A 67,836-nucleotide genomic window follows, 5' to 3' on the forward strand; every position below is an offset into this window, starting at 1 on the left:
TTATAGGCTTCAATCGAGCTTCTAAATTTTATTTGAGTTCAAGCCTTTTCGAGTTCAAGTTTCAATATTATATTTTGAGTTCGAGTTGAACTTGATAATTTTTAACTCGTGAGTTTGAGTCGAGTTGAGCTTACTTTTAAAGTTTTCAAGTTCGAGTCGAGCTCAGCAATACTCGAGTTCTACTTGGCTCGTTTAACAAACGATGTCGTTTGGTTTAATTTAAAAAAAAAATTGATGGTTTTTTTCGATTTTCAGTCGGTTCGGTTTGAACGGTTTAGCGGTTCCGACCGATTCACTAGTAGCGGTTCAACCGATGTAGATTAAACCGGACTAGACAATGATTTCCGGTTGAACCGGCCGGTCCGGTCCGATTTTCAAAACACTGATTTTTATATATATTTTTTGATTGAAAGGGTAGGGTTTTTATGCCAAAGAGAGCTTCTATGCCAGTTTAGCCATTCCGTCAGCCCCCGTATTGCATTCCCTCGGAACATGAACCTGTCGAACCGTCCACTCCCTCTTTAGAAAACCGCCGATATGTTGAGTCAGTGAAGTTCGAGTGCACACCCTCGGATTGTTGAAGGCTTAGACAACTTCCTTGCTATCCGATTCCACCATAACAGAACGAAAACCCATATCCCACGCTAAAGATAAGCCTTCAAAGATGCCCCACATCTCTACATCGAGCTTCGAACACCGTCCAATGAGCTTGGCAAAACCCAAGATCCAGGCCCCTTCATGATCACGCAAGACGCCCTCGCAGGTTGCCAAACCAGAAGGATTACGGTAGGCACAGCTAGCATCATCAGCCATATATCTGCGGACTCTCTCCTCGTTAGTTAACACTTGACCTTGACATAAAAGCCACAGGAGAATACGAACTCAAGGGAGACCTCTAAATTTCATAAGGACGCGCCAAAGCGGAGATCAAACATTATCAAAGTAGGACAAAAGTTGCTCATGAGCACTTTTCGTTGTGAAAGGGTGATGAGTTCCCACCGCCAGCACGGATAATCGGGCTCACCATTAAGTACAAGAGGCGGGACTGCAGCAATTGATAATAGAACATGATGGGGAAGCACATTTCGCAGCAAACTCTAATTCCACTCCCCTGAAGCAAGGACCATGTCTTTGATTTTCATGCGTGCAAGAGAGGATATATCCTGCAAAGTATGGAGCAAACCAAGGGGTCCAGTGTCATGCAGCCAACGGTCCCTCCAAAAATCAATAACCTGCCCATTTCCAAGATTCCAAACCAAACCATCACGGACATCGTTCTAGACTATTTGGATCCCTTGCCAAAGTCTAGAGCAGCCTCTCCGAGTAAGGGAATCGGAAGCCAACTCATAGACTTTGTACTTGTTTAGGAGAACGGGAGCCTATAATTGATTACAATGTGAAATCAACTGGAATCCAATCTTCATAAGAAAAGCTTCATTTGATTCTGAATTCGTTTAACACTCAAACCACCAACTGCCATAGGTTTACACACTTCAGACCATCGAACAAGATGCACCCAACGATTGGCTTCTGAGTCCCTCTAAATGAAACAGCGGATAATAGCTTCAATATCATTACACGTACGTTTGGGGAGGTAGCACGATTGCATGATATACGAAGGAAGCGCTGCTAAAACAGACTTTGCCAAGACTAATCAATCCGCCAACGTTAGAGACTTCGCTTGCCAACCCCCTAGCCGATCACGTACCTTTTGAACAAGTAGTGGTAGATGTTATGGGTAACCCGATTGTGAAGAAAAGGAACCCCAAATACTTTCCCAAGTCCTGTACTCTAGAAAATTGGAACCTCACACTAATATCTTCCTGCAAACAAGCGTCAACATTGCTAGAGAAGCTGCCTACCTTGTGCCTGAAACTTTCACAAAAATCACCAAGAACACGTTGTATAACATCAAGCTGAGATAAGGAAACTTCGACAAAAATAACTAAAGCATCGATAAAGAATAGATGTGAGAGTAGAGGACAAATAAATACAGTGAGAGGGGTATCCCTATCGAATGCCTCGGGATGGCTTGAACCCATCGGACATGGACCCATTGCAAAGAACCTGTTTCGAAGAAGTAGTCACACAGAACATGATTAGACATCGCAAGGCTTCCGGACAATTAATATCACCAAGAGTATAGTCGATGAATGCCCACTCTAGTCTATCATATGCCTTCTCTAAATTAATTTTGATCGTCATCCAACCCACTCGACCTCGTATCTTCTTCATCAAATGTATGACCTCCTGAACAATAATGATATTATCTTAAATACTCCTCACAGGAATAAAGCTCGTCAGGCTTTCTGAAATCCATCAGGGAAAAAAGGCTTTAGGCGGTTAACAATCGTCTTGGTGATAATTTTTTAAGAGAACTGTGCACAAGCTTATGGATCAGAACCGAGAAAAGTTCTCCGGAGAAGGATGCGTCGGTATGAAAACAAGGAAAGTGCGGTTAATCTCGCGCGAGAAGTGACCAATGATGAAACTATCATGAACTAACCGACAAATATCAGCACCCACAATCTCCTGGTTGCGTTGGTAGAACAAGGCCTGGAATCCATAAACTCCAGGAGCTTTGGAAGGGTGCATCCCCATAACAACCTACTTAACCTCATCATCTGAAACAACACAAGTGAGAGTGTTCAACTCAGACTCTAAGAACTTGAAGTAATTTCCTCGAATATTATAGGTGTAACCACCCAACCCCTCACTGGTGAAGAGATTTTTAAAAAATGTCACCGCTCGGTATCTGAGAGAAAACTAGTCAAAGCACCAAGTGACATCCTCATCCTTCAAAGCCAGAATGGTATTGTGCTTCCTACGGCTCTTGGCGTATGCATGGAAGAAAGAGGTATTTTGATCTCCATGCAAGGTCTAATCACAACGATACTTCTGAAACCAGATGCTCTCCTTAACACGAACCTTCTCCATCTCCTTCAACTCACTTTCCAAATTAGAGAGGAAAGACGAGTGGCGAATATCTAGAAATCTATTGATGCCACGCAGCCTAACAGGCAGACTTCTCTTCCTCTTCTCAATTTCGCCTATATTCGAAGAATTCCAATATGATAACTTTGGCTGTAGCAAAGTAAGGTTCTCCATGATATTAACACTGTGAGTCCAACTTTGTCGGATCAACTCATTGAAACCCGGTTTATCTTGCCAAGCAAAAAGAAAACAGAATGGAGTTGGTGAAGAGGATGGACGAGAATCTAGGCCACGAATCAACAGAGGGCAGTGGTCAGAACCCAACTGATCCAAATGTAAAATCATCGAAGAAGGAGCCAAACCATTCCAAGATAGATTCTCAAGACAGCGGTCAAGGCGTTGGCGAAGGTTACTCCGAACCCAAGTAAACGGAGACCTCCGATACCCCATATCATGTAGAGCATTATCAAAAATGAAATTGTTGAAACCGTTGCTGACTCCATATAGTCCCGGGGCTGCCCCCATCCTCTCTCACGAATTAAGAAGGGAATTGAAATCCCCCCAAGGAGCCAAGGTTGATCCTGATCGGGGCTCAAGTTCCCAAGTAAGCCCCATAAAAACTTATGAACCATAATATTAGGATGAACATAAACAACAGTTAAGAAAAAAGGACGATGAAAATCCATGGAAGTAACCGAGCATGAATAAATTGAGTAGAAACTTGAAGAACCTTAAGCTGAATAGAGGTCTTCCACATAACCCAAATACCACCATTGAACCCCTGAGCTTCTATACGAAAAGAATTTGGGAAACCAAGTTTGTTGATAACTGAATCGGCATGAGCCCCACTTATGCGAGTCTCCGAGAGAACAAGAACCTGAGGATGAATATTTGCAACAAATTTCTTGAAAAAATGGCAATTAAATATGGAGACAAGAGGAATTAGGACTACAACGGTCCTCAAAGATCCCCATTTTCCTCACCAAAAGGCACACAAGCGGTCTCCAAAAGAGACAGGTCTCTATCTCGATCCTCCTGTTGGAAATCACGACCACCTGTCCCCCACTATCAATTTTACGAACAACCGTTTGCAGCCAATCAGCAAGGAGAGGTCACTCAGGAGCTTTAAAGCCAAATTGTTTCTTAATCTGGAGACCCTTCCTTCTTAGATCCTTCTCCCTGCCTGGCTTGGTTTTAGCTACACTGCTACGAGCCATCATGCTCGGACTTGTTTGGTGACCCTCATTGATACAAACAACGACAAGATTTCCATGTCCAGAGCATTGCATCTGGACAGTAACTTGAGCTTCCCTTTCCCAAGAGATAGGAACAACCTTGAAAAAATTACTTTGATTAGAACACCCCACTTGGTTAGTTATCTCTGCTAATGGTAGAACAATTGTGGACGCCTGATTAACCTTCTTCATACCCCGTAAAGGTCTCATCGAAACAACAGTAGAAACCCCACCCGGGTGAGAGACTATTTTATCTTTACTTTTCCCCTTGTCGTTAACAACTTGACCATTCTGCACGTGTGTACCAGGAGGGACGTTCTCTTTGTCAATCTCGCCTCCTTTCGAGGCCAGAACATTAAATCGGGATTTAGAAACCTGTCTTGAGGCACATTCTGTCCCTTCAACAATTTTTCTAGGATGACGCTTACAAGTAGCGGCCACCATCCAAGGGCCAAATAAATCATCACCCGAGGGAGCATGAGACGGTATAAGAGGCGTTGATGAACTAGTGGAACTGTCACCTATTGTGACAACATCTGCACTATGCCCACACACTTCTTGAATATGCCCATAGGTCCCACACTTGAAAAAAATATTAGTTATCCCTTCATACTCAATACCAATGCATGGCAATAGCGGTTTTCGAAGGTCGACCACCACTGCTAGCCGAGAAAACTTGCCTTTCTCGCCTATTATCGTATTGTAATCAGCCTTCACCGCCTTACCAATTTCTGAAGCCAGGACACTAAAAAGAGCCTTAGAATAATACTTGTACGGGAAGCTAAGGAGGTGAATCCAAGATATTATATGAGATGGATGATTCTCAGCAGTACTGAACAATCGACTCCAAGGCTGCGCTGTTAAGTAACTGCCAAAAATGACCCATGGCCTATCTGAGAGGATCTTCAAATAATCTTCTTCCTTATCCAGCCGCAAGAGGTAATAGTCGTTATCTAGATCGATCAATTTGAAATTACCTTGGGGTTGCCATAGTGCTTTAGTTTTATTCCATAAGAGATTGTAACCAATAGTTCTACCCAACAGACGGATGACCACCGATCTCCTCATAGTCTGGTCGATCGAGTCATGAACTCTATTCGATAATTGGATAAGTGGATAAGCACCACTTCTATCAACAATCACATCATCTTCCTGCAGAGTAACTTTGTCCATGCCAAATACAGAACTTCTGGTATTCATCATTGTAGAACTCTCGGTCACCATAGCCGCTTAAGATCTGTTCATATTTGAAACCTGCCCGGAAGCAACAGGACCCGAATCCTGGGAGATTTCCGTAGAACTCAGAGCCGGAGCACCCGTGGTCATATTTTGGTTTGGCAATAAAGCCTCAGACACCTCAGAAGTAACCCTAGACTCGTCCAAAATAGGAGCATCTTGCGATATATAATCGTCCACCTCCATCGAGGATGGTATTCGTTCTGAATTTGGTCGGGAATCCAATTGAGCCTCATCCAGAACCGGCGTAGGAGAGGGTGGGTCATCCATAAACACAACAAAACAAATGATGGCACTAGGGTTTCCAAGAAAATTGAGAGACCGACAAAACTTATGTTGAGGCTTCTGTTTATATTTTCATAATATATTAGTGAGTCAAATAAAAAATTATACCAGTGTCATGTCTCAAAGTATTATATATTTTAATTATAGGATTGATTCAAGTAATAAATAATTTGATATAACTTAAATGGTCTCATGTCGAGTTTTTGTGTATGTAAAAAATTCTAATCGGAAGATTTATCCAGCAAAATCATATATGCAATACAAAATCATATATGCAATACAGATCGGTTTGAATTAATCAATGTAAAACTTTGATATTGGGAAAATAACCAAAACAAAAAAAATATTATGTAATTTACGTAATATAAAATAATGATTTGATTTCAAATTATTTACGTGTTTGTATATGTAGGTGCTCATGAGTCATGGCCAGATAAATGCCCAATTTTCAAAAACTAAATCCACTCAAATTACCCACTTTTTATATAATAAAATAATAAAAATATAATTTTATATAATTAAATTTAAACAATAATATATTTTTTAAAATTATTTGAGTTATATTCAAACCAATCTGACCTAAAACATTTTATCCTAAGTTTGAATTTATTGCTTAAGAGAATATCCTAATTATATGTTTAATTTATTAGTCTAATTGTAAACTCTCATTGTAATATTATATATTTTCTTTCTTAATAAAATTAAGGATAAATTACGTATTTAGTACATAAACTATCAGTTTGGATTCATTTTAGTACCTAAACTTTAAAAAAAAAATCAAAATCATACATAACGTTTAGTTTTCATTTAATTTTAGTACCCCGCCGTTAAAAATTTAATATGTTTAGTACCTAAACTATTAATTTTGGTTCGCTTTAGTACTTAAACTTTTAATCTTTTCAAATCTTAATGTTAAATTTTGAACGAGAGTACTAAAATAAATAAATAAACTGAAGTTTTTAATGACAGTACTAAAAATAAACAAAAATTAAACTTTAGGTACGATTTTGAAAAAAAATTAGATACTAAAACGGACCAAAACTGATAGTTTAGGTACTGAAAACATAATTTACCCTAAAATTAACTACTTTTATTTCATTTCAAACAAATTTTAGTGAAAGGAACTAAATTGACTTGCAAACTTCTAAAAGTAATCTTGATCTACCTAGCTAGTACTTTCAAACTTCTGCAAAAGTGATGAATAAACAGAGTAAGTTTACAAAAACTTCATGAAGTAGCTGAATCAAAACAAAGTAGGTGTTGACCATGACTACAACATGACATTTAACCAAAACATTTCATTTGAACAAAGCATATAAATTAAGCATGTAATGCCCCAAATCTCGGGTTAGTAGTTCTAGGCTAACTCAAGAATTTTTAGACAAACCCATTAGATTTATTTAAAACTTGGACCAAGTTAAAGATGAACTTGGGCTTGGATTGGGCCCAAATTTTAGAAGAAGGGGGCATTTTAATAGTTGAGTGTAAGAGGAAGGACTGAAAGAGAAATCATACCCTATTTAAAACAAAAGTTGGTTTGTTTTAATGGGATGATGTAATATTGCTTACACACTGCCCTTTTTCCCTCATTTTCACCATCCTCTTATCCTTTACTTTCTTCCTCCCCATTTTCTTAACTTTTCTTCTCCAAGCAAGTGTAAAAGTGGAAACTTGATTGCCTTTCAAGCCTATTACAAAATTTCCAAGGTAAGAACCATAATCCCCTCACCTCAAGCTTTCATTCAAGCTCTTAATCTCAAAAAAAGTGTTCATACCTTCATTTTAGTCTCATAAATAAGTTAGTAACTCATTTTCCATGTTATATTATTGAGAGAAATTGGAGAAGGTTCCAAAACCAAAAGAAAAGAGAAGTTAGCTCTTAGTTGATTTGGAGATGTTTTTCTACAATTGAGCACCAATGTAACACATTTCTAAACTTCCTATACCATTTGTGGGTCATTAAGTGCATTTGCTTAGCTAGCACTAGTTTATGATGTTCTTGAGCATGTTCATGGTAGATTTTAGCTGAAGTGTTTTTAAGCATGAAAAATGACTCCTTATAACCTGTATACACCTACATAAGACTTAAACATCTACTAATGGCTTTAAGGGGGGAAATGGCTAAGGTTAAGTTGTATTTTCGTGCCCAAAAAATGCATTTCTGGGTTCAAGTATCGATACTAGAAGAACAATACTGATATTATTTATCAACTAGCTTGAAATAAGAGAGTTTTGGAAGGGTAAGTATCGATACTCATCTATAGAGTATGGATATTGTGGATCAAGTTTCAATACTTTAAGGGTAGTATTGATACCATTTTTAGATTTTGGATTTCAATAGCCAATTTTGGTACCGATACTCAAGGGAGTATTGATACTACGGTGAAGGTATCGATACTCAACTAATTTTTCAATCATCGAATCCATTTTTGGTATCAGTACTCGGGATAGTATCAATACCCTTATATAGAAGTATTGATACCTCAAATAAGAGTATCGATACCTCAAATAAGAGTATCGATACTGATTAATTTCCCTAAACATCAAAGTTATTTTAGGTATCGATACTCATAAATCAATATTGATACCAAAGTGATCAGTATCGATACTGTAAGGCTATTATCGATACTCTTGTCTAGAGTAGGGTAAGAAAACCTTCTCATCTCAAGTAGGTTAGTTCAGGGATTCAAATCCATCTAAACTCCATAAATAAGATTTCAAGTGAGAACAACACTAATGACTACAATTACATCTAGAAACGATATAAATTATGAAATCATAAAAATAGCCTTATATAATGCCCGGGGAACAATCATGACACCCAGGTTACTATATAAGCTAGGTAAATGTTTACGTGGTAGAATGTTCGGACAAGTCTCGTGTAACATCCCAAAGTCCGAGTAAACAGTTTGGGTCGGTAATTGAGTGATTTCTTATAAAAATAATATTTTTGATTTTTAAAATTATAAATATTAATATTAAATGTTCAAATGATTTTTTTAAAATTTTAAATATGGTTTTTAATAAAAACAAAATAAATTTTTATTAATTGAATCAATTGAATAAATTGAAAAATATTGATTTTAGTGACAAAATGTAAAAGGACCACAAATCAAAATCTATGAAGCTAGTTAGAGATAAGTATTGATATTATAAGTCCAGTACTGATATCCTCGTCCAAAGTAGGTTAAGAAAATATTCTCATCTCAAGTAGGTTATTTTAGGGATTCAAGGCCATCTAAACTCCATATATAAGATTTCAAGAAAGAACAACACTATAATTACATCTAGAAACAATATAAATTAGGAAATCATAAAACTAGTCTTATATGGTGCTCAGGGAACAATCAGGACACCTGGGTTACTCTAATCTAGGTAAATGTTTGCGTGGTAGAATGTCCAGACAAGTCTCAGTTAGTGCACAAGGCACTTCTTTACCAACTGGGCGTAGATGTCCCAATTACTCGTATGGAGTAGGTTGATTGGTTGAACTATTCTGATATAGAAATTATGAATCTCACCCTAGGTAGACTAGAGGAGTGTGTGTCTTTGAGATGTAGCGAAATCCTCTGACCACACCATGATGCCCACCTTTGTATGTATGTCTAGTTTTGCATTCTCATATGCAAATATATATGTTGCAAGCATGATCATATAATGGACGCATATAGTATAGTTTGGTTATTAGTGTGACACTAAGCTTGTGAGCTCAGCATTCATAATTTGTTTCCGTACGCAGATTCTTAAGAGGAGCATTTGAGGAGCTTATCGTGCAGTCCACATTCCAGATCGAAATCATTTTTGAGTACGTTTCACCTGATCAACTAGTTTCTTGCCAACAAGACCTGTTGGTCTTCAATTTTTGTCAGTAAGATTAATATGAACCTGGGATTTTGTAGCCGACAGATATAGTTTGTAAATTCAACTTTGAATGGGGAAACGACAGAGAATCACTACGCATAAAAACAAAAAGGTTATTATCGATTGGTGTAATATTGTTACAATTAGACAATAAGACAGAAAAAAAGGCCTTTCTCGGATAAGTACCTCAAGATCTCACTTAGAATTGTCCCATTCATATAGTCAGATCTAGAGTACTTACCCTTCTTCCACTCTCCCTACTATCATCTTCTCCTTTCAATCTCGTAACCTTCGACGACGACGGCGGTAACGGTGACCACAACGACAATGATAACTCGCACCCAACATCTTCTTCTTCCGAGCTTCGTCGTCTTTCTCCATTCGTCGGCGTGAGTCGTAAAGATAGATCCAAGTCTAAGTTGCTATCCCTATCCGATATCGGTCTTTTCATTGCCCTACGCTCTTGTGCAGGGGTGAAATTTGTTTCGTCTTCTACTTTAGGTTGAGTGCTTTGGCTCATGGGGACTAATCTTGGATGATTCAAGAACGAGTCATGGCTACGAGATGACGAAAACTCATTCTTCGATTCATGGCGTTTGAATCTAGTTAGTGCATTTAAAGGGGAAGTGCCCATCCTGAAACCATAATTGATCCAATTACTACCGAACATCCTCTCCGTCTCTGTTCCATGCAATCCCGATCGTTGTTCATCGATGAAACTCCTGCTTGTATAAGGATTACGAACCGAGAACTGTTGGCCATTCCAAGAAGCATCGCCGTATCTTGAAAAGAAGCAAACAATCTGCGTTTAAACAACAATAGTATACGTGCATTTAAGAGACTATAGATCGATTGTTAAACTTTACTACCTGAAAGAATTAGAACTATCGACCTGGTGATGATGATGATGATGATAGACTTGCAGCATGGGAAGTTGGTTGAGGTTATAAATATTTCCATCTCCACTTTCCACAAGATACCTATGATCATTCATGGCTGCCATATATGTAAAGGTAATGCATTAAAAAACGATCATTGATCGAAACCCTAATGGAAATCAAGGAATGTTTACCTTGTCCTGGGTCATCAACCTTCTTGCTTCTATACATCTGATGAAAAAGATTGTTAGAACCAAAACAAATCAAAGGGTTTCTCTGAATTTGTCCTATTAATCATAGTAGCAAACAAGTTCTAATTTATAGTCAAATAATAACCTGGAGGTGGCTCTTGACATGAGCGATGCTAAGTCCTTTTATGTTCATCAATTGAAGAACTAACTTCGGGGTAGCTCCTGTATCGAAGTGAGAAGATAAGTTCAAAAAAAATTGCAGAGAAATCAAGATAAGACTAGAGATTGATGAAGTTCTGACTGTCTTGTCTGCCGAGTCTCTCGACGGCGTGGACGAAGCGGAGGTGAAGGTCGGGTGTCCATCGGAGCCTCGGCGTCTTGGATCTGACATAAGGCCTTACGGATGGCTTCTTATCGTTCTCTTCCACCGTGCTGTTGCTCGAGCTTCCTCCATTTCTAGGCTTACTTTCGCCGCCGTCGTTCTCTTCGCTTTCGCTCTCGGCCGTCGGAAGCTGGTTTTGTTTCAATGGGGTTGTCGTCGTCTTTGAACATTCGGTGCTGCTGTTTCTCTCCATCTCGATCACCAAGCTCAGCTTCGATTAATATCCCAGAATCATAGCATGAAATTAAACAAGAGACAAAGTATATATATCCACGCAGGTCGATATGATCATATGAACATGGAGGGCTGATCAAAATCCTAATTTGTAACAGCCAGGAAGTAGCGCTCTTGGTTTTTCAACATGAACTTGGATTTTTCATCTTCTTCTAAGAGAAAGACAGATCTTTGAACAGGTTGGAAAACCCTAGATCTTGACAGGGAAGACAGACAAACCTGTTTCTCTCTTTCTCTCTCTCTCTCGGGATTAGGACTAGTAAACAATAATATTTACTTAGTCATATCCTCATGGTAATATATTTATATCATCCATGGATGCCCATTTAACACATACATGCATCAATGGATGTTAAGTCATGCATAGAATAGTATATATCGTATGAATCATTAAACCAGGGACATGTTAGTAATTTGGCGTGAAATTAAAGATTCGCATCCTACTATTTTAAGCAAATTTATCAGACATATAGTATTATTTTTTTATCAATTTCCACGTGGAATTAAAAAAATGGACACTATTTACTTCAAAGTGGTCTTTGTTCTCATTATTAATTTTGTCCCTTGACTAACTTGAAGAAAGGGATTTCGTGCGACTAAAGATGGCGGCCTTGTTGACATTGTTCCCTGCCCGACCCATAAATAGAAGACCTATTTTCCTCCTTTGTCCTTTCATGATGATGTTTATTTATATTTTTACCGAATTTTAAAAGGTTAATCTAGTAAAATAGACATGAAATTATTAGAAAAATATTATAGTGATTTCTAGTGATTAATCCTTTTTAGTTTTTGACAAAGAATCGAGAAAGAATAAATAAGGTGAAGAAGATAACAAACAATGATAGAGAGATCTAAATAGATAGACTCATTTTTAACTTTGTACGATGATTTATATATTAGACTATTAATGTTGGTATCAAACTAAATTGATGATTATTATTTGTATGTTGACGTGATAAATAAATATTACTGTCAGATTAGGTGGATTTGTCCAAGAACGTAATCATGATTGAACTATGATGGGGACAAGTTTAACTTGAAACAAATATACTCTTTAAAATTGAATAAATCGTACAATTTAAATGAGGCATGGTTTAATTTCACTAAATATTAAAAATTAAAAGGTCTTAAAAAATAATTAAATCAAAAAATTGTAGGCCAAAACATAATATCATTTTAAAATTGAAAAGGTCTTTAAAAGATAATTAAACCAGTAAATTTTGAGAGAGACAAGGATTAATTGTAATTATTTCAAAAATATTAATAACTTAAAAATAATTAAACCATCAAAGTTGGGGCAATTGTCCCTCCCACCTACAACATAAGTTCGTCTCTAAAACAGTTAGTGGACGTATTAAAATATCGTAATTGACCGAAAGATATGAAACATAAAAAAAAATATTGGACTTCGATAAATAGAGAAACGATAATGAAGATATGACTTATGAAAAAATCAAGAGAAAGTAAAATATAAATATATATATATTTAAAAAGTTTTTTAATAGTTTAAGATAATTATTAAGTGATATCTATTTAAAAATTTTATTAATCATGATAATAAATACATATATATATATACGTATATAATTGTTCAAATCTAAGACCTAATAAAAAATATATCTTTTAAATTTAAACCACTAGTGCCGATAAGTTGATATATTTAAAAAGTTAATTGGATTAAGACACGTCATGGGTCACACATGCATGCATCGTGCGTTAAAGATTCGACCTGATAATAAACTTGTGAGTTGGGAGGATAGTTAAATGAAGTATAGCGCACGAACAGATAATGGGCAGTTGAAGGAATCCAACGGGAATCACGGGCTTTGCTCTCCTCCTCGGGCAACTCGGTATCGGACCACTATATGCATCTATGCCTAATAATGCATCTTCCCATTGTATTGGGCAATTTTATATTAAAAACCCAAATAAATAATTATTTAAAGAAATATAGCTCTCCACACATTGTTTGAAGAATATCCCTTAAATCGTCCACATTAAACCTTACAGCTTATACAAACAGCGTGTTAAATCCTCGCATCTTCCAACACGCGAGATACATCCAACGTGGACGCACTTTCCAGGTAAGTCGATAAAACAACTGGATAAAATGACCTCGCGCATTGCGAAGCGCGAGGTAGCCTTTATGATTCAAAATATTGCAAGATTTATGGAGGACCTCACGGTCTGCAAAGCGCTAGGTTCTTTCGAATTCCGTGAAACGTATAAATTAAATGAATATAATAAAAATAATTAATAATAATATTTAAATATATAAATATAATATATAAATATAATAATTAAAAATATATATTTTATAAAAAATAATTATAATATATTTTGTAAATTTTAAAATAATAAAAAATTACACATTTAAAATATTAAATATAATTAATAATTAATAATATTATAATTATATTATATTTTGAAATTTAAAAAGTAAAATAATCTCGCGTTTTAGAAACCACGAGGTACTAGGAATGAAATAAATTCCATAACTCGCGTCTTGCGGGACGCGAGTTGCATTTAAAATCACGCTTCCCCGGGTGCAAGAAAGGCTATAAATAGGGTCATCCACTCCTATTCATCACCACACCCATCTCTTTCATATATTCAAAGATTCAAAGATTTCATATCATGGTGGCGAGTCTATTAAGACATGATAGAAGTCAAATATTCAATTATTGGAGGCGAAATGATGAGGTAAATCAATTAATATTATTTAGTATTTTAACTATTTATTTATTTATTTAATATATTTGTTTTGGTATTTAAATAATTTTGTAATATTTAGATTTCGTAGGGATATGAACGTGTATTAGAGTGTCATATAAATCGTGTGACACCGCCCGATGTAGATATTATTAACTATTTACATTTAGTGGGTTTTGGATATATTAGTAGTATAACCGGTGACAACGTGGAGTTACATCATCCACTTATAAATGCGTTGGTGGAAAGATGGAGATTGGAGACGTACACGTTTCATTTACCTTGTGGGGAGGCAACTATTACCTTGCAAGATGTTGCATTTCATCTGAAACTGCCCATTGAAGGAGTAGCTATTACTGGTATTGTCGGCACCCTTAGAAACATATGTGAGTTATTGCTCAGTATTGATCCGCCTGATGATGCATGCAATGGTGGAAAAAAATAAAAAAATTAATTTTTGGATGACAATTTTACGAACCTACCCCAGAATGTGGAGCATGAAGTGAAAGAGGTAAATATAAATGTTTTATCTATGAATATTTATTAATATTTCAATTTATTTATTTATTTATTTGGAAATTAAGTAGTTATATTGTTTTATTAATTTTTTGAAGCGATTTGCTTGTGTGCATATACTACGAGTTATTGGGGGATTTTAATACCAAACAAATCCCGAAATAAGGTGCATCTGATGTGGTTGAATCATTTGTAAAATTTGAGTGATTTAAGAAATATAAGTTGGGGGTCAGTAGTTTTGGTATTTTTGTTCCGGCAACTTTGTAGAGCCGTAGATCCGACGAAAAATGTTATTGGAGGGTGTTTATTGTTGTTGCAGTCACATGCATCGATATGAATGTCATTTTTATGTCTGATCCTTAAAATACATGTCCCATATGAATTTCCGTTACTTAAGAGGTAAAAAAATAATTTTTATCTATTTTTTATAATATTATTAACAAATAATACAATTCTATTGTATTAATTATAGGTGGACTGGTGAAACCTCTCACGCTCACTTACCAACACATTAGCGAGACTTCAAACTATTGATCAATAAGTTTGGACATAAGATAATAAAATAGTTTCATTCGGCTTTTATCTTATAATTTTAGAATAATTTAATTTATTTGAGGTTTTTAGTTAACAAAGTTATATAATTTTAATTTTATAGTTCATGCGGATGCCTTACTACAATGTTGTTATTGTCGACTATATACCACATGAGATTCTGGTGATTAATGTGCCGGTGTACATCGTGTCAGTCCCGCTGATCTTGTATGAGATAGTCGAGTGACATCTTATCGTGCGCTTTTCGATAATTTAACTGTGTCCAATTGATTCTGCCACATCCACTCTTCTTGGATAAGTTGCATCGATTGACGTGATAAGGTAATACATGAATTAATTGGACTGACCTTAATACGGTGTATCTGAACGAGTGGGTCCGAAGATTCGAGAGGACACATATGACTCAACCCATCTTCGACCTCAGCGTTACATACGATTATATGCGATGGTACCAAGAATATGGGATGCCACATATATTGACAGATGAGGAGCGAACGCGAGAATAATATGTTCCTCTAGAGAATCGCCCACGGACGTGGAGGCAACGTAGGGGAGTCAAGACAGAGAAGAAGAAGACAACAAGGTGTTTCCTGCTAAACCCTAAACTCCAAACAAATCATAAGTCATAAACCTAAATCATAAACCTTAAATATTAGATCATAAACCCTAAATCCTAAACACTAACCCTAAAAAATATTATTTTATTGTAAGTTAAAGAAATATTTATTGATTGATTAATAAATTAATAAATTTTAATTAAATCTAATATATTTATTTATTTAAATCGAATAACTATAAATTGATGTAGAACTTATTAATTTTACATTGTATAAGTAAATCTAACCCTATTAATATAACTAAAATTATTATTTATAATTTTTTAAAATTAACCGAATATTTTCATTATATGGATCGTGAAGTTATATAACTAAATTAATCGAATATTTATTATTCACGTGAAATTATAATCGAATATTTTTATTATATTGGTTAGGAGTTGGGACTGATTAGAATGGAACTTTTTCATTCTTCACTCGTGTTATTGACATGGAGGGGTTGTTTTGCCGTTCCAATCATAGTTCACAGGGATCTTGCCATGCCTGCTACAAGAAGCACGTGAAGTTCTTAGTTCTTACATCAACCATGCAAAGTAAATCAAAATAATAAAATTTTATAAATTATTTTATTTACGAACCGTGTGAAATTTACTTTTTACAACTTAATGTTTAAGAGTATTAAGGTTTATAATTTAATATAAAATAAATAAAGTTGTGTAAATTATGTTTTACGCCGTTTATGTACTAAATAATTTTTCATAAAATATCATCAGCATTTTACATAAATATATCGAAGGTGTAACAACAATCATTTTCATGACATATTTTGTATTCGTTTTAGACATAAAAAAATTTAACGTTTGATTAAATAGTCAATTTAATTTATATCTATTTGGAATATTTTGGTCTTAAATATTTTACCTTAAGGCAAAAACATCTCTCGATGGACGGTCAACACTCCAAAATAGATACCTTTTGTCTTAGAATGAAATATTCTAGGTCAAAATGCTAAAAAAAAATAATACTAAACTTTAATTAAAAATTATGACCCTTTTTACTCTAAAATAAAATATTAAAATCCAAAATACTCCAAAAAAATTAAAAAAATTACTTAATTAAATATTAATAATATTCTTTTATATTATGCCTTTGTTTGTCATTCATAATTAGTGCCTATAACGCATAATCATCGATGGCAATAATATCAATAGAAGTTGAAAAAGATGAGAGAGATAGTTTCTATAAAAATATTAAAAAATTTGAATATATTTAATCTTATAATTTTTTATGTATTATATGGATAATAATATAATCAATTAAATTTAATTGAAAAAAATTATTTTATTTTTTTCTTACCGTTTAGTATTTGCTTATCATCATGTTATTATTGGTATATAGTATTAAAGGGTTTAAGTTTTGCAAGAGAATTCGTGAGCCTATTAATGCGGATCTGTCATTACTTGAGATTTGAGAATGAGTATGTCTGTTTTCTTATGCAATTCTCTCCCATGTATAACTGTATCTTTATATATATATTTATATACATGATAGTAGGATTGATAATGATATATTTTTAGATTTAACACACATGAATCCATATTAATATCTGGCATGATAACCATTAACATGCCATGACATGCTATATGCTGATGATGATGGCCATCATCAACTATAGTCTTGCCCACCATATCATTTTTAAATAATTCAAACCAAGAAAATTCTGTCAAGTTAATTTCAAGGAAGCTTCACGAGTAATAACTTTCATAAATATTGATATTTATATTCTCAGACTAAGCTCTTAAACAAATAATTTTATTTGGTAGGTGGAACCATATATATTCGCCCATTTTCTCGATTAAAAAATAATAAATTAATGCATGGTATGGTACTGGCAATATGCCATGCAAATTTATTAAACTCGAATGAATATAGCATAGAATATAGAGTAGATAGACTGATGTTTTCAACAAAGTCATGCTTAGTTTCATTTGATTCAAACCCATTACCCTCACCTATGCAGTGACCAAAATATAAAACTATATATTCTTTGGGAATCCCACATTAATTTCCCTTTTCCCACCCATTTTTATTTATTTGAATAGTTTAGGATGATTATAAGGTAATATATGTTCGGATTTTTAACTTAATTTATTGATAACACACATACACCATACAAACGCTATTATGCGTACAAACCATTCCCACTAGTTCGTCGGAACCTCTATACCTGCAACACAAATGAGGCATTATCGTGCCTAAAAAGAAGAGCACCACTGTTCTAAATTCATAGCACCTCTGTGCTTGAATTAAAGATGGAGCACCTTTGTGCTTGAATTAAAGATGGAGCACACCTGTGCTTCGATCGACATCTGACACCTCTGTGCAGCTAAAAATGACTGAGCATTTCTGTGCTTTGGGATGATTGAACACCTCTTTGCTTCAATCTATGATCTGGCACCTCTGTGCATAAAAGAAATGATTGAGCACATCTGTGCATCAATCTTTGAACTGACACCTTTGTGCATTAAAAAAAACGATTGAATTAATCACTGATATCTGATTTATTGACCAACTAATCTAGATCGGGTACTGCAGAGGCGAGGGCGACCCTCCTAACCCATTTTGTTCCATTTGCAAACACCAAAATTCGAACCACTGATCTTGCTTAAGAAACCTAGTGTCTCATCCCACTAAGTCAACTGGTGGTTGGTAAAGCTCAACATTCTTTTTAATATATATTATTTCAGATATTTTTTTGGTCATGGAATTAATATCATTTATATGTTTGCCTTTTATTGAGAAGTCAGCTTTGAAATAAGCTTCATTTCATTAATTGCAATTAGTAATATAATAATACATTAGTCACTGTCGGGTGTGTTTACCTAATCATTCATATGGTATGCAAATTTAAATATTTTTATTAATATATTCCTTTCACATACATACGTATGCATTGTTGGAAAATCATATGATTGTATACCAACAAAATATAAATATAATTTTCGCCTAAGGAATATAAATTTTCAAAAAAATTTACTTTTGTATTTGTATTTTGAGTTCGACCATAACATCTAGCTCGGATCGAAAATGTTACATTTTATATGAAAATCCTGAAAGAAAAAATCAATCATAATTGAGAAATTAATTGTATTATTAAAATTACAAGAGGTTTGTAACTTAATCAAGCTGAACTTTAACCTTATCTATTTATAGAATTAATTACTTGACCTCGAGAAATGCCTTTGAGTCATATCAAAATAGAGTTGAAGTCACGAACTCTAACAAATCTTCACAATGACATGAATTCTAAAGATACACGAAAAGAATATAATTTTTTAATAAAATTTAACTTTATGAAAAATAATAAATTCTCCACCTTGACACGAAATCTAAAAAGTGCAAGAAATGAAAATAAAATTTTCAAAATGAACAAATTCTTTACCTTTTCCATTAAACCCCTAATCAATTATCAATGAACATCAAGTAAGTCCAAGTTGTATTCCATCTCGATCAAAATCATCAAAAAAATCAATAGCGTTATCATAAGTACCAACTTTATCCCCCAACAATACCATCATGAACAATGACAGTACGCACTACATAATCCTGAATATCAATGACAACTATATTTTCAATCATAAATATGGCTTAAGCAACTATATCAACCTTAACTAACCTCAGTAGAGCTCTAATTTTTGAACCTTTGGCACTATGAATCCTCGTGGAAAATTGAATTGTCTTTTACTTCCTAGGCTCCTTGTGCTCACAAAACTTTAATATATCTTGCTCATCATAAAATCCTTTTCCTCTCAATTTAGTACCCAACAATAAAGAGGAAACAACAATTGCATCATTTAAAATTATTGAATCATACAAAGCATACTTGTCGATCTGCATACACTCAAAAAAGAGGAAGAACCATGACCAGATACAAAGGAGATTACTAGGAAATGGTCACCGTGTAAAGAAATCAACTTTGAACAAAGCAGAAAGCAAGAATATGAAAGAATATATTTCAAATTATAAAAGATAACCATAAACTCCATACAGAAACGTGAATCCTCAAAATAATAGAACATACCAACTACAAGGTGATAACCAGAACATTATCCAGCTATGAGTTTCTTTTAGCAGAAATAAAAAAGAGCTTGACAATTAGTGTTAATATGAACAGACAATATGTTCCCATAGCTGAATTTGCAGTAATTGCCTAACACTATCATCCAAAGGCCAATCAAAATAAACTAACAAGTAACAATCGATGCCAAAACCCCATTTTGCTTTGCCTACAATGACATTAGAATGAGTAGAGACTAGAACAAATGCATCCATCAAACAATAGGTAATGTAAATTCCTGAGGATGAATTATTATTCAAGGTAAGTAAAGACCACAATAGAATTAAAAGGAAACAAATGCCTCAAGTGTTTTGATTTCATCCTCTTCCCCACTCTCTTATTATAATTCCACTAGAAAATCTGATTCTCAAATCTATGGTTCAATCTTAGCCGATAAGTTTACAAAATTTCCAATCAAAATGAATTAGTTAACGAAATATTACCATGTGCAGGATTGTAAGAATGTACAGGATTGTAAGCAGGTATCACGAGGGGTGTTCAGTGATGAGGTGGGTGGGGCTTTAATTTCTAGAGGATGGCATTCTGAAATTTCAGAGGCTGCTGGTTTTTCAGAAAGGGACACTGATAATTCAAGGGCGAGGAGACTAAACAGGAGATTTAAAAGATCCCTCATTAGGGAAGCTATAGATCATGCTAGTGTTTCTACATTATCCTCATCAGCTTTTCCATTGCTGTTGGAGGAAGCTATTGCTACATGGGAAATTAGCAAGATATTGAGAATATCTTTCAAGGAAGGGAAGGAAGCTTTTCTACAAAAAAATTATGGACTTGGAGAAAGGATTGAGTGGGGCTAATTGAGCTCGTTTGTTTTTTCCTTGGATTGTTTTGGGTACTTCCAAACAAGAGTATCATGCCAAAGCTAATTATTTTGTCTTGGAACGTTAAGGGGTTGGGTAAAAAGGAGAAGCATAGAGCTGTGCAAAAACTAGTTTATGAGAAAAAACACCGTTTCTTTTTCTACAAGAAACAAAACTTAAGAATTTACCTAGATCTTTTTAAGGAGAAGTGGTTTGAATAAGTTGCAGGGGTTTGTTGAGTCACCAACAGTAGGTTCTTCAGGAGGTATTTTAAGTTGTTGGGATGATAATATTTTTGAGGTAGAAGATTAGCATATTCACAGGAGGTTTATTGTTGTTTTCGGGAATTTCAAGTCCAACCATTTTAGGTGTGGCTTCATAAACGTTTATGGTCCATCTTTGGAGGAAAAGAATGCTGGTTTTTTTTGAAGAACTTGGACTGTTTTTAAATGGGTACAATGTCCCTTTTGTGTGGGAGGGGATTTCAATGCCTATTTAACAGAAGATAAGAAGGAAGGTAGATCTCACAACAGAAATTCTATGGAAATTTTTAGTCTCTTTATTCAGCAAACGAGGCTTATTGATTTGCCTCTAATTGGGGGGAACTTTACCTGGAGCAGCAATCAGGATTTGCCTACTGTTGTGAAACTCGACAGGTTTCTGGTGAATGTTAGTTTCTTAGCAGAAATTTCTGGTATTAACCAGCTTTTACTGCCTAAATCTGTCTCTGATCATAATGCAATTGTTCTTGAGAGTGGGGAAGATAATTGGGGTAAGAGACCTTTTAGGTTGTTTAGCTATTTATTGACTGAGAATGGTTTTGGGGAGAAGGTTGTTGAGTCTATTAAGGAGTTCAAAAAAGATAAGACACGAGCTGGTATTTTGAGTGTACTTAGGAATACGAAGACTGCCATTAAGAGTTGGTATGGGGATAGAAAACAGTTTCCTTGTGTGGATATTTATGTTCTTGAAGACAAAATTCACCAGCTAGAAAAGAGGATGCAGCAAAATCAGTTTTCCAATGCTGTTGACAATGTGTCATAATTGAGGCTATTGAGAAATGAACTTTGGAGACTATACAGAATCGAGGAGCAAATTTGGTTTCAAAATTCAAGAGAGAAGTGGGTTAAAGATGGAGACTGAAATTCTAAATTTTTTCACACTTGCGCTTCCATTAGGAGGAGGTTGAATTCTCTGAATGCTATTAATGTTGATGGTGTAATTATAAAAAATCCTGTTATTATCAAGTCTAGTGTCAGAGAGCATTTTTTTAAAGCTTTTAATTGTTGTTCAACTTTGGAAGTAGAGGATATTAAGTTGAACTTTTCAAGAATTTCTTTGGAGCATAATTTTATGTTAGAAAATGAGTTTACGAAAGATGAGATTTGGGAAACCATTAATTCATGTGATAGTAATAAAGCTCCTGGGTCCTATGGGTTGAATATGAGATTTTTAAAAAAAATTTGGTTTATCTTGAAAGGTGATATACTTAAGTTTTTTCATAATTTCTTTTTGGGAAAGGATTGGGAGCATGGCATAAATCATTCTTTCATAACTTTCATCCCGAATGGTTCTAATATTGGGGGTTTAGATGATTTCAGACCTATTTCCCTAGTAGGAGGGATGTACAAGATTCTTTCCAAGTGTCTTTCGAGAAGGTTGAGATGTTGCATCAATGATATTATCAGTGAGTCACAATTTGCTTTTATTCTAGGGAGACAAATTTTGGACTGTTCTTTTATTGCTAATGAAGGAATTGATTTGTGGAGGAAGAAAGGTTTGAAGGGTTATGTATTTAAGGTGGACTTCAAGAAGGCTTATGATACGGTAGATTGAGACATTCTCTTTAAAGTTATGGCTAAAATGGGGTTTGGTTCAAAATGGTGTAGTTGGATTCGGATGTGTGTTATAACAGCTTCGGTGTCAGTGTTAGTTAACGATGTTCCTACTATTGAATTTCCTATGGCTAGAGGTCTTAGACAGGGTTGTTCTCTTTCCCCTTTTATGTTTAATCTCGTTGGAGAACTGCTTAATCTGTTGCTTCTTAAAGCAGTATCTTCGGGTCTTTTTTGTGGTCTGGTTGTTGGTAAAGATGAGGCTTCAGTTAACTTGTCTCATCTGCAATTCGCAGATGATCTCATCATTTTCTACAATGCTTCGAAGACACAGATTATTAATGTTAAGAGGATTCTACGTGTTTTCGAAGTTATGTCAGGACTGAAATTGAATCTTTCTAAGAGCAAATTATTTGGTATTAATATTATTGAGGAAGATGTTATTCAGTGGGCTAATGATATTGGTTGTTCAATAGGACATTTCCCTACGGAATATTTGGGCTTGCCTCTTGGTGCTAAAAGAAATTCTCTATTGTTGTGGGATCCGGTAGTTTTATAAGAAGTTAGCCGGATGGAAGGCTAAGACTCTGTCAATGGCAGGGAGGCTGGTTTTATTGAAGGCATATTTGTGTTCCTTACTTACCTATTTCATGTCCCTGTTTAAGATTCCTTCTTCGGTGCTTGTTAAACTCAATTCCATCATGGCCAGATTTTTATGGGGGGAGGGGTAGAGGCCAAAATAATTCACTGGGTTAATTGATCGACAGTGTACTCTGAAAAAAGTGCTGGTGGTCTTGGTGCTTTGGATATTAGTTATATGAATAGAGCTCTCCTAGGGAAATGAACTTGGAGGTTTGCTAACGATAGGGAGACGTGTGGAAGAAGGTTATCTGTTGTAAATATAATCTGGATCCTAGATTACTGATGTTTAACAATAAACTTCCTGCACATGCTTCTTGGATTTGGAAATTAGTGGTCCGTAATCATTTCAAACAGGATCAGTTTGGTACTAAGTTTTGGAGTATGTTTAAAGTATGAGTGGGGCATGGAGGGAGCACCGGATTTTGGTTTGATAGTTGGGCGCATGATTCCCCTGTAAAAGTGGTTTTCCCGAGATTGTTTGTTCTTTCTTCAAACAAGAATGAGAAGCTAAATGAGTTTGGGGAGTTTTGGTCATCAGTTTGGTCTTGGCATGTTCAAATGATAAGGAATTTGAGTGACTGTGAACTGGATCAGTTTTCTGATTTAATGGCAATAATTCACAATATCACTCTTTCACATGAGTTATCAAATGGGTTAGACTGGAGAGGGAATGAGGAAGGAGTGTATACTGTCAATTCGAGTGTGAAGTCATGTTGTCCTGTTAGTACAACAAACTCATTTTGGATGAAATACGTTTGGAGGGATTGATGCCTCCTAGAGTGGAGGTCTTTATGTGGCAGATGGTGCATCAGAGATTGCCAGTAAAACAAGAGTTACAAAGGAGAGGTGTTTCAGCTATTGTAGAAGTTGCATGCCCTTTATGTAAAAAGGAAGATGAATCATCAACATACTTATTCTTTACTTGTTTTGTGGCGTGGTCCCTATGGAATAAATTCTTGAGATTTTGGGGAGTTTGTTCAGTTTTTCAAGCCAATGCTCAAAGTTTTATGTTTTCTTGAGAAGACTTGATACCTAATTCTAAAATTTAGTCATTCATTCCGGGAGTGGTTTTATGAACAATTTGGAAATATAGGAATGACATTATGTTCGATGGGGGGAGATTAGATTAGATTGATCTATTTTTATGGCAAGATGTAGGTTGACTGCTTGGTTCTTAGCTAAATATAAAGATGTGTCTATTCTAAAAAACTCTCTCATTAGTGATCCATCTCTTGGGGATTGCTGCTCTTATTCAAGCTCTCATATCATCAAAATTATGTCTTGGTCTCATCCTCCAAAGGGCCTTATAAAGCTGAATGTGGATGCGGCTGTGACTACAGATTGGAGGAAAAGTGGTGTTGGGGGCATTCTAAGAGTTGATGATGGCTCGGTGGTGGGTTCTTTCCAAGAGGTTGTTGGTCCAGGTCCTCCTATTTTGATAGAGCTTATGACAATTAAGAAAGGCTTAACTTTCTTTGCTTCGATTCAGCAGCGTTTTAAGGAACGTTTAATCGTTGAGACTGACAGTAAATTAGCAGTGGATTGGGTCAAGAACAACGATCGTTGTCCCTATGTCTACATAGACTTAGTGACAGACATTGTTACTAAGTTCAGAGGTTTAAATGGTATTATTAGATGCGTTGCTAGGTCAACCAATGTTGAGGCTGATAGTCTAGCTAAGGCTGGTATTAGCTAGATATACAGTTTTGTTTTGGTTAGGTTATAATTTAGGCTTTGGGTTGGTTATTGTAAAGGGAGACTGTATGGTAGTTTTAAAGTTTTATGTAACTTTTGGTTATCAATGAATTTTTAGGCACTCTTTTCGTCCTTCCGCTGATTAAAGAGCACCTTGTGATCCTTTAATCATGAAGGGGGTTTTTAACGAGGCCTACCATTCCTATCAAAAAAAAATATTACCATGTGAAAAATGTCAGTCATATCAATGTCAAGCTATCGCTTCATTAGCTCCTTCCAGCCCTTCCTCAATCTTTTTCTTATTCTTCTCAATGGAAGCTGCAACCTCTTGAGGCATATACTTCTCGTCGTGCTTAGCAAGAACCTCGGTGATCGAAAAGTAACAGTCGTCGCTCCTTACTTTCGTAGATACACTCCTCGACGAAACGTCCTTTTTAATTTCTTCCATAAAAGGCTTAATAAATCCTTCAACAATAATGGAATGTCCTTCTCTAAATAAATCCGATAGCGAACCTTCGTATCAAACCAAAATATTGGTTATCAAATCGGTAATGACGAACTCCATTTCTTTACAAGAACCCGGCTGAACCACACTTCCTTCTAGAACCAGACCGCCGAGTCTGAACTTCGTTTTCGAAGGATTTTTCGTGTATTTTTCGATGGTGTCGGTTGGGGTGACGTAGAAAACTAATTGATCTTGAAAATTGTTGAGAACTAAAACTACGAATCCCGCTACGCAACCGAATGTTAAGGCATAGGTCAGAGGCGACGAGTCTGGAGCTGGCGTGCTCGGGCCCCGATATCAACCTTTCTGGATCGGGTGGGGACTCGATGCGTGGACGTGGAGAGGAAGCGGAATGTGCGGGATGTGAAGAATTGACTGTTGGCGGCGATTGGAGGTGGCACGAGATGAGAGATCGACGGCGGAGATATAAAGGTGGGTGGAGATGGCGGATTTTGAAGTTGGAGATTGTAGAGGAGATGGGATTTGAGACGGAGGGCGAATATGGTTTCCATTTGATTGACTTTCCCTCTTAAATTTTCTCGGGAAAGAGAAGGAAAATTCTAGCGTGTTAATTTGAGGTAGGGTGACAACCGGATAGGAGAAAAATTGAAAATCGTGGAGATTAAAACCCACAGGATGAGAAATAACCAAAATTTTCACATGGGAATGAGGACAGTAGAAGTTTTATTCCTAAGCTCAAATAGGGATTAGGACGGTGATTGTTATATTCGAGTTGTAGATATTTTCGAAAAATATTTGAATTGTATCTGTATAAATAATTGTTGAGATTCTTAAAAAATATCCATAGGAATCTTGATATTTTATAAAATTTTAAAAATATATTTATAATCATTTAACTATATACTCTTAATATATATTTTAATAAAAAATTATATATGATAAGATTATTAGATTACATATTGCCACTATTACATATTAAATGAATTAAAATTGAAGTTTATATTTTTTTTCTCATTTTATATACATTGATTTGTTGAGATTGAAAATGATTAAGATTGTATATATATATATTAGTTATTAGACAAATATTGATGTTTGAAACATTCACATTATAGATAGAGATCAATTTAAGACAATTTGATATATCTTATAAATTTTAGGAGTTGTATCGATTTTAAAAATGTTTGTTAATTTTTTTGGGGTGAGAATTAATCGAAATCAGCAGAGATCTATAAAGGATAAGTATAAGGATAAAAAAAATCCCCGAAACATATAATACATATTTTCTAAAACCGTACCTATAAATATTGGGGACAAATTAGGTAATGCAAAAGCAACCTCACCCTATCTCGTTGCTAGGGGTATTAATTCGGTTAATTCGGTGGCCGAACCGACCGAACTATCATTTTCGAATTAACCGAACTTTTTTTTTTCTTTAACCGTTAACCGAACCGAACTTTTTTTCGAAAATATTAACCGAACCGAATAAATTTCGGTTAATTCGGTTAATTTTCGAATTAACTGAATTTTTTTAGAATTTTAGAATTTAATATTTTTTTAATTAAAAATAATAATTTATAATTAATTTAAATAATATCTAATTAATTTGATTCAAACATTTTGCATTTAGTTTTGATATTATTTTAATTAATTAATATTGATTTGGGTTTTAAATGGATTTAAAATAGATTGGGCCTCTTAATATAATTATATTTAAAGGTTAATTCGGTTAATTCGGTTAATTAACTGATTTCGAACCGAATTAACCGTTAACCGAATTCCAAAAAAAATCTTTAATCGTTTCTCGACCGAATTAACCGAACTAATTCGATTCGGTCGGTTAATTCGATTAAAACCGAATTTCGAACACTCCTACCCGTTGCGATCCCTAATTTGAGGGTTTAGAGATTCCAGATCCGAAAGAGGAAGAAAGGCGGTACAGCAGTTTAGTTTTCTAGCTTTAATTGCGTGGCAAGCACGGGAGACTATTTCCCTCTATTTAAATGTTGATAAACTACACCATTGATCATTTAAATTTAATCACATTTCTATTTTAATCACTAAATTATAAAATGTTATAATTATAATATTAAATTTCATAGGTACTTATTGAGCGAGTCGATCACGAGTTGGACAGTGTTCGATTTATATTCGTTAAAAATTTTATTATTGAATTCAACTCGTTACTCATTAAGCTCGTTAAAATTTTACTTGACTCGTGCTCTTTAAAAATTTATTACTTAACTCGTTGCTCGTTAAGTTCGTTTCTCATTAAGTTCATTTCTCATTAAGCTCGTTACATGCTTCATTGCTCGTTAAACTCATCAAAAAAAATTTATCCTATTTTCTAAACTTAAATAAAATCTATAAATACTATATAGAGCTTAATATAAAGATAAATTAATAAATTTAACCAAAAGAATATTAAAAGAATGTATAAAGCAATTTCAAAGTTTAAACTCCAAAGTAGAGCTGGCAAATGGGTCATTTGGATCAGGTTTGGGTATAGTCATTTTGGGTCAAATCATTTTCGAGTCTAGATTATCTTTGGTTTGATTTTATTCGGGTTGAATTTGGTCTCATTCGAATTTAGTTTGGGTGTATGGGAAATCAGGTAGCGAGTCGGGTCAATTTTCGAGTTGATCAATTTTTAGGTCGGGTGACTATCAAATCGTTTGATTTTTGGGTTGAGTTAATATCAGATCGGTTAGATTTTAGGTCGGTCAATATCGAATCGATTGATTTTTGAATTGGGTTAATATTTGTTCAGTTGATTTTCGATTTGGGTCAACTTTTGAATCAAGTTAATTCGGATTGAATTGGTTATGAGTCTAATCAAGTATATATATAGAATTATTGATATATTCGTATAAAAATATATGTTCTTGTATGTTAATCTTATCATTTAGGCTTAATTCGGCTATAATTCTAACCAAGTATATATAAATTTACAGTTCGAATTACTTTTGGTTCAGATCAAATTCAATTCAGGTTGTTTTCAGTTTGGGTTGTTTTCGATAGGGGTCAAATTGAATATAGATCCATATTGGATCAACTAAACTTTAGATCGAGTATAGTTCGAGTTTTGGATCATATTTGATCATCATGTGCGGGTTAATATTAGGTATTAAATTGAATAAATCAGTTTAAATAATCAGGTTAGTCAAGTTTATTAGGTTTACTCCAAAATAACAATCTACAAATACATTTCAATAATTCTATTTTTTATATATAACATTAAGTTTATTAGGTTTAAATAATTCATTAATGTATTAATAATATTTTGAATGAAATAGTTTTTTAATATAACTATTAAAATGTTATATATATAAAAAAATTAACAAACTACTCACTAACTTATTGAATCGAATCAAATTTTAATTGACTCAACTCGTTAAAATTTCAAATCAAACTTTTATCTAATTTTAATTAAATCTAATTAAATCAAGTTCAAACTACTCACAAATTGTTCAACTCAAGATCTCAAATCGAATCAACTCGGGTCAACTTTTTACCTACTTTTAATAAAACAAGTTCTAACCTTGAGGTCGGGATCGAGTCCCACGAATGGTATTTCATAATTTGGAGGTCTCCCACAGAAGCTGCTCTCAACCTGGTGTTGGGGGTAGCCTACTATCATACCTCCCCTTATCCCATTACATATGGGACCCTTATTCTAGCCTTGAGGTCGTGGGATCGAGTCCCACGGAGGATATTTCATAATTCGGAGGTCTCGCTCTCAACCTGGTGTTGGGAGTAGCCTACTATCCTACCTCCCCTTACCCCATTACATATACCCATTACATATTACATATGGGAATAAGGGTCCGCTATTTTTAAGTTCTAAACACCCTACGAAACTCTTCATGTAGTATTTTTTTTAATTATATGTAGTCCTAAAATATTAGGAATATACTTTTTTTTTGAACTCAAAAGTAAACTTTAATTATTAATTTCGTGTCAAACTTAAATAAAAAAGTTCGTGAAGTTTCACTTTCTATTTCAATTTTTTATTTTGATTTTGAATCTAACTTAATAATTTTAAGTTGGTAAATGTTTTAATCTGGTACACTTTATGAGTAGAGTTTAATTTTATTAGAACTCGATAATAATAGAACTTGGGTTAGCTCGTTTACAGATTATATATATACACATATAAAAGCAAAAATGAAAAGCCAAAGTTCATAAACTGTCGATTAATTGATGTTCAGACGTCTTTCAAAGAAGCACACAAAGCACTAAAAATACAAACGCAAACAGCCTTCACTTAAAACTTGGTCATCAATTCAGCTTCCGCCACCACTTGTCCTTCGACAGCTTCAAGCACCTTCTCCTTGGTCACCTGCACAAAAATCAACAACCAAATTCATCAAATCATTCAAATTTCAAAAAAAAAAAAACTCCATTTGATCTCGATTAACCCTACACATACTTTGTTGCCCACATTCAATTCGTCATCCAAAGCAAACAGCCTGAAGAGGAACCGGTGGCCGTGAGACGGCAACTTAGGTCCTCGCCACCCCGGAACCTTATAATCATTGTTGCCTTCTTTGATGTTAGCATAATCACCACCCACCTCCTCTTCCTTCCCCGAGAATCCCTCCGGTAGACCCTTCAACGTCGGCGGAATGTTAATCACTACCCAACAGGTCCACGGCACGATGGGGCCGCTGGGGTCGGGCGCATCTTTGTCCTCCACCACCAGGGCGAGCGTCCGAGTACCTTCGGGCACATTGTACCATTCCAGCGGCGGAGAAAGGTTGCGCTTTGCGCCTTGACCTTCGTCTGTGTATTTTCTCGGCAACCTGCCTTCCTGGTTTATGGCTGGGGATACTAGCCTGAACTGATCCTGGTCGCTAGCCATTCGTCTTCCACAAAAAAGTTCACACAAGAAGATTTTGATGTTAGATTCTTCGCTTGTAGTTTTGCTGCCTGGATTGGGTTTGTCCATCGGGGTTTGTTTATTTATATATATGGAGGTGAAGATGGCAAGGAACTGACAGGTGGTGCCTGGAGAAGATGATGTAAACACTTAGAAATACACGTGGAGAATTGGGTTGGGGATCCTGGATTGTGCTAGCGAGAGCCGAAACATTATTTTCTTTTTCATTAACGGCTGATTCATGTTTATCTAAATTTATTTTAATTAATTAAAATTTATAATATATTATTTTTATGGGTTAAAATTTATTTATATAATGTAATTCTTTTAGTTTTATATTAATTTATGACAATTAAATAAATAAAAATTTATAATTCAATTAATTTATTAATTTTCGGTGAATGTCTTTTAATTTTAATTTTAATTTTAATTTTAATGGACTATTTTCATTCATCTAATAATTTTAAATTTTATAAAATAAAAATTTTATGAGTAAAGTACACAAATGGTCGTCTAAATATAGATTATTATTTTATTAAACTTTTTAACTATTAAAAGTTATAAAATAGTTATCTGGCGATAGAAAATTGTTTTGTTAAGTCGCTTGACTATTAAAAGTTACAAAATGGTCACCGAGCATTCATTATGTTTCAAACTCATCATTTTTCATTAATAAATTTGAGATTATTTAAGTTGGACATCAACACGATGATTGTGATATGATAGTCATTTGAGATTCTAGGATCATGTTTTATCATATCATAGTCAACAAGTTGACGTTCAACTAAAAATATTGTCTATTTTTTAACGGAAAATGACGAGTTTAGAACATAATGAATAGTCAGATGACCATTTTATAACTTCTAATAGTAGATTGACTCAACAAAGTAGCATTCTATAGTCGAAGGATCATTCATTTTATAATTTTTAATAATCGAATGACTTAATAAAATAATATCCTATAATTGGAGGACTATTTGTAATTATATACTCCATAATTACCGCGTAATGTTTACTCATGTATTGGACTAAATTGGATCCAATACTACTCATGAGTAATGACAACCTCTAATCTGTAGTTAATTGGAATGGTTAAATTGTTGATTTAAATCTTAAATTTTGACGATTTATATTAAATAAATTAAATTAAAAGTATGATCTTATAATGATGATTAATGGTAACCAACAGTGGTGAATTTAGAAAAAAAATTTGAGGGTGAACACACATATATTAATAATATAAAATTTTTGGTAACCAACAAATAATGAGTCTAGTGACATGAGATAATAGATCACTTGCGTAAGGTCCATAGTTTAAATCTGACGTTTGTTAATCGAGTAATTCAATTAAGATGAATCATCATCTCCTCTGCAATGCTCAATTCGGATTAATCGATCAATAGATCCGATACGGATTATTATACCAAAAAATGAACATCAATTCAAATTAATAGATCAATAAATTAAATGCTAATGATTATATAAAAAACTTGATATTTAAAAATTAAATTTTTTCTATTTACAACATTAAAATTTGGCACACCCCAATTTTTTTAAGTTGTCTTTAATTTAAACTTATTTAATGAAATTAGGGAGCAAATTGTAAGTTTTTGAAACTTTGAGGTTGTTTTAAAAAGTTGTAGGAAGTTCAAGGACTTAACCTTGGATTTCTCCATTTTATGTCGACAGAAAAAAAAAAGAAACGAAGTGGTTGTAGCGGGGTTCGAACCCCTGTCCCCGAGAGATAAGGATACCTATATTGTTGATAATATTTTTATTAAATATATAATATATTGGTTTAAACCCGAGTTATATTACCTAGTTCCCAATTTCCCCAAATCCCTAACTTCCCCTAAACTGAATCCACGTCGACCTCCATAAATCGTCATCGTTCGACCGTCGTTCGATACGTCATCGACTCATTTCAACTCGTCGTCGATTGACGACTAAAAGTGTCACCGATCATCGTGAATTAAGTCGAAAAGGTACGTCGAAAACCCTTCTCCCGCCACTCGATTCTGATCGATCAATGCGTCGGCTCGCCTCACCGTCGTTGGCATTCGAATCCTCATGGTATTCCGACCAAACCACGACAAGATTTATCGCCCCACTGTCTCTCGTTCGCAATCCGTCGTGGTAAGTGATCTAACCATTTTCTTCCGCACGATTCACTAAGTTTTAATTGGATTTTTTTATATGTTTTTTGGGTGATTTTGGTGAGTACTTGAACATGAAGTAATCAACCATCCTCAACTACCCCCGTCGTCGCCAAGAGCCTTCTAATACGATCCAGGTAGATCGAACCGACCCAACCCAGTATGAACCGGGTATGTTTAGTCCGACTGAGTCAACCCAAACCGGTCAAGGTAAGTCAACTATCTGAGTCAACCTGATCAAGTCAACTCAAACAGAGTCAACTCATTGACTTTAACTTTGACCATCGTTGATTTTGACTTTAACCAAAAAAAGTCAATTTTTATGAAAAAAGTCATATTTTATGTTTATCGACGTCCTGAGCCTGAATCTGAAGTCTGTTTTGCCAAATTCAAACTCGGTAAGGTATTTTTTCGACATTTTATCTCCCGTTTCAATACGAATTTTCACGTTTAAGTTTCATTTCTAATGTAATTGATTTTGCCATGTATCTGAGATAGTATGTTAAGGTATTCATCAGTATTAGACACGTCCAATGACAAGTGTAGAATGTATTCTATCACAGGGCCCCAAAATTTAGGGATCTCACACATAAATGTCATTTAGGCTTGTCCATGTATAATATTTGTGCCCTAACAATATTTACGTTCGAAGAGAAAATAAATTTTCCGTTTGATTCTAGAGAAAATGACAAAGAAAGTTATAAACAAAGATTTTGACAATATCTTTAATTGTTTTTCATGATAAATTTTGGTAAAAGAAACCTCGTAGATCCCTCATAATTTCAAATTTAACAAATTAATCTTTATTATAAAATATTTTAAGGGTCTCATTTTTAAAAGTTGTACAGGGCCTCCACATCATTTGGGACAGGTCTTATCAATATAGCTTAATGATGACCACCAATTTTTAGTTCAGAAGCTTGTACATCTATATTTAGCTCCCAGAATATGATGGTTGCTAAACCTTTTCCTATCTGGTGTAGTAGATTTCTAATTGAGCCTTGAAATTTGTTTCCCTCCGATAAGAAACTAGTGATTTTTGACAAGCCGTAACTCTAAAATCTTTTGGCACTTGATCCTGTTCCATTTGCTGGAACACTAGAATATAGAGTACATAAATCAATGGAAGAGTTTGTATAAGTGCCACTAGGAATATGCTCTGATCCGGTGCATTGGATGATTGATTTTTACATGAATTTATATCAAGAAATGAGGAACCTGTTTCATGTTTTCATAGAAAAGAATGATGCAGTTTAAGTCTAGAATTTGTAATGTCGATATAATACTGTGTATGCATTTGTCATTCCTCTTCAATTTCTACTTTGGTTGCAGCAGGAAATTAATCATAATGATTCTTTACTGATGTTTGCATCCCTGCAGATTAAGGACGATACAAAAAGACCTGTATACTGTGCCTTGATACAGTTGTTACGGGCCAAAGACCTATCTGTGAGGGTATGTTCTATCACTTCGCTTTTCCTTTTTCATCATGTCTCTCTGCTTTCTCTACCCCTTCATAATAATCTATTTATGAAGATTATGTACTTCGCTCACTATGTTGTGTTTTGTTGGTTTAGCTAGCTGCCATCAGATCATTGTGTTTTCATATTGAAGATGCAAACTTTTCAGAGAAGGATTTTTCTGATCTACTTCCTGTTTGTCAAAGAAGTTCAAGATTCGAAGGTAATTCTGTTGTTGATGTTCACTACCTGCTTGGACATTCTTTTTCCTTTCATTCTTATGGAAAAAGGAAATTTATATATCTAGCTGGATTGTGGAAAATTTCTGGAATCTATACTCGGAGCTTTAATATTTCTTTCATGCATGTTTGGCATCTGATGATAATGTTGAATAGGTGTGGATAACCTCTTTGTACTGATTTGCTTTGCCTGTTCCTACTTTAGATCATATTTGTGATGATTTGTTTAGGAAATATAGGTTCTCAGATAGGAGATGCAAATTCTGGCATTGGGAGTCCTAAATTTAATTCAAAGTCTTTGTTTGTGTTTCCAAGCGTGCATGCGCTTGTATATGCAACTGTGTATCCTGACATTTAATTCACATTTTGCTGCTTTTCACATAAATTTCAGGTCCAGGTTTTAAATTTGATTTCTGTTCTTCTGGGCCATGTCAGTGAAGTAATCCCATATGCTAACAACTTGATGCAGTTTTTCCAGAGGGTATTGTTGCCACTGCTTTACTTCCTTCTCTTTCATATGCTCAGTTGTTGACAATATAAGTACTTATCACTTATCAGGTTCTCTTTTAAAATATATTTTCTTTTAATTTGCTTTAGCCTTTCAATATTAAAAGGTTTGGGAGGAATCTTCTGGTGAAAGCCTTCTACAGATACAGCTTCTTACTGCTTTGCGGAACTTTGTTGTTGCACTTGGATGTCAATCACCTAGTTGCTATGCAATGCTCCTGCCCATTCTTCGAAAGGGGTTGATATAAATGGCCCAGATGAACTCAATCTTCTGGAGGGTAGCATGCTGGTTAGACTTCTGCCCCAAACATTGATTATATATCTGGCTGCATTTACCATAAACTTATGTTTCATGTTCTCATCTCTGTAGTTGTGGGAGGCTACACTTTCTCATGCACCTGCAATGGTGCCTCAACTCTTAGCATATTTTCCATGTCTCGTGGAAGTATTGGAAAGAAATTTCGACCAGTTACAGGTTAGACTTCTTAAATCATTTGTCCTTGTTAGGTAAGAGCTTTCATTCACCTTCTTAAATCAATATAAGAAATTCTCTCTCGATCTCATATTGATCTGAAAATGCTATTAGGTTGCTGTTGACATTACTGAAGGTTATATCATTTTGGGTGGAAGAGAATTTCTTAGCATGCATGCTTCCAGCGTGGTTAAACTTCTAGATCTCATTGTTGGAAATGTCAATGATAGAGGGCTGCTTTCGACTCTTCCTGTCATTGACATTCTGATACGGATACCATATTGTAAATTTTTGAGGCACTAGCATCACGTAACATATGCTGAATTTTGAAGAAGCCAGTAGCAGTTTGTGTATGTAATATTGACCCCCACCCCCACATGATATCCGTGGAAAAAGTTATAATAATGAATACAAACATGACCACAAGCTCACCTTTGTGTATTTATGCTTGCAGCCTTTGTTACCTTGTACAAGGTTGTCTTGTATAATATCTTGGGAATATCATGTTTCGACTGTCCTACTTCCTGTCATGGCTGCAAGCTATTACATCCCGTAATGCGAAACCTTTGATGTTAAACACCTACTTCCATCTCGACTCTATTGTTACAGACAATGGACATTTTACCAGCAGATGCATGCTCATATGTTCATCTTTTAAAAAGAACCCCACTTGTTTCTTTATCAGTTTTGCTTTAAGAGAACATTTTTCGACATATATGATGTAATTATAGTGGAGGATTCTGGTAAAAAGGAGTCTTACTCAAGTATACTCGTAACATCTGTAGTCAAGAACATATTCGGTTGAATAATAACATGGGAAGTTACATTTCAAAAAAAAAAATAACAGAGAAGTTGGGGCGGTTCAGTTTGTGTCTATGAAATGAGTATTTACTACTGGACTTTGCATCTTTGTATTGCTAAAAGTTCATGAATAGAATTACTTCCTTGAATTGCTAAAAATAGCAAATGAATTCTTTGATCGGATGATAGAATTGTTCACTGATGAGCATGGAGGTTTGAAATCATTAAAACTGAATTCGACCCGAGAAACTCAATCAGTTGTAACTGTTCATCTTTTTCTATTCTGTAGTGCTACCCCATGGAAGTGCCACCATTAATCACCAGTACTTTACAAGTAAGCATGGTTCTTTACCCCTCGCTTTCTTTATCGTTCATGTTCACAGTTATATTTTCTGTGCTATATGCATTTTCATGACATCTAATTCTTGCTCTGCCTTGTTAAACATTGGCAGAAATTAGTTGTTATTTGCTTGAGTGGAGGAGACGATGGCAATCCTTCAAAGACAGCTGTTAAGGCATCCGCAGCTACCATCCTAGCAAGGATTTTGGTGATGAATACCAGCTATCTTGCACAACTAACATCAGAACCTTCTCTTTCTTCACTACTGCAGCAGACTGGTGTAGCTATTGACAGTAATATTCTTCTTTGTCTGGTTGACATATGGCTTGACAGGGTTAGTAGAAAATGCATCCCTACAAAGTAGACAATCATGGTTAGTTGGTTAGTGTTCTTAGCAGTTCGCATCAATGTCTCATCCCTGGAAGAATCAAAGAAAAAAAAAAGCAATTTGCTATTATTAGGATTCTGAATTTGGTAACTTGAGTTGGTCTGGGAGGCTTCTTCAAGTTAATTTATTTTTCCTTTATCTTTGCGTGTTTATACAGGTAGACAATGTATCTTCACCCCAGAAGAAAATATTTGGCCTAGCACTTTCCATAGCTTTGACATTAAGGCTGCCACAAATTCTGGACAAACTTGATCAGATGTTAAGGTACAAGATCAATCTTGATTTTGTTGTACATCTGCAACTGAGCATTGGATAACATTTTTATTCATTTCTGCGATGATGAACTTTATGCAGTGTCTGCACCAGTGTAATTTTGGGAGGGACTGATGACTTAACTGAAGAAGTGTCAAGGTTATACACTAAATGCCATTGTATTGTAAACTCTTTTTGGTGGAGATTTACATCGGAGATTCATAACCATTTTCATTCTTAATTTTTGCTAATAAATTGCAGTGGCGATACTGTGAGCTCCAGCAGGATGCACGGTGAAGGTTCACTTCCCAGTAAGGAGTTAAGGAGAAGACAGATTAACATTCTTTAGTTAAATCATTCGCTCGCAATGTTGTACATCTTTTTAGTTAATTGTTTACGATGGATTGGTTTTGCCATCATTCAGATCAAGCTCTCAGATCCTATCAACCAATTGTCATTGGAAAACTCGGTGCGAGAAAATCTTCAAACATGTGCTTCCGTTCATGGGGAGTCATTTAATTCAGCCATGGGTAGTATGCATCCTGCAGCTTTTGCACAACTGAAGCAGGTACTGAAGATGCCATAGGCCTACCCTGAAATACATTCTTTTTATCAACTGAGGTTCCAGTTTTCTGGGCTGTTATATTTTACCAAAGACTCAGAAAACTATTTTGGGTAAGATAATCTAATCTTCTTAAGTAGCCATGATCTTGAATACCCAAATTTGCGTTGAATTCTTTGACTTATTGTACAAATTGTGACACCTGAAGTTGACAACTTTTCTCCAATCAGGTTGATGACATGGTCAAAATGCAGGTGTCAGTAAGTGCCCTGTGTCACAAATTGATTGGCTATTGAAGTGCCACATCAGGACCATGTACCAATTTGAGGGAAAAATTACCAATTTCAAGTATCAACTTATATATAAGCCGAAATCTTTGAAGTATCAACTTAGTAGATTGGTATGGGAAAGGCGGGGCGTACCATTTAGGGATGACAAGCGGATATAATTTCGTAGATTCCGCATTATACCCGCTCTAATTAGGGCGGGAATGAGTATAACTTTAGTGGGTAGTGGGCGAGTGTGGATTTAGAAAGTGATACATGTCGCGGATAGTGGGCAGGTGATGGGTTTGAGACCTTACGTGTCCTACATCCGCTCACCCACTAAATACCTATTAAATTTTTTACCATTATAAATTTAGGTATAATTTTAGGATTTGTCATTTATATGTGTCAAAAAACAAAAATATTATGTGTTTGTCATTTATGTTTCTAGGCTTTAATTATGTCTTTTATTATGGTGTTTTATGTACTTTAAGATTTATGTTAATACTTAACTAAGATAATCTTTGGTTTATTTTATTATATTTCTTAATGGACGTGTTTGTTTTATATTTATTACTTATGTATAACTTAAGGTTGCTGTAAGGCGGGTCTAACCGGATACGTCTCCAGTTGGGTAATGGGTGTGGGGATAGATTTGAGAATATACCCGCGTGGACGGATGTGAATTTAAAAATTTTTAACTTGGGTGGTGGATTTGAAAATATTAAGTGAGTATGGAGATGAGCGAGTGGATATCCGCACCCGAACCGACCATTTAACATTCCTAGGACCATTCATTAAGGTCCATTCATTAAGGTGAACTTACACTTTATTTTCAAGGAGAGAGAGAGAGAGTTGTCAGGATTTGAACATGTATCGATATCAATAAGAACTTAAACAGCTTGCGTTAATCATTACATAAATAGCTAACTTGGCTCAAATCAGTTGGGATAAGACGCAAGACTGTGCCATAATTATATTATGTAAATTTTAACTCAATAATCAACCACATCATCATACAAGTTAACATCGTACCAAAATTGAAAACGGAGTAAGAGAATAGAACATTACTACATTTTCTTAAGATCATGATCCTCCATTTGTTGCATCCATAGGCTCAGCTTCGGCTTCTGCCTCAGTCGATTCATCGGCTTTATCACCCTTCTTACCTGTAGTAACACATATATGAACCTTAGTAAATATTTGATTCCAACACATCAAAAGTATTGGACATGGCAAATCATTCATAAACCATGCTATTATTCATTGTACCTTTCTTTTTCTTCCCGCCACCTTTTTTCTTCGTCTTTGTACCCAAAGCTAACCATGCCTTGATTTCAGGATCATCTATCGTCTTGGTTGGGTGCAGTTCCTGCAGAGGATGGGATGTTATCCGATCTGATCCGTTAGGCATTAGTAACACGGTGAACTTGATATGAGCAACGTCATCGCCTGCACAATTAAACATGGCGACAGTATTAAGCTCATTGCGACTGACTTATGGTGGCATTAAAATCCTCCAATTATTAAACAAGATATTCGTTACAAAATCATTCAATTATCAAACAAGATATTTGTTACAAAATCATACCAGGCTTCTCGTGAAGAACAGGATATGGCTGCAAGAGATCATGATTCACACATTCGACTAAACCTAGTCGAGCTCTTTTCTCTTCCAAGGCACTGTTTCAAGAAAATCCACAAATTGGTTAAATATCAGAAATAATGCCGATGCACATTCATAACAAAAGTAAAACAATCACAGACCGAGCAGTGAATGGCAGGATGGGAAATTTCTGATTTATCTCACTGAAAATAAATCTAGAGGTCTTCATCTTTAAATGATAATTCTTGTCAACAGCTCTCTTATAAATAGTTGTCTGTTTCTCATCTAACACCTTCGGCTGCCATTTAAACACATTGAAATCTCAAGGATAAGTAACATCACTCAAGAATGGAAAAGCTAAAAGACAAAAAAGAACAATAAATACCTTGCCTTCACCGGTGCTTGCAACTATATCAATGGCATAAACTTCATTTTCCTCAAATTCTGCATCATCAACTCTTGTATCTGGACTGGAGACACTTAATACGACTTTGTTTCCATCTATCACAAACTGCTTCAATTGATGACTAAGAACACCTTCAACAATTTTGCAGTCATAAGCTGCAGCTACCTTCTGAGTTGCATCTGTTACATCTTTATTCTGCCATAAAAACCATAATTAAAAGAAATTGAGTACAATGAAGAATATAAATTATACAAGTGATAATGCAGATTTTAAAGATTTTAAAAAAATTCATTACAAAGGAAAGTAGTACTGAATTCATCAGGAAAAAAGTCGATAAAAAGAAGAAACATAAGAAATATTTTCCCTTGCATCAGTAAACATCACAAATGCCCACTTGGAATTTTGTCCATTGCTTTTAAAAGTGTATATATATATATATATATTTGAAAGGTACAAAAAAGAAAAAGATTTAACTTGTATGAGTTGACCTTCAATTGCAGCAGGCAGTTTGGGTGGTTGACTTGGATTGTATAGAGTGTGGCACAAAGCATAAATGATACACTATCAGTGTACTATGACAAAAACAAGCAACATTGGAATTAAATCCATAGCTGATGATTATCATCATCATGTAGAAATCATGTGAAACTTTGAACGACACCTCCCCAATCACCATAGTCGGGGAAAAGGCGAAAGTTTACATCAGCAAGCTGCTGCGACAGTAATTAAAACCAATTTGTGTTTAAAAACAAGAGCCTTGCAATAGTGATAAAACAATCTTGAACATAACACCCATTTGTGGTAGCTTTAAAGAACATGTTAGTCCACCTGAGCAATTGGTACGATCCAAAAAAAGATGTATCGCACTAACACAGCCTAGCATGACCAAATAAAATATTGGCAACAGGGAAAAGAGGAGATCGCAAGACATTGGCCACTCCAACAAATGACTATTATGCATCTTACACTAGGGTAACACCAACTTTAAGGTAGTTTGATAAAAACCAATCATGAAGGTGACACCCACTTATGGTAGTTTTTAGAGAAAATGTTGGTCCGCTCAGGCAATCGGTAATATGGCATCACCAGCCCTAAGGCCACCTAGCTCAACCAAACATGATATTGGCAACAGGGAAAAGAGGAGATCGACAAGAAATTGATCACCTCGGCAAAGTTGCCTAGCTGTCATATTTTATTCTACGTCATACAATCACTTCAAAACAAACAAAGACATACAGTAACCACAAGAAAAGTTGTTGCAAAAACAGAGTTGAGATATCAATTCCCCTATCGGAGTAACTATGACAAAAAGCTTCATTTGGATGTAGATCCATAGCTAATAAAAATAAGTTCATCATTTAGGGGTCAAGTGAGTCAAAAGTGAAACCAAAGTCATTACACTTCCAAAAAGCTACCACAAATTCCACTTGAAAATCAAAAGCTTGGCGCAAAACAGCAGAAGAAACATTCAAAGAACATAAAGGATAACATTGTCTATGAACATCATAGCATTGATATACGAAAAGCTACCTTCTTTCCTGGCCTGACCAGTCTCAAGGCAACTTCAGCAGCAGTATTTGCAGCAGCAATAACATCGGCATGTCTGCCAGTGACTGGCCCATCCTTAACAACATGAGTGTGTGCAACTACAGCAATAAACCCATCAATGTGGCAACCCATATCACTACATCCAGGAAAAAGAACATTTTACTTGCCATTCAAAGTATGAAATCCCAGCCAAAACATTAAAAAAAAGGAAACGGTATATATGAAGCTTACATCTTCACCATGTCTCCTTCTTCCAACTCCGAGATGTCACTAGCAAGTGGAGAGAAATGACAGACAGTGTTGTTCACTGATAGGCAAGTAGGGAAAGCAACACCCCTCTCAATCTTCTTCTTAGCATTCTTGTACATGTTTCCTGTTTGTCTTTACATTACATAAACAATATATTACTAATTTCATTATGGATACTCAAATCTATAAAACACACACACGCAACCAGTATAAACTAAAGCGCTTACTCTCTGATAAATGCATCACCCTTTTCACAAATATCAACAATCTTAGCTTTCGGCTTGCATTCTTTTACAACTAATTGCAACGTCTCTGCAAATTTTCAAACATAGCGCCAAAAAACAGAAAACAAATAAATAGATAATAAACTCAGGTGGCATTTGGTTAACTGGAATGTTTATGAGGGAATTGGAATCTGTAAAGGAATTAGAATATGTCAGGAATTGGAATCTAATTACATATTCTGTTTGGTTGGCAGGAATTGAATTGGAATCCAATTTTATATTCTGTTTGGTTCGCATACATGTCAGATGAATTTGATTTTAGTAATGTAAAATGACAAGATTGCCCTTCTTATTTTTTTTGTTTAATTTTAGTTTGTTTTATAAATTACATGTAACAATATATTATAAAAATTTAAAAAAAAAATAATTTTATTTATTGATTATTCATTTCAATAAATTATAAAAATCATGCTAATAAACATCATAAGTTAAAATCATCCCAATTAGGGATGGCCATGGGTTGGGTTTTTGGTCTACCCGACCCGATCAAAATAAAGTTTCACCCGACCCGACCTGAATATATGAATTAGAAACCCGACCCGAAATAATAAAAAATTTATTTTTATTCAATGAAAACAGTGACTTAATTGAATATATATATATAGGGGTATTATTGTAATTATTCCTAAATATATAAGATAAAACTATATATTTTTTTGGGTCGGATCGAGCATTTTTTACCCTAAATCCGAACCCGACCCGAATATCACACTTTAAAAAAACTGACTCGACCCGATTAAAATAAAATTTCACCCGACCCGAATATATGAATTAGAAATCCGACCCAACCCGAAATAATAAAAAAATTATTTTTATTCAATAAAAACAGTGACTTAATTGAAAAAAATTATATATAGAAGGTATTATTGTAATTATTTCTAAATATATAATATAAAATTATATATATTTTCGGGTCGAGTATTTTTCACCCTAAATCCGAATTCAACCTGACTCGAATATCACATTTGAAAAAAATAACCCGATCCGACCAAAATAAAATTTCACCCTACCCAACTCAAATATATGAATTAGAAACTCGATCCAAACCGAAATAATAAAAAAATATTTTTATTTAATATATGAATGAATTAACAAAAGATTGATAGGGGTAGTATGATCAAATTTCAATTCCCTCCGACAAAAGAATTGAATTCTATCGTAGAATAGATATAATTCACTTTACTCCATTTAATGAAAAGTTGAAGACATAAAATATTTCAATTCACTTAAAAAATTTGAATCAAACATAAAAAAATGGTGAAATTAAATTTCAATTCTCCTATAATTAATGCGAACCAAACTTCACCTCAATGACAAATTCCAATAAGCTCAAAAATGAATAAATAAGGAGAAGGAGAAGAGATTAACTGTTAACGATTTCAGCAGCGCTCTTGTATTTGGTAACAACCTCAGATGAGGAAAGATCCAGCTCCTTCTCCTCCTCCTCCCTCTCATCGTCCGACATGGTTTTCGCAGCTTATCAAAAACCTATTCGATTCTTTAAAGAATGAAATAAAAAAACGATATCAGAGGAGAGACAGAGAAGATAGTGAGAAAAGGATAACAGTAACTGAAAGAGAAAGGAGCTCACTGGTTGAAATTGGCGGCGAACAATGAAGGGAGCTAGGGTTTTGGTGAGGTGATACACTGATGAGAAATTAAAATATATAAATAAATAAGAGAGGATCGAACTACGGTTTTCGGTGCTTATAACGGCAGCGTTTACTGATATGAAAAAGATTTTTGCTTTAAGAATCAAACATTAGGAGTTTCCAACTCTGTGGCTGTTGCAGTAAAAATAGGGTCCCTTTAATTTGTGTTTTTTACACATTTTGTAGTAATTTATTTATTGGATGTATAACTAATTACTTTTCTACAATTTTATAAAATTTTAATTATTTTTAAGAGTAAATAGAAATAATTAGTTTAAAAAATTAAAATTTAAAATTTTTAAAAAATTCAAAGTTTTATTAAAGAATAGAATATTTTCATTGCACGAACTAACTTATCTAGTGGTTAAAGGAATCGTTGTTGTTATCATAGATTCAAACAATAGATATTACTTTTAATCACCTTAACTTTAATAAAAATAATATTTTCGCTTTTTAATTATTTTGATATGTAGTAACATTTTATTAGATTTCATAATGCTTAAATTGTTAACAACAAAAATTACAAAATGATAGATGTAACAAAAATATGAGGGACTAAATTCATAATATATATATATATATCAATGTATGAATTTCATTATTATGTCCGTTAGTGATTGGGTTTTGGAGAATGGATCATGTCACATTCAGAATAAGTCATTGATCCTTATGAAATGGGAACCACGTTCGAGAAAATTGGATTTTGATCTTTTGAAAATGCATGTTTGATTGCATTTGTATAATGTTTGTTTGGAGCTTTATCCGAGAACTAGATTGAGTTACATTGCTAGTGCTATAAGTGATCCCCTATATATGGACTCTGTCATTGCATCTAAGAAAACACTCGAGTATGCCAAGATCTATATAGAGATAAGAGTGAGGGATAAAATATCGAAATATGTAGATGTTATGCTGGGAAAAGGGACAGTTGTTTTCATAACTGTTGTTGTTCCTTCGATGCCTTCCTCTGTGGAATTTGTAAGGTATTTGGGCATGGTGAGAAGGTTTGTTCTGCTAGGCCTATGCCTACTCCAAGTGTGACTCAAGTCAAGTTTGGAAAGTGAAGGATGTGATTGTGACTGAGGAATCTGGTGTTGGTTCCAAGGATAATGTTGACGTCTCTTGGATTCAGGGGCAAGTTGATGTTGTTCTTGGAATTTATTGTTGTGGAGAGTGAGAAGCTTTGTGAGGCTGAGGAGATCATTGTGCAAAGAAAGGGTATCACAACGGATCTATGGGTGATACTGGGTTCACGTCTCGACTTGGATCGTATAATGAAGTAATCACCGATCTTTTTTTAATTAGGTAGATCGGATACCTACAACTTATCCATTTATCCGGATCTATTTCTTATCAGAATTTTTTCAGATTCGAGAGTCGATTACAAACGAGGAAGGATGAACACCCTCGAATTGTTCTTTCGTTACCAACACGATTACCGATTGTCTTGATTGCGAAAATTGAAATTTATGCCAAAATTTAAATAATGGTCCAAATTACTTACCTTTGAGGATTGGTTACTGGAAAATATAATAAATTAAGGTTGTAAAAAAATAAAAAAATAAATGATATGAGTCTAATATGCGAAAGTGAAACAAAAATATTATGGGTACCAAAGAAAAAAAAATACATGACATGATAAATAGACGTTGAAGATAAATAAGGGCGAAATAACTACAATATAATCAATTAATAATTATACAAATAAACGCATGGATTGTAAATGTTTAATAAAATAAAGAAATAAATCAAAATAAAAAAACTTTAAAACATTGAACTAAAAAAGAAAATTAATTTAAGGTAAATCTTTAATAAGAATCCAAAATGATTGGAATAAAAAATAGTACAATAATTACATTAATTTCGTAAAAGTACAAGGAGTTCGCATATCTTTTTACCATTATTATTATATTTTAAAATTATTATAACAACATCAAGAAAAAATAACTTCAGTGACTAAAAATGCCTTATAATATACGATTTTAACCAACTTTTTTTTTGGATTTGCCAAAATGACCAACTAAATCGCAATGCGGTCGATAATTTGCAACGCGATCTCCGGTATCGCAAATTAGTTTCCAGATTCGCAACGCGAACTTCGACTATCGCAACGCGAACTTGGACTATCGCAATGCGATTTACATATTCGCATTGCGATAGTCCAAGTTCGCGTTGCGATAGTCGAAGTTCGCGTTGCGATTTTCCAAATTCGTTGCGATAGTCGAAGTTCGCGTTGCGATTTATTCCAAATTCGTTGCGATAGTCGAAGTTCGTGTTGCGATTTATTCCAAATTCGTTGCGATAGTCGAAGTTCGCGTTGCGATTTATTCCAAATTCGTTGCGATAGTCCAAAATCGTAACGACTGGTAGTATTGCATTTGTTTCTTAAGAATTTTCTCTAAAAAGATAGTATTCGTTGCGACCCCTTGTTCTCTATCACTCAACAAGGATGTGGGAAAGACAAGCCTTAAATACCATTCTCAATAGTGTTTCCAATACTATGTGGGATTGAGCATTACCAACACTTGTTTCCAATACAATGTGATTATTCAGGAAACAATTAACAATCATGCACCTTAAAATAACTGAATCAGCAACCAATTGCATTAGTATTATACGATTAAATATGTCATAATTAAAAGTCAATCTGCAATCAATCGCGATTATTGCAATTTTAAGCAAAACATTCAAAAATAATATCACTATTTAAGGCTCAATCCCACATAGTATTGGGAACAAGTGTTGGTAATGCTCAATCCCACATAGTATTGGAAATACTATTGGGAATGGTATTTAAGGCTTGGCTTTCTCACTTTCTTGTTGAGTGATAGAGAACAAGGGGGACTCTCGAGCGCCGCCGCCGCCGCCGTCTCGGGTCGTGGTCGTGGTAATACGTGTCTTCGACACGTCCGCGTGAATACTATATTTTTAGAGAAAATTCTTAAGAAACAAATGCAATACCACCAGTCGTTGCGATTTTGGACTATCGCAACGAATTTGGAATAAATCGCAACGCGAACTTCAACTATCGCAACAAACTTGGAATAAATCGCAACGCGAACTTCGACTATCGCAACGAATTTGGAATAAATCGCAACGCGAACTTGGACTATCGCAACGAATTTGGAATAAATCGCAACGCGAACTTCGACTATCGCAACGAATTTGGAAAATCGCAACGCGAACTTCGACTATCGCAACGCGAACTTCGACTATCGCAATGCGAATATGTAAATCGCAATGCGATAGTCGAAGTTCGCGTTGCGAATCTGGAAACTGATTTACGATACCGGAGATCGCGTTGCGAATTATCGATCGTATTGCGATTTAGTTGGTCATTTTGGCAAATCTAAAAAAAATTGGTTAAAATCGTATATTATAAGACATTTTTTTATCACTGAGGTTATTTTTTCCAACATCAATACCAATCGACATTATTTGTACGTAAAAACATTTAGAAAGGTTTTTTCTTCAGCATCTTCGGAATAATAAAAAGAAATGATATAGATTTTTGGGAAATGATCACGAGCAACAGTTTTAATATACGATTAATAAAATGTATTATCGATTTTGTTATTATTTTTTTAACAAAATCGATAAAAAAATTATTGGAAACATTATTATTTCTATCAGTTTTGTTATTATTGGGCACTTTATCGGTTTTATTAACAAATCTGGTAAAGCGTTACTGATTTTATTATTTTTTCTACCGGTTTTGTTATTATTGAACACTTTATCAGAATTATTAAAAAATATTAATGTTTTAGGCAATTTTTTATCAGTTTTATTAAAAAAATAATAACAAAACTAATAACGTTTTTACTTAACCGTATATTAAGATAACTGCCCATAACTTTTTACGTGCATGCTTTTCATTAATTTATGGGAAAAGGAATAACAAATACTATCACCATAGAAAGCTGTTCGTGTCCCACTAACTCGTTCAAATCTTTCTGTGATAGCATTTAGATTTTATGACGAGGTCCAATAAAACAGCTTGGAAAAGAAAGATAATACACATTATGTCTACGATTCAAGTTTTGCAATAAAGTAATCCATTACGATTTTTTAATTTAATCATCTTTTGGGTGTACATTTTTAAGTCATTGATTAGCGATCGTTTTATATATTTTTGATAATGACCTAAATACTATTTTAGATAATTTATTTAATATACAAATTACGAAATTTTGATATCGACTCAAACGCTATAATATACCTTTTGACATGCATGGTCTAACTTATCTTAGTGGTTAAAGAAATCGTTGTTGTTTCTATAAGTCATAAGTTAGAACACTAACGACTGTAAATTTGACCATCGATCAATAGTTATTATCAAATGACTTTGACAACATAATATTCTCTTCGATATAATCCAACTTTAAAAGGTTAATGCTTTGTGCCCATAAAAGCTAAACGTTGAAATCATGTATAAAATGAGTAGCTATTGGTTAGGTGGCCAGATGAAAAAAATGTAACATTATTTAACAAACAAGTGGTTGGAAAGCTGATGGAGATATTTTGATTGAACTATTCAATATATTGTCTCCATTTTGTTTAGGCTCGAGACAAATAATTAAGACTGTCGCACGTGATCATCTCTCCTAAATCTTTCACATTGGATATACTAGCAATATACTTGTCAACCGAATAGATTGGATTAAACGATGGGTAAATTACACGCGTAGTATTTAAATGATCACTTTTGTTTCATTTTAATGTTTAAACCTTACTTTTTTTCCAAAATCATATTTAACGTTTAATTTATGTTTTATTGTGCTACATGTCGTTAAATACTTAACAAAGTGACTGACGTATGATTTTTTTTTTATTTTCTTGATTTTTCACGCGTATTTTAATGATTTACATCGTCATTCGACCTGAAAATGAGAAATATTAAGAAGTTTATATTCAAAGTATGTTTTAATCATTGATAATGCACACATCTTGCTGATATGATTATTCGAACTCAAAACTACTAGGAATAACAACATTTTCATTAACCACTAAAATCATTTGATGGATTTGTATTTTTTTATTTAATTTTATAATATATATATATATATATATATATATATCATAACAATATTTGAAGTTCTTGATGTTGGTACGATTAATTTGGGCTAATACGATCAAAACTGGTATAATATTATTTTCTAGGGTAAATTATATATTTAACACTTAAATTATCACTTTTGGTTCGTTTTAATGTTTAAACTTTTAAATTTTTTTTCAAAACCACGCCTAACATTTAGTTTTTGTTCTATTTTAGTATAGTATCCACCGTTAAAAACTTAACGCGCTTAGTACCTAAACTATCAAGTTTAGTTTGTTTTAGTACCTATACTTTCAAAAAAAAATCAAAACTTAAAGTTTAATTTTTAACAGGGGTACTAAAATGAAACAAAAACTAAACTTTATGTATAGTTTTGAAAAAATTGAAAGTTTAGATAATAAAATAGATCAAAACTGATAATTTAAGTACAAAATGTATAATTTACCCTAATTTATATAGCTACGTTTCTTTAGATTTATATATTAAAATTCTTTTCTTTAAACATTATATAAAAGAAGACTTCCATTATCTTGTTAGGTTAAAATATATAAAATGGTCCCAATTATAAGATATTACTTTTTTGAGTCACTTCTTTAAAAAATATTTTTTGAGTCATTCGACTATTAAAAGTTATAAAACAATCCTTCAACTATAGGGAGTTATTTTATTGAGTCACTCAACTATTAAACGCTATAAAATGATCACATGATTATTCATTATATGTTTTAAATTTGTCATTTTCCGTTAAAAAATTAATGGTCGTCTGAGTTGGATGTTAACATGTTGACTTAGATATAATAACCATTTGAGATTATGAGATCAAATTTTATCATATCTCGATCACCAGGTTAACGTCCAGCTCATATTGTAGTCAATTTTAACGAAAAATGATGAGTTTGAAATATAATGAATAGTTAGGTGGTCGTTTTGTGGACTTAACAAAATAACTCTCTTTGATTGAGAACTATTTTATAACTTTTAATAGTCGATAGATTTAATAAAATAATATCCTATAATCGGATGTATTTTTCTACTTTATCTTTTTTTAATTATTGGTGTTCTCCACTATAAAACATATCAACTACTATGCGGCTATTTATATGTACTTGTCACTTAAAATAAACCATTCCTTTAATTTGGTATTTTGTCCTTACCCAATCAACTTAGAATTACAATTTCAACCTTAGCCACACATGTCAATCCTCGTCAATTTCTGTAAAGAAGCATAACCCATTAATTTAACATTGCCTTTGGGTTTTGGCCGCCCACTTTCATGTTTTTTATAAATTTTGAAGTAAAATAATAATAATAAAATATATATATCATTTTTCATCCAATTAAATCAAAGTAAATATTTTTAATATTTATGTTAAATTTATCAATCGATTAATTTAAATTGAATATTGTAAATGTTCATTATAGGAACAATTATTCCAATTAAGGATGAACATAAGACTAAGACCTGATGGATTTTAATTTAATGTGGTCGTTTTTTACATGTTTAAATCGAGTTTTTTAAAGATAAAATTGGTTTACATTAAATTTAGCTTTAAGGTGAAGATTCCCAAACTCAAAATAATAGTATAATTATATTTTATATATTTAAAAATAATTGTAATAATACTATTCTCTTTATTTTTTTAATTGTGACTTTATTTTATCTAATAAAAATGAAAATTATATATATATAATTATAATTAGGTGCATGTGTGAGATTTTACCTAAAATATTAATTCGAGTTTCGGATTAGGTGGAACCTCCCTAAATCGATATCGGGTGACAAGAAGAAGATAGAATACTTGAGATGATATGAAATTTGATTTGACCCGACACATGCTCGTCTCTATCTGTTAGTCTATTTGTTTAATTTATAACACCAATAAATTAAAATTTAAACTTACTCATATGTGTAGACTACGATACTCGAACTCAAATCCCTAGAAAATAAAATTTCTTTTAACCACAAGAATGCCTCAAAAGTTTTAACACTAATAATTAGCTTCTCATGCCATTAATCTAATTAATAGTTAATGAATGGAATTAGGTTTTGATCATGAACTAGTTGTTGATCGAGAGTTAGCGGCCTCAACAGTCAACACCATAAAAATAGAAGATACAAATTCGAATCTTCTATTCCAAGTCCAATAACATCGAGATTAATGTGATTTAAAAGACCATGTTTGTTTGGGTCTGGAGCTATTAGTAGAAAAGTGAAAATTATTATTCATATTTCGAGGCATAACATATATGATAGTTCTGATGTACGATAACTTTAATATGCGGCTAAAGAAAGACGTTATCAGAGATGTTAATATTTGTTAACATTTTTGATAAAACTCTTTCTAAAACATTATTTTTTACCAGAAATATTAATTTTAATAACTAATTTTTGGTAGAACCCAATATTAACATTTTCGGTAGAAAAAATAATGTTTTATAAAGCGTTTTACCGGTAATGTTAAACATTTTAGGTAGCGTCTAATATTAATATTTTTGATAAAAAATAATATTTTAAGTAACATTTTACCGAAAATATTACAAAAAATATCTTTATGATAATATATTTCCTTAACCGTATATTAAGACTTTAACTTATACATCCCCTACCATATATCGCGTGATAACAGTAGAGTCTACTGAGATTTGCTATTTACTGTTACATAATAATAGTGGGCTTTGATAACTAATTCACTATAAATGATTGTATAAATGGAATAATAATCATTTCAATAAAATGAAATAAAAAAAGGGTAAAGTCCATAAATGGTCTCCAATTATAAGGAGTTAGTTTGTTGAGTATTCTTACTATTAAGAGTTACAAAATAATCTTTAATTATAGGCTAATACTTTTAGGGATGGGCATGGGTCAGGTTGAGTCGGATTTTTGGTCCAACCGACCCGAACCGAGAACAAGGAGTCCTCCACCCGATACCCGACCCAACCAAAACAAGTTTTCACCCGACCCGAAATAATAAAAAAATTATTTTTATTCAATAAAAACAATAACTTAATTGAAAAAAATAATATATAGAAGGGTATTATTGTAATTATTCCTAAATATATAATGTAAAATTATATATTTTTTTCGGATCGGGTCGGGTTTGGTTTTTTCACCCTAAACCAAAACCGACCAGACCCGAACATCACATTAAAAAAAACCCGACCCGAGCACGAATTTTTTTTAAAAATATCCAACCCGATCGGGTCGAAACCCGTCAGGTTTGGGTCACATGTCCATTCCTAGATATTTTATTAAATTTCTTATTAAAAGTTACAAAATAGTCACCTAACTTTTCATATAATCATAACTTATCATTTTTGTTAAAAATTTGGCAGTCATTTGAGTAATATGTTAATTTGTTGACTAATATATTATAAAATCTGATCATAGAATCATTTGTGTTGTATTTTATGGACCAAATTTCTATTTATATTATGTCATCGAGTAATGTTTAAAACATTATACTATCAAGCAAGCACTTGAATGCAACAATAGTACTAATAGACACATTAAAAAATAAATTTTTATCATATTTGAATCAACAATTAATTTCTAACTAAGACGAGGATTGATACTTTTAACAGAAAAAGATAAATTAAGAATATATAAATAGTCAGATGATCATCTTATTTCTTTTAATAATAGACAGATTCAATAAAACAATTATAAATCATTTTATAACTTATAATAATTTAAATACTTAACAAAATAACACGATATCATTTATAAACTTTGCCGTAAATCAGAATAAATAAATGGAACAATGAGATAAACTTTACGTTGATGTGTTTTGTCCACCACTCGCACGAAGTGTACGCATCGGAACAAGACAAGCATTCTCCAATCCCCACGCCAATAATTATTTTCCATTATATTTTTGGTTCACTTTCTCTCTCTTTTTTTTTTTAATTGTTCGTTCAGCTTAGTTGGTAGTGCGCAAGGCTTTTAATTTTGTGGTCGTGAGATCGAGTCCCACGATGGATAACCTGACGTTGAGAGCAGCTTACTATCCTACCTCCCCTTACCCTATTACACATGAGAATATGATAAGCTAATTTTTTTTCTATTTTTATTGTTATCTTTATATTCTTTGTTCTAAAATCACTTTTGGGTCAACTTGAATAAGTAGTTCTCGATTTAATAGTAGTTGAGTAAAAAATACATGAAACTAATAATGCACGTTTTAAATGCATGTTTTTGCCAACGGCTTTAATAGGGTTGACAAAGGCTGAAGTTTGTATTGATATAGAATGCATAAATCTTTAGATTGATAGGTACCAAAATAAAAGAAAATAAAATACCAAGGACATTTACCCGTATTAACATAAATATATACATTATCTTCAATCAAATAACGATAAACGGTATAAATAGAGATGATAACGAGTGAAGATAGATCATATTTTTAGTCAATCCTATTTGGGAAAAAAAATCTCTGCGTGAATCTAACTCGACTCAAGAATCATATATTTTTTCACTCGATCTGACATGATTTGTAGAGTATATTTTCTCCATCCAAATTTTTAGAATATAAATTCGTTCGGACAAAATCTAACGTAATTAAATATAATTAAAAAAATATAGAAAAAACTGAGTATTATAATAATTGTATATAAACTTATAGAAAAAAAATACTATTACATGCATAAAAAAGTATATTTTTACACTAAGATCGAAGATTTCTTACTTTCCATCCAAATTCAGCTTCGTCTTATATAAAATTTAACTTGACTCGACTCGAATATAAAATTTTACAAAAATAACTTAATAAAATTAAGTAGAATTATATTATATCCATCAATTTCTAATTAAATTGCCACCCAAATTATTTTCTTAATTTCCCTATACAAGGCGATTTTCCCGATAAATCACCATTTAAATATTTATTTCCCTGTCAGACACCGTTCAGATTATATTTCCCGATCTAACACCTTTTGCAGTAATGCGCGCTCCCGGAGCCGCGCTTTACGTTGATTTGGCGCCACGTGGGGTAAGGCGCGCCCCCTGAAGCGCGCCTTAAACTGACATGGATACAGGCTGGCTAAAGCGCGGCCTCTGGGGTGTGCCTTACACCACGTAGGGTAAAGCGCGGCCCCTGGGGCGCGCATTTGCAAGCATTCTATGACATATGTGACCGGTTCACAGAAAACTGTGACCAAGGGTAGGAAACTATCATTTTTAGTTGGTGACTATCAATTATCCATTGAGAACATATACATGATTTGTTATGCTTGTCCTTACATAAATGAATAGTTCAAAAGGTGGGCTGAGATGTTTGTCACCATCTGACATAGATGTAACCCATGCCTTGGTATCAGATAGGGAGATTGGTGGGTTCATAAATGATGCTGATGAAATAATTTCTTTTGATAATGGACAAGTCACTGATTTAAAAATGCAAAAAGAAAAGGAGCGCCCCATGGGCCGCGCTTTAGCCAGCGTGTATCCATGTCAGTGTAATACGCGCTTCAGGGGGTGCCTTACCCTACGTGGCGCCAAATCAGCGTAAAGCGCGGTCCCGGAGGTGCGCCTTACTGCAAAGGGTGTTAGATCGGGAAATATAGTCTGAAAGGTGCCTGACAGGGAAATAAACATTTAAATGGTGATTTATCGGGAAAATCGCCCCTATACAAGTCTATTATTGGGGATATGTTAAATATAAGAGAAAATAACTTCAGTGACCGAAAATGCCTTATAATATACGATTTTAACCAATTTTTTTTGGATTTGCGAAAATGACCAACAAATTCGTAACGCGAACTCTAATTTCGCAACTAAGTTTCCAAATTCGCAACTCGAATATGTAAATCGCATTGCGATTTTCCGAATTCGCGTTGCGATTTTCCGAATTCGCAATGCGAATCTGTAAATCGCAACGCGAATCTGTAAGTCGCAACGCGAATTTGTAATTCGCAACACATAAGTCAAATTCGCAAAGCGTGTTTATTTTCGCAACGCGAATTTTATTTTCGAATTCGAAACACAATATTAATTTTGCAACACAAATGTAAACAGTATAATCGAAAATCATAACCTAAAACCCTAAATCACAACTCAGCCCCATCTCCATCTCCATCTCTCACTCTCTACGGCGACATCCATCCCCATCTCTGACGAAATTCGTCCCCATCTCCGGTGAAATCTGTCTATCTCCATCTCTCAGAGCCACTCTCACAACCATTCACGATCAGAAATTGAAAATCAACCATCGAGGGTTAGTTTTTTTTAATTATTTTTATTTTGAAAATTTTGAATTATTATTAGATTTTTCATATTTAAATTGATGATAAATTTACTGGTAATTTCAAGAATAGATTAACCATTTCACTTATATTGCTTAGTAAATTCGTTCGGTTGCTGCCAATACTGCTAAACAGTTTAGTCTTTAACCCTGTGAAGTTAGTATTTGTCTTTGTTTTGTCTTTTGGTTGAAGTAATGCAATTAATTCAAGTTTCAATTTGCAGAAGACTATTTGAAACTTAAATTCGCAACACGAAAATGAAAATCGCAACGCGAAAATGAAATCGTGTTGCGATTTTAAGTTTCAGAAACTATTCTTCTTCTGCAAATTGAAACTTGAATGAATTGCATTACTTCAACCAAAAAACAAAGACAAATACTAACTTCACAGTGTTGCGAATTTAAGTTTCAAGAATAAACTACTACTCTTTATGTTGTCCTTGAAACTGTACTAAACCTATATGTTGTCCTTTTAAATGTTTATATAAGTGCTTACTTCTGAAATGTTATCTGATACATTTTGTGAACTATGATAGAATAATGACTTGGGTGAATACCGTGCAAGTTTGAAACATATTTGGCTTTGTTTTCACTGTTTAATATCATGTCTGTTTATAGTGTATAATTTGTAGTTTTTGGTATATCTAACTTGGTATGTTTATTGTTTTGTAGAAATTTTTTCGGCTTCATTGACCTTAAGGAATAAATTAAGCCTAGCCACTACAATTGCATCGACGCTTACACCTGTACAAAGAAAATTGTTTGAGGATACTTGCTTCGGGTCATGGCTGAAAGTACAACATCCAGGTGGAGATGCTATGTTGACCCATTTGTTTATTCAGACCATGACTAACGATCTACCCGAGAGGATACAACATGGTGATGGTTTCATTTTCCTCCGGCGTATATTTGTTTTGGGCGGGAGGAGTTTTGCTTAATCACTGGTCTACGCTTCGGACACGATGAAGTAGGTCGGTAAACTAGTCATATCGCTCGCCCATCATGGTTATCTCGGGTTTTTCCTGAGCTGGCAAAGGCGAAGCCGAGTTTACATGTCGACGACTTGAAAAGATTGCTTGTTAAAGATGGTTTTACTCGGATGGATGACCTCGATGTTGTCCGAGTATGTATTTTATTACTTTTGCATGACGACTTTTTTAGGCAAAGAGGCCAGATAACCTATTTCTGAGGACCCAATATTATTGGTAGAGGACCTAAATGCATGGAACGTGTTTCCGTGGGGTTCATATCTATGGAAAGCTACCTGGAAAAAGTTGTCGTCTGCCTTTGAGGACCGAAAAAGTTTGCGTGGCCATGGTTCCAAATACACTTTGGCAAACTTTATTTGGGCCTTTAACGTAAGAATTTCTATATAATGTTTCCAAAATTATAATTAATTATTTAATAATTACTAATGTTTGTGTATTATATTGTTTGTAGATTTGGATATTTGAGGCTTTTCCCAGCATGCAGACATATGCAATCAAAAATTCAAATGATATTCCTAGGGCTATTTCCCGGAGGAGGTTCCGGCTGTTGGATTGGGAAGAGTTACTACCATATATGACGTTTAACTTTGTTTGAACTTTTATATTGTTAGGAGGCCAACTATCCATTACAGAGGCTGACACCCACAGAGGCTGAGCTTGCCACTGATTGGTGGCAAGATAGTAAGCGTTTTTTTATGGCATGGATGATGAGCAACCCCCACTTCGAGAGCCATCACTTGATCGAGTCGGTTCTACAGCTCGACACCCAGAGCCATCACCTCCACAACGAGAGCCATCACCTATTTCATCACATCATCGAGCATCTTCTCCACCATCACCTCATGATAGGCGACCGGCAAAGATGCCACGATATTTATCTCCCTGTTCTCCACCTCCACGAGATGAGTTAGGGGAGTTACGTGATGAGGTCAATGCTTTGCGTGAAGAGGTCGGTACTTTACGTGACGACAATGGTGCATGGCGTGATGAGGTACGATCTTTACGTGGTGAGGTAGAGGCTTTACGCGATGACAATGGTGCTTTACGTGGTGAGGTATCTACTTTACGTGATGAGGTAGCCGCTCTACGTGAGATTGTTGCATCGTTGTAGAATAAGGTTCATACTCTACGCAATGAGGTAAGTGTTTAATATTATACTAAAAATGCAAATAACATTTTTTGGTGTATTTATTTGTTTATTTACTGATTTATGTATTAATTTATTTTTAGCGGCCCGATAAGGTAGATGCTTTACGTCGGGTTTTTCTTGCACAACGGGGTTCACGTATCAGACGTCATGCACGTGCCATTACGTCTTTGTTCACCCCAATAGTGCCAAGACTCTGTAAGAAGAAGCACAATTCACATGTCATCGTTCAAGAGGCCCCTATCATCCTTCAAGAGACCCCTCCCACCATTCAAGAGGCCCCTGTCATCGTTCAAGAGGTCCCTCCTACCGTTCAAGAGCCCGATTCACATGGCATAATATGTCGACATATTGATAAACCCCCTCACGTACCCGACATGAAGGATGAGAGTTGGCTTTTGTATGAATTATCAGTCAATACTATTTCGGTATCTGAAGTGGAGAGGAGAACACTACCAGACACAATTCTGGATAATACCCTTTGGGCTAAGACCACAGTTGATTTTTATCTACATGAGCGGAGCCAGGGGTGTTCCGCTGACATATGCAAACTTGACGATGATATGCATTTGTTTCTTGATCGGTCTTGGTGGGGTATGTTATCAGGGGTTGAAGACAATGACTATTTCGAATAAGGGGTAAGTCTTATATTCTTCTTATATTGCATTTTGATTAATTTTTTTTTAAATTTATGAAATTCACTAATATATTTATTTTTTTATAAAACAAAATATTGATGCATGGGTGTCACGTCTTCTGATAATAAGGAAATTGAAGAAAATAAAAAATACACGATGGACTATTATGCCGACGTCTTTTCACGTAGCTCACTTGAAGGATCAGAGAGACACTTCATATGTGTTGGGTAATGGAAAAGCTAAACTTTATCCTGCGTGGTGGGAGGTCGATAAGGTTAGTATTTATTTTTGAATATTTTAAAGGTGTTCATAAATAAAAATTTGATGTGCGCAATTGAATTATTATTTATGATTGCATGTGTTTATCCATGTTTTGGAACGTCGTCATTGACTTCTCGTCAAGCTTTAGCTCCCATCCCTGAAGACAATGGTATATGACAGCATGTTGAATTACATACCAATGTCTGATTTGAGAGATATTATTTGTAAGGGATGGAGCGCTCATTTGGCTAAATACTTGGATGCGATTGATTATTGGACTAATTTTGGAAACAAGAAGCCAAAAAAGTTCAAAGTTACAATGATCAGAGACGAGACCGCGCCACAACAAACGGAGGGAGCCAGAGGGGATTGTGGTCCTCTTGTATGCATGTGCTTGGAACGTTTGATGACAGGAAGTAAACAGTTTCTACCTCCCACAGATAGAGATAGAGGTGCAGTAGGGTTGTGGTTTCGGCATTTTATGGCTCGAGCGATATATGCGAGACGTTGCCTACCTGCATCCGCGTGCTGAAAGTGTGCATAAACAATTAGTAAGTTTGAGCAAGTGTTGTTAACATATATACTCTTTGTTGGTTTGAAAATGTTTGGTTAAGTACCTAGAATTCAATAATTTGTTGTTTGTTGGTTTTAGATGTGTAGAAAGTATTGTTTGAGTAAATGTTTGGTTTCTGCAGGTTAATCATGAAGTGAGCTGCGTGAAATTGATGTATTTGTGCATAAACAACTGTCTGGGTACACTTTTTTTGCTTGTTTAATTGATTTGTAAAAGTTGATTTGTTTAATTGATGAGGAAATAAGAATTATTTTTTGCTTGTTTAATTGATTTGTAAAAGTTGATTTGTTGTTTTAAATTTCAATCTGCATTATGTTGAAGGCAAAAAAGACATGTTGAAAGTACACTTTCGCAACGCGAAAGTCAAATTCACGTTGCGATGGTTGCGAAAGTCAAATTCGCGTTGCTATTTTCGCGTTTCGAATTTGACTTTCTCAACAATCGCAACACAAATTTGAATTTCGCGTTGCGAATTCAAGGAAAACACCTTCAAAAAGATAACAGACAACAATCTGATAAGTGATAACAACTGAACAGATCATAGCAATGTTCAAACTCAAGTTACTAATGAATGTCTAACTGAAATGTATGCATTCACTCATAAAATACACATAATACAACGTGTGCATTTAAAAATCACCTAAATTAATAAGTTCCAAAAGGTGAAGCTGGTTGTGATTGAGATTTTGATTTTGATTGCGATTTTGATTTCCTTTTGCTTGGCACCATATGAGCTTTGGATTTTAATGATGATCCATATTTTGGTAGAGGAAAAGATGATTGTGATGGCACTGGTGATCCACAGGTCAACCTTGTATGACTACTTTTCTTGCACCGACTGCATGTCGATATCCTCTTCTTTTCACCCTTAGACAATATACGATCATGATTTTTTGGTCGGCCAGGTAGCCTGCTGTCCATGACTGGTGGCAAAACTGTTTGTAAGTCATCTTATATGTCCCACTCAGAAGGATGTGGAATAAGATAGAAAATCTCGGCATAAGTCTGTCGATATACTTCTGTAGTGTAGCAATCCATAGCGTATGCGCTTGAATCATCTTGGTTTAGATGAAGAGCAACTTTTATAACATAGCTACACGTATAACCAGATGTTTGTCATTTCATACAACTACATGTCTTTGCATTTAGATCGATAAGTCCATTTAAGTTATTATCCAATACTTCAAACAAAGTGTTTGAACATGGTTTAACTCTCCATGACGTTGACTTCACAACACGTTTTTTTATCTTTTTTTCAATCCATAGTGTAACATGACGTTCCAATGTTCCTGTAAATTTAAATAAATAATACTTAGTAAAATATATGATAAGTTACGAATTTAAAGAAATAATACATGCATGGTTTCTTTTTTTGTAGTACCACTGTTGAATAGAGGCTCGAAAAAACTCCATTAACATAGTAATGAGTAATTTTCGAGAATGACGACTTAGAGCGTTGATTGATTCTGCACTATTAGACGTCATGAAACCATATCTTGCTCCAAGTTGATATACTCTTGACCATCTTTCAAACCCGACATCTTCTAGTATTTGAGCACATTGAGGCAAAACACGTCTTAAATAATTTATATGTTTATTAAAATCCACTTCCCGATAACCTTTTACAACCTTCCAGTATATCCATTTGTGATTTTTTATACCAGCAGACCTTGATTTTAGATTTCTGTACAAATGAACACCACAAAGTCCATGAAAAGCATATGGGAAACACCTTCTAACAGCGTTGTCAATTGAGTTTGCCCTATCAGATATAATTGTCAGATTGCTAATAGGACCTATGCAATCCCTAAGATGCCCCATAAACCATATTCATGAATCAGAGGTTTCATATTTGCCAACCCCGTAAGCTATTGGCAGTGTCCCATTGTTAGCATCCAAAGCTACTACTAATAAGTTTACTCCAAGGTATCGACCTTTCAAATGTGCTCTGTCAACTATAATAACTGGGCGCATGCAAGTAATAAACGAACGAATCTACAAAATAATATACACAAGACATAATCATTTAAATGTGAAATGCATGTAACTAACAAAAATGAGCCAACAAAATTATATTGATTTACTAACTGTAGCACCAATGGTGATAAACAGCAACTCAATGCGTCCATCTCTATTTGTTTTGATATGAGTTACCGACCCAGGATTTTTCAACTTTAAATTGTGACAATAAGCCGACAGTTGGGCAAACGATGCTTCTGGAGACCCCCTCAACAATTCCAAGGCATAACATTTGGCTCTCCAAGCTTGAGAATATGAGATACTAATCTTGAACCGAACATTCATGTCAGTCATAATTTCATGTCCCCGATATACCATGCCATTCAAAAATATGAACTCAGCCAGAAAACCACCCAACATCTTTTTGTTTGACTGTCTATGGCGAGGAAAAACTTGGGTTCTTGAACATGTATGTTTATCAATAAAAGTCCTAACTTGAAACATTTCACAATCTTTTATTCTCTTTGCAATCATACGCCACGTACAGTTTTTGTCAATCATACACTTTGTTTCGAAACGATCTTTGCTTGATTTGTTAACTTTTAGTTGATAGCCATCTTCCACACATTTCGTATACAAACCTATCTTCAAGTCTTCCTTTGTATCAAAACAATCATCTTTTTTGATACGATTAACTTTTATGTAACAATCAACTGCTATCTTTATCAACTCTTCTTCCGGTATCTGAAGTAATTCTGCATATTCCAGTTATACTCCCGTGGCATTTTCTTCTTTTTCTTTTCTTCGGTGACTTTTTCTTCTTCTTCTTCTTCTTCTTCTTCAGGGTTATATGAATTATAGAATGAATGTTCAACATGTTCATTCACAGTCGTAACTTCCTCCTCATTATTATCAACAATATCTTCCTCGGCAGCGGATGTTTCATCATCAAAATTTGGGTATTGACCAATATCAAAATCATTACACGCAGGGTCTGTTTCTTCTTCTGAAACATCATTAAAATCCGAGTACTGACCAAGATAAAAGTCCGGGTATTGACCAAGTTCAAATTTCGAATACTGACTAGTACTCACAATTTTTTATGTTGGTTCATAATCGTCTAATTGGTTAATACGAAAATCGGAATTTGGTGCTGAAAGTTTATTAAGATTTGGATTAGGAAAAAGTTGTGGGTTTTGAGATTGTGTTTGGTATTGGAAATGTGGTGAAACAAAATTTTCTTGGTGATGAAATTGTGGTGGAACCATTAAATTTTGAGGTTGATAACAACGTTGTACATTGTAAGCACCATAAACTGGAGTTGAAGAACTTAGTTGATTACTACCCGCTACTAACCCAACTTCACTATTTCTAGGTTCAACAACATACAATGTAACATCATCTTCTTGCGAAACACTAATGTAAGCAATGAATCGTTCAACATCTTCATTGTCGATTAACAAATAAACTTTACATTTTCTCTGATAAGATAGCCTAAATCCACTTAGAGGCTCTAAATTCAATTTCTTTACAACACGTAACATTAGAGTTTCATAAGTTAACTTTTTAATGACAATTTTAGTTGAAGATTCATGTGTAAAAACATATATTGTAAAACACCATGAACATTCTCTCATGACCCTCCAAAACACAAATCTATCCAAACATGATCAACATTAGATGATTTCATTCTACAAATTGTAAATTAATTTACTAAACAAACGAGCTATAAACTACATATCATCACTAACTTAGAGAAAAATATACCTTTATTAAGTTGATAGTTGATAATATGGGAGAGAAATCATTGAAAAATTATATAGAAATAAAATTATGTAAAAAACAAAATAGAGATGGGGAAGGATGTCGTTGGATATAGGAACGGATGTCGCTGGAAAGAGTGATAGATGGAATGAGTTGCGATTTAGGGATTTAGGTTATGAGTTGATACTGTTGCGTAGTTATATACCCAAAATATTTGTGTTGCGAAACTAAAATCTGTTGCGAAATTAAAATTCGTGTTACGAATTCAAAAATCAAGTTACAAAAACAAAATCAATGTTGCAAATTCAAAAATCGAATTACGAATTCACAAATTTGAAAACTGTTTTCGGCCTATAAGTACGGGAGCAAAGTTGCCTAGCACTAGCTAAGTTTCTCTCACTCCCATTACCGTTTGCCAAAAGCAGTTGAATTTTACTAAGGTTTTTGCTTTTCCATTTCCATTTCCTTCTATTGGCTGGGTTGGCAGTAGTAGATTTGGTGAGAAGTGAAAGAGAGGAAAAAAAACTAATTTGTTTTCAGATGAACACGTATACTATTCATCTAGCGACGGCTGCTCTGGTCGGAGCCTCGCTGGTGGCCGTGTCGTCGTATTATATGCATAGGAAAACCTTAAGTCAGTTGCTGGAGTTCGCCAAGACGGTGGAGAGGGAGAGAGAGGACACTTTGGAGGGAGAGTCGCCGCAGCACTCCAAGGAGCGGCGTGGCCAACACTCTCGCCGGAAGGAGAACGGATACAACCGCCGCGGTTCGGCGTCTTTGCCCGATGTTACTGTAATATCCGGCGGGATTGATGCAGAAGAGAAACGCAACGGTCCTATCCATGTTGACGGGATTCCCGCCGGTTTGCCGAGGCTCCATACTCTCCATGGAGGTAAACTAGAGATTTGAAATCAAGAGCTTGTGAGTTATTGAAAAATTCTAGTGAAAATAAAGCAAATACCATTTTCCTTTGTTATAATGAAATTTTGCACATTGCAGAATTAAGTCATTAACAGCTTGGAAACGTGTTCTCCGTGTTTTTTTCTTTTCTCTAACATTTTTTATAAGACACTGGAACTTATCATCAAATTGATAAGAAAAAAGTTACTGATTTTTGTTTACTTTCAATGAAGGAAAAAGGTAATTAGATTTACAACAACAAAAATCAAAAGAAATGACTCCAATTTCAAATTTACTTTAGTACTTTTTGTATTGAAGTATTTCAAGGAAGATCGAAATTTTGTTGACCTTCTGGAATCTGAAGTTTTTCAAGATCATGATATGTGAATATCACATCGAGCACTACTGAATTGAAAAACTAATGAGCCTTTTTCTTTCCTTTTCTTTTCCTCCATTTAAGATCGTTGGCTGCTGGTCTCTGCCACTATACTATTATTACTTTCGCTTTAGGACTTGTAAAGAAAAAGATTTGTCTTTAGTTACACACACATATAGCTTAATGTTTTTTCTTTTCTTTTTGTTGCCTGAGTCGCTTTAGTTGCAATTAGATGAGTAGTTATTTTGGCTTCAGGGAAACCTGGTGGCCGGGGAACTCCAGTAAAGAGATCTGCTAGTCTTATCCGGCCTACTACTCCAAAGTCCCCTAGTGCAAGTGCCTTTGAGAGCATAGAAGGGTCGGATGATGAAGATAATATAACCGAAAATTCTAAGTTAGACGGAACATATCTGCATACTAATGGAAATGCTGTGAGTAAACTTTCTTCCCTTTTCCTGCTGAAGTTGTTTATGCTATGCTCTTATTTTGGAAATTTGATTAAACAACATGTACTTTAAATCTCACATGTGTAGGACCCGAATCTGCCTGATCTTATTAATGGTAATGGAGAGGCAATCCAGAGAGCTGCTTCAAGTATTATTCAGACCCATATTATTTCCGGTGGCCTACACGGTGTTCAACCTGATCCTATTGCAGCTGATATCCTAAGGAAAATGCCGCAGCACGAAACTTTTGCACGACTTAAAATTTCCCCATCTGGTATAGTCTCTCTAATATATGCAACTATAGGTTTTTATGATATGTCTGCATCATAATGTTTATTTTTGCTTCATAACTTGCTTTCACCATTGCTTTTGTCCTAATGCTTAAATCATGTGTGAGTTTAACAATTTATTTAACTAACAATTCTAACATTCAAAGTAAACCTAAATTCCATTCCTGTATTATTTATTAGAACTTGCTTAGCTTTGTGTTAGAATGTATAAGCTTTTCAAAGGATTTTTAGTGCCCGACAATAGCCTAAGGTGACGTATGTGTTTATTCCCCTGTTTGAAAGATTGCAAGATCAGAGCTTTAAGTTTAAGGTTTATGATGTCAGGTTTTATGAGTACAATTTGCCAATCTGGTTTTGTAATTTTTTTTATTCTACAACCAGAGGTACCATCACCAGACGAAGTTGAGGTCTATGTAGTTCTGCAAGAATGCCTAGAAATGCGGAAAAGATATGTATTCAAGGAGGCAGTTGCTCCTTGGGAGAAAGAAGTTATATCAGACCCAAGCACACCAAAACCTATTCCAGATCCCTTTTATTATGCTCCTGAAGGAAAATCCGATGTAGCTTTATACTCTTAATCTTAGATTCTGTACCACAAGCCACTTGCATTTGTACTCATTCTTCTTTAGGGTTGTAAATATGCCTACCCTTTTTTGCAGCATTGTTTGAGATGCAAGATGGAGTAATTCATGTCTATGACAATAAGGATTGTAAGTGTCAAGAGACCTAATACGGAACCTTACTTTCAATGATCTGAACTGCTATCTTGCTTAATCATTTATTTTCTTTTCTACTTCAGCAAGAAGGGAGCTCTTTCCTGTAGCTGATGCAACAACCTTTTTCACTGACTTGCATCACGTACTTCATGCTATAGCGGCAGGCAATATCAGGACTTTATGTCATCACCGGCTAAATCTTCTAGAACAAGTGACTGCCTTGTCCTGCTTTTGATGTGCTTGCTAATTTTGTAATTTCTTATATTTGATCGTTAAAATTCTTTTTTCCATTCTTGTGGTCATTGAGAAATTCAATCTTCATTTGATGCTTAATGCGGATAAAGAATTCCTGGCTCAGAAAAGTGCACCACATAGGGACTTCTATAATGTGAGGAAAGTTGATACACATGTCCATCACTTGGCTTGCATGAACCAGAAACATCTTTTGAGGTTTATAAAGTCGAAGTTGAGGAAGGAGCCAGATGAGGTGAGTTCCATTCTTGATTATTTACTTTGGTGTGCTTTTATAGGGGGCCTTAAAATTGCGGTTCACCTTTTACAACTGAATGCTTCCAAGCTAAAGCATTACACTCATGATTTAGCCAATCTTCATTGCTAGGGGGGCTTGAGTATTATATAAATCTCTCCGAGTGTTTTATCCTCTTCCTGCAAATTCTTGTCCTTGTGTGGAAATGATGCATGTGCCCCCCCCAAAAAAAAAAAATTGTTGTTCACTAGGTTCTTTTTTCAGGTTGTAATATTTCGAGATGGGACATATTTGACCTTGAAAGAAGTTTTCGAGAACTTGGATCTAAATGGGTAATAATCTCTTTTTACCTTTTGTTTTTTTTCTTCAAAAAGGGGAGTGAGAGGATGATGCAACTAATTATAATTCATTCTTTGCTTTTGTATGAGCAGGTATGATTTAAATGTGGATCTTCTTGATGTTCATGCTGACAAGAGTACCTTTCATCGGTTTGATAAATTTAACCTCAAGTATAATCCTTGCGGTCAAAGTAGGCTCAGGGAGATTTTCCTCAAGCAGGACAATCTTAACCAAGGTATATCCTTTATATTTCCTTGATTTGGGGGACAAAGGAATATTGTGTCGACTGCTGAGATCACATTGAAATAAACAATTAATCTGTGCAATGGCTAGGTTTCTTTGATGTTTGAAATATAATAAGATTCAGATATGGTGCTGGATCTAATATGTTCCGTGCTTCCAATCTTTTATTTGAATGAACCATCAGTGTCTCATCTTCATATTCACACATTGTTATGCGTTATAAGGTGCTGTTCCGATTATTTTGCTATAAACATGATTCAATGTCGTTGCATCTTTTATTGATTCATTTCTCGGGAAGAATCTTTTCTTCTTAGTGCTTAATTTCAAATTACAGTCTGACTATTGTACCTTGTGCAGGTCGATTCCTTGGTGAGGTGACAAAGCAAGTGTTTTCTGATCTCGCTGCAAGCAATATCAGGTATTTCCCTTGTTCCACGCAAATTGATTTTATTCCTAAGATTAAATTCTGCTCTGGCTCCTCAGACGATGAGATAGAACTTGCACTCGAGTAAAACTATCGTATGGTGGATGACTCTTCCTTAAATTTACTTAATTCTATGAGGAGCTATATGCAATCAATGAACCAAATTATGGATTTCTAATGTTCGCTTTTAATGATATGCATCAGGATGCTTCCTCTCTTTTAACACACAAAACTATGATCACCGGATTTACATTGTTTTGATGTTCAATTTGATTGCTGCAGATGGCTGAATACAGAATAACTATACATGGAAGGAAGCAAAGCGAATGGGATCAAATGGCTAGTTGGATTGTTAACAATGGATTGTATAGTGGGAATGTTGTTTGGTTAATTCAGGTTCTAATGATGTACTTGAATTCTCATTACCTAGTTAGTAGCTTCTTTTGTGCTATATATCTTGCGAACCTCGATTAATGTGTGACATTTTATCTATTTTTTACTTCAGATCCCTCGACTCTAATGTTTACAAAGAGATGGGGATCGTTATGTCGTTTCAGAACATTCTCGACAACATCTTTATACCTCTATTTGAGGTTACTGTGGATCCAGATTCACATCCTCAATTGCATGTTTTCTTGAAACAGGTATTGTATCTTTTATTCTTAACTCTTCGTCCCCTGGTTTTGCAATGGTTTGGTGTAGATTGCATTGTGCCTCGCCTTGCATTGTTCGCGACGACAGCTTCTTGTTGGCAATTCAGGTTGTAGGGCTGGATTTGGTAGACGATGAGAGTAAGCCTGAAAGACGCCCCACCAAACACATGCCAATACCAGATCAATGGACTAATGTATTTAACCCTGCATTCTCCTACTATGCGTATTATTGCTATGCGAACCTTTACACCTTAAACAAGGTATGCATTATATAAATGGATTCAATTACATTCCGGCTTCGTGATATTTTGGTATACTGATGTTTAACTATGGGACATGATTTTTTCCAGCTTCGTGAATCCAAGGGCATGACGACCATCAAATTCCGGCTTCATTCCGGGGAGGTACTCATGAAAGTTTTACATGCTACCTTCACGAATACTTTATTTTTTGTGCTCCATAGTATTTATTGTATTTTCAGGCCGGTGACATCGACCACCTTGCAGCGACCTTTCTAACTGCTCATAATATTGCACATGGAATCAATTTAAGGAAATCTCCTGTGCTACAGTATCTTTACTATTGGGCACAGGTAAGAACAAAAGTGAACTTGAAAATATAGAAATGTCTCGGTCAACCAATGAGCATGGAGTCTCTAATTATTGTCATGGATTGGCATATTGGTACCAGATTGGGTTGGCTATGATGTCTCCTCTGAGCAACAATTCCTTGTTCCTGGACTATCATAGGAATCCTTTTCCGAAGTTTTTCCTACGTGGTTTTAACGTTTCCTTATCTACGGATGATCCTCTTCAGATCCACTAAACTAAGGAACCTTTGGTTGAAGAGTACAGCATAGCTGCTTCCGTAATCTCTCTCCCGCTAAGCAACAATATCTATACATACCTGTTATTCTAATATTCAAGTAAATTAAAGCCTTCAAATTGCAGGTGTGGAAGCTGAGTTCATGCGATCTCTGTGAGATTGCCTGTAATTCAGTCTACCAGTCTGGCTTTTCACATGCTTTGAAGGTACACGCTCTGCAATTTGTTTGCCGAACTCTTTCCGAAACGAGAATTATTGAAATGAGTTACATTTTCTTTTTCAGTCGCACTG

The 67,836-nt window shown here is 34.5% G+C and overlaps 3 protein-coding genes and 3 pseudogenes across 5 annotated transcripts; 2 read left to right on the plus strand and 4 right to left on the minus strand.

Annotated features, from left to right (window-relative positions):
• Positions 1-9,624: 9,624 nt before the first annotated feature.
• LOC120116021 (putative Myb family transcription factor At1g14600) lies at positions 9,625-11,475 on the minus strand. 2 transcript variants are annotated; one of them, XM_039136598.1, is made up of 6 exons: positions 10,922-11,474; positions 10,766-10,842; positions 10,624-10,660; positions 10,421-10,547; positions 10,054-10,333; positions 9,625-10,020 (listed from the first exon to the last, which is right to left on the minus strand). In XM_039136598.1, exons 1-6 carry the CDS (start codon positions 11,193-11,195, stop codon positions 9,766-9,768), a joined length of 1,050 nt encoding a protein of 349 aa, XP_038992529.1. In that variant the 5' UTR covers positions 11,196-11,474; the 3' UTR covers positions 9,625-9,765. The 2 variants fall into 2 exon arrangements, with proteins under 2 accessions (XP_038992529.1, XP_038992528.1); XM_039136597.1 differs by having other exon boundaries at positions 9,625-10,333; positions 10,922-11,475.
• Positions 11,476-24,930: 13,455 nt separating this feature from the next.
• On the minus strand, positions 24,931-25,697 carry LOC120116038 (annotated as a pseudogene).
• A 3,617-nt stretch (positions 25,698-29,314) lies between these two features.
• On the minus strand, positions 29,315-30,048 carry LOC120116007 (UPF0098 protein CPn_0877/CP_0992/CPj0877/CpB0906-like). Its single transcript, XM_039136587.1, has 2 exons — positions 29,579-30,048; positions 29,315-29,488 (listed from the first exon to the last, which is right to left on the minus strand). The coding sequence occupies exons 1-2, from the start codon at positions 30,008-30,010 to the stop codon at positions 29,414-29,416; spliced, it is 507 nt and encodes a 168-aa protein (XP_038992518.1). The 5' UTR covers positions 30,011-30,048; the 3' UTR covers positions 29,315-29,413.
• A 4,052-nt stretch (positions 30,049-34,100) lies between these two features.
• On the plus strand, positions 34,101-36,707 carry LOC120116040 (annotated as a pseudogene).
• A 1,771-nt stretch (positions 36,708-38,478) lies between these two features.
• LOC120116022 (ERBB-3 BINDING PROTEIN 1-like) lies at positions 38,479-43,247 on the minus strand. 2 transcript variants are annotated; one of them, XM_039136599.1, is made up of 10 exons: positions 43,156-43,247; positions 42,933-43,062; positions 41,508-41,592; positions 41,263-41,412; positions 41,014-41,167; positions 39,463-39,678; positions 39,239-39,375; positions 39,063-39,154; positions 38,744-38,923; positions 38,479-38,640 (listed from the first exon to the last, which is right to left on the minus strand). In XM_039136599.1, exons 2-10 carry the CDS (start codon positions 43,027-43,029, stop codon positions 38,558-38,560), a joined length of 1,194 nt encoding a protein of 397 aa, XP_038992530.1. In that variant the 5' UTR covers positions 43,030-43,062; positions 43,156-43,247; the 3' UTR covers positions 38,479-38,557. The 2 variants fall into 2 exon arrangements, with proteins under 2 accessions (XP_038992530.1, XP_038992532.1); XM_039136601.1 differs by having other exon boundaries at positions 42,933-43,160.
• A 19,034-nt stretch (positions 43,248-62,281) lies between these two features.
• The window catches only part of LOC120116023, a 6,125-nt pseudogene continuing 570 nt past the window's right edge, over positions 62,282-67,836 (plus strand).

The sequence above is a fragment of the Hibiscus syriacus genome, unplaced genomic scaffold (assembly GCF_006381635.1).
Source record: "Hibiscus syriacus cultivar Baekdansim isolate YM2019G1 unplaced genomic scaffold, ASM638163v2 tig00110280_pilon, whole genome shotgun sequence".
NCBI classification, from domain to species: Eukaryota; Viridiplantae; Streptophyta; class Magnoliopsida; order Malvales; family Malvaceae; genus Hibiscus; species Hibiscus syriacus.

Coding starts and splice junctions, on each gene's coding strand:
- LOC120116021 (XM_039136597.1), bottom strand. CDS start 11,195: ATGGAGAGAAACAGCAGCACCGAATGTTCAAAGACGACGACAACCCCA. Junction 10,843..10,921: donor GAGACTCGGCAGACAAGACA/GTCAGAACTTCA, acceptor ACTTCGATACAG/GAGCTACCCCGAAGTTAGTT. Junction 10,661..10,765: donor ATGTCAAGAGCCACCTCCAG/GTTATTATTTGA, acceptor CTTTTTCATCAG/ATGTATAGAAGCAAGAAGGT.
- LOC120116007 (XM_039136587.1), bottom strand. CDS start 30,010: ATGGCTAGCGACCAGGATCAGTTCAGGCTAGTATCCCCAGCCATAAAC. Junction 29,489..29,578: donor AATTGAATGTGGGCAACAAA/GTATGTGTAGGG, acceptor ATTTTTGTGCAG/GTGACCAAGGAGAAGGTGCT.
- LOC120116022 (XM_039136599.1), bottom strand. CDS start 43,029: ATGTCGGACGATGAGAGGGAGGAGGAGGAGAAGGAGCTGGATCTTTCC. Junction 41,593..42,932: donor CGCTGCTGAAATCGTTAACA/GTTAATCTCTTC, acceptor GAAAATTTGCAG/AGACGTTGCAATTAGTTGTA. Junction 38,641..38,743: donor TGGCGGGAAGAAAAAGAAAG/GTACAATGAATA, acceptor GTGTTACTACAG/GTAAGAAGGGTGATAAAGCC.